This window comes from Euphorbia lathyris, chromosome 6 (assembly GCF_963576675.1).
Source record: "Euphorbia lathyris chromosome 6, ddEupLath1.1, whole genome shotgun sequence".
NCBI lineage: Eukaryota > Viridiplantae > Streptophyta > Magnoliopsida > Malpighiales > Euphorbiaceae > Euphorbia > Euphorbia lathyris.
In genome coordinates, this window is record NC_088915.1 from 27,609,082 (window position 1) to 27,681,170 (window position 72,089).

Here is a 72,089-nt window from a genome sequence, read left to right on the forward strand (position 1 = left end):
CGAGGAGCCCGAGAACCCTGATGATGAAAATTGTATTACTGCTTTGTTTGAATCAGATGATGTAATCACCCATGCTATCAATGAAATGAATTCTGATTTTGCTTACTTGCTTGATGTCGATCATGATCATTCCAGGCATTCTCATTCATATAACATGCCTGCATTTGAAATCAATACAATAGAAATGTCAACTTTCAATCTTGGTACGGATGAAAATCCTAAACTTATACAAATTGCTCAAGCATTAACTATTGAAGAGAGAAAAGAATTTGAGAGAATAATTAAAAAATACGAAATTGTATTCGCTTGGACATACGAAGACATGCCTGGAATTGATCAATCAATCGTAACCCACCGCATTCCAACTTACCCCGAAGCGAAGCCCGTAAAGCAGAAGCTCCGACGTATGAGACCAGAATGGGCAGATAAGATCAGAGAGGAGGTGAAGAAACAGTTAGAAGCAGGATTCATCGAAGTAATCGACTATCCCCCTTGGGTCGCGAATGTGGTGCCCATCGCAAAGAAGGACGGCAAAGTGAGAATGTGCGTTGATTACAGAGATCTTAACAAGGCATGCCCCAAGGATGAGTTCGCATTACCTCATATCAACGTATTGATCGACAGCGCAGCGTCAAGTGTATTACACACGAATGTGGACGGTTTCATGGGCTACATGCAAGTTCAGATGGCCGAAAAGCACAAAGCGAAAACCTCGTTCACAACTGAGTGGGGGACATACTGTTACAGGGTAATGCCGTTTGGTTTGAAAAACGCCGGGGCAACTTACCAGAGAATGGCCACAACACTGTTCCATGATATGATACACAAGGAGGTAGAAGTCTACGTGGATGATATGATGGTCAAATCAGAGACAAGAGAAGGGCATTTTGCCGCGCTCGAGAAGTTTTTGGCCCGAATCGCAGAATTCAAGCTAAGGCTAAACCCGAAGAAGTGCTTTTTTGGCGTTTCGTCGGGGAAAATCTTAGGCTATGTAATCGGAAATAAGGGAATCGAGGTGGATCCTGATAAAGTGAAGGCCATACAGGAGATGCCGGCGCCGAGAAATGAGAAGGAAGTGAGAGGGTTTCTGGGGCAGGTTCAGTATATCAGTCGGTTCATAGCAAGACTCACCGAAATTTGCGAGCCAATCTTTAAGTTGCTAAGGAAAGACCAACCCGCTGTTTGGAATGATAAGTGTCAGCAAGCTTTGGAGAGCGTCCGGAGCTATTTGTCTAATCCGCCAGTGCTGAGACCACCTAAACTAGGAAAGCCGCTTCTCCTCTATGTAGCGATTGAGGAGCGATCTATTGGGGCAATGTTGGCTTAAGAGGGAGACACCGGTGTGGAGCACGCGGTGTATTATTTGAGTAAGAAATTCCTGGAGTACGAGCTCAAGTACAACATGATCGAAAAGACATGTGTGGCAGTGGTGTGGTTGACAAAGAAACTGCGGCACTATTTCCAATCGTATAAAGTGATCATTATTTCTCGGATGAACCCCGTGAAGTATCTATACCGAACTCCATCCTTGACGGGGAAGTTAGCCAGATGGTTGTTGCTTTTGTCCGAGTTTGACATTGAATATGTGACGAAGATGGTTATCAAAGGGAGGGCCGTGGCAGAATTTCTGGCCAACCAGCCCCTGAATGCAGAGGAAGAAGAGATAAGCTATGATTTCCCCGATGAGCACTTGAACGCAATCGAAGTTATACCGTGGAAAATGTTCTTCGACGGAGCAGTTAATTCGAATGGAGCCGGAGTAGGAGTACTACTTACCTCACCGGAAGGAGAAAGGATCCCGATGGCTAAGAAGTTATCCTTCCCTCTCACCAATAATATGGCTGAGTATGAAGCGTGCATTTATGGCTTAGAGTCATTAGCGGCACTGGGAGCGTCATATGTCGAAATCTGGGGGGACTCAAAGTTAATCATTGAACAGGCACAAGGAAACTGGGAGGTAAGAGAAGAAAGACTACGTCCATATCTAGATCAGCTAGAAGGGTTGGCACAAAGATTCAAGGAATGTCGTTTCTATCATATTCCTCGAGCACAGAACCAGGCGGCAGATGCCTTGGCTACTTTGGTGTCAGTTTGGGACAACCCCCGGAACCTTGCTTCGAAGCCGTTGGTATTGAGAAGATCTCACAAACCATGCTACGAAGACGTAATGCTGTTAGGGACAGATGAAAAACCATGGTATTTCGATATCGTGAACTTCATGAAAGATGGGACATATCCGGCAGAGTCAGAACCTAGGGATCAAGCTGTGATTAGAAGGCTAGCTCGTCAGTTCGTCGTCCACAACGACTTGCTTTACAAAAGGCACGTTGATGGATTACAACTCAGATGCTTGGATGCGGGAGAAGCCCGCGAGGCAATGGAATCAGTACATTCGGGAATTTGTGGAGCCCATATGGGAGGAGCAGTACTAGCTAAGAAAATTATCAGACAAGGCTTCTATTGGCTCACCATGGAAAGAGATTGTAACGAGTATGCAAAGAAATGCCATGATTGTCAAATCCACGGCGATTGCAGTCATCTTCCGGCCATGGAACTACATGTGCTAGCACCTATTTGGCCATTCGCTGCTTGGGGCATTGACATCATCGGCGAAGTAAGGCCTAACGCTTCAAATGGACATAAGTTTATTGCTGTCGCCATCGATTATTTCACCAAGTGGGTAGAAGCAGAGTCGTTTAGCAAACTGGGATCCAAGCAGATGAGAAAGTTCATTGAAAAACACTTGATCACCAGGTTCGGAGTGCCTCATCACATGATCACGGATAATGGAGTCCAGTTTCAGGGGGAAGTAAGGAACCTTTTCCGAGAATATGGCATTGAACATCACAGGTCTTCTCCGTACCGTCCACAGGCTAATGGGGCAGTAGAAGCAGCTAATAAGAACCTTAAAAGGATTCTCATAAAGACGGTGGAATCACATCGGAACTGGCATGAGCACCTCCCACTCGCGTTGTGGGCTTATCGCACGACAATCAGAACCTCGACTGGGGCAACGCCATTCTCCTTGGTATACGGAACAGAAGCAGTCCTGCCGATTGAGATCGAAAAGCGATCGTTGAGAATCACAGTGGAAGCAGAAATTCCCGAAATGGAATGCGTGAAGAGGTGATATGAGCAGTTGGCTTTAGTTGATGAGAAAAGGATGGAAGCCCTTTACCATGTACAGTTATATCAAAGAAGGATGGCTCGGGCTTTCAATAAAAAAGTCAAGACCAGCCCTATCAAAGTAGGAGATTTGGTGCTGAAACAGATCCGTGTGATGCACACCGACCCAAGGGGGAAGTTCAGGCCTAACTGGGAAGGACCATTCGTCGTAAAGAAGATACTAAGGAAAGGAGCGGTGAAGTTAACCACAATGGACGGTATGGAATTCTCCGAACCTACCAACCTGGATAGGCTTAAGAAATACTTTTCGTAAAAAAAAAAGAAAAATAAAGAAAAATTCCCGATGGGTTGAAAACCCGCAAAGGGCGACCTATGCAACAATAAGGAAAATCCCAATGGGTGAAAACCCGAAAGGGCACTCATTTAAAAATTCCGGGATAGTAAAAGGGGAGGAGAAAAATCGTCGGGATCCGAAAACCGAAAGGCGGGTCCTGGTAACAATAGTTATAACTTGAGCAATTACAAAAACAATGTATAAGAGACTAAGTATTTCTGTTGTTTGTAAATAAATAGAGGCATGAATATATCTGACGAGAATGATTGGAATCATTATAATCTACCGAATGCATGGTAATATGAATCACGGGTTATACATTTCTTGTCCTACTTTTCACAAAAAGCCTACCTACTATCCACCCCACTCCCTATACATCAGCTATACATCGGAGAAACCCTAATAAAAGCTACAAAGCAACAATGAAAGCTACAAAGCAATAATGAAAGCTACAAAGCAATACATAACGAGCCTAATACGGAGGAAAGTCCTAATAGTTCTCAAAATCTCTCAGGTGTGATGCCCGCTCCGCAGATAGTGCCTCCTCGGCAGCACGCGCTCTCTCATCAGAAACTCGCGCTCTTTCATCAGAAACTCGTGCTCTCTCATCAGCAGCTCGTGCTCTCTCCTCTGCAGCAAGGCGTCTGATCGACGCATCACGTGCCCTCTCCTCGACGGCAAGGTGACCCTCAGTCTCCCGTCGCATCATCCCCGACCAGTGGTCGTTCCTCTCTTGATACACATGACCAACTCGGGCATCAGCTTCCCGCACTAGCTCGCTCTGTCTCCGCTCGTGGGCATGCAGATCACTCTACAGAAAAAGAAAAAAAAAGAACAGATAAAAGGCAGCATAGGCAAAAACATAAATCATACATACATGCATGCATTTCACTACACTAAAGTACAGTAATGATACATACCAGGTGATCGGTGCAGCGCAAGCTGAGGCGGTCTCGGAGATAACCGGACAGCCCCACGTAATCCGTACAAGTCTCTCTCGTGGTCAGAGAAGCGTCCGAGGGATCAAACGGGACCCTCGAGGAGAAGATAGGAGGGGCCGCCTCAAATCCCACGTAAGGTGCCCCGGACTCGTCATAGCAGATTGTAGCATAATCTCTCCCATAGTCTGGTATAGGCACGCCTAGGGAAGACCTCTCCGGTCGGGCAGCGCTGGAGGACTCACCAACATAGTAGGGCTGCTCGCACACTGGTGTCTGAGCCCGAGTGCCGTCGAAGAAATCAGATAAGTGGGCACTCCTCCAGGATCCCTCCTGCAAACAAAACACACCATAAAACCTCTGAACATCTCATGAATAAAAGGGGTAAAATAAAAAGGGAATGGAATCACTTACCGGGACCTCCTCCTGACCAAAGACTGCCGCGACAGCCTCCCTCGAAAATACATCCGCCACCGGATCCACCTCCATCACCGCCGCCGGGGCATCCCTCGCGCTCAGCAAAGTAGACAAGTAAGGCTCACGGCCCCCGGCGTGAATCCACACCGCTCTACCAACATACCGACGGGTCAGGTCCCGACGAATGACCGATAGTGGCAGGGTCCGCACCGCGAATATAGAGACGGGAATCTCACCCGGCGTCCAGTGAGCGTCCCTAACTCCGGTGATGCCTCGATCCCCTAAATACCACGCCCGCACGCAGGGGCCGGTGAGCACACACTGCTACTCCTGGATCATCGATACATATGTATAACCAGGGCCGAAGTCGAGGTCGTCCCATCGGAACTTAATCTAAAAAATGCACAAAGAGAAAGTCAGAAAGACTCAAACAAAAAAACCAAGCATGATTAGGCAAAATCTACCTGTGTGAGGGTCAGCGAGTCGATCCGATCCAGAAGCCGCGACACTGTCCGACTCCTCTCGGCGCTCAAGTCAAAATCCCTCCACTGAGTCATGAAAGGCGGCCTCAGTACTCTCGGTCGAGATCGAGACCGGCTGGGAAGGATGTGTCTCTCATACGCCCACACCTGCGGTAAAAACGAGGACTAGGGGTGTGAAAAATGCGAAGAAGATAAGACGGATAAGTCAAGAAGGCGTCACGTACCAGCAGAGCAAAGGTATAACCACCGAAGTCCTTGCGCTTCCGGCAGGTCAGATCCAAAAACTTGTAAAGAAAGGCTAAGCCTGCCCCCACCCAATCGTAGGAAGCCGCTGCATCCAAATCGCTGAGCGCCTGAATGAGGCCCGCATGTACCTTCACGCCCTTCGTGCGGAAAATCGTCTCACTCAGAGCATATACCAAGAAGCTACGAACCACCAAGTCGGTATCGTCAGTCTCGCAAAAATCTCGTCTACTCAAGAGGCTCGCGGTGGAAACAAACTTCGCCGGAGTAGACTTGGCGCATAGACGAACTCCCGGTCCAATCAAGGCAGCAAGCCTAGCAGGGTCGACCCGCGGTCGCATCATACCAAAATGGAAAGGGATGGGAGTGTTGCTCCCTCGCAATCCGATCAATAGCGAAAAATCTCGAGGCGAGATAGTCATCTCCCCAAAGGAAAGGTGGAAGGTGTGGGTCGAATCAACCCACCGCTCACACAAGGCCCGTAGGCCAAAAGGATCGCATACCCCGTTGGTGCGGGGCAGCGCTGCAATAAAGGGCTCGAAGCCCAACTCACGCACGCGGACTCTCGCCGCGGCGCCTAGCCTATCATACCACGAGTGAACCTCGGCGGTGGTCCCCGAAATCTCAATGAACTAAAAAGGAATACGATAAGAAAATTTAAATACAGCTCCTAAAGCATGCAATTGATAAGAACGCGTTAAGACTAGGTATTCTTTCATTTTCTAACCTAGAGACATCCGGTCAGTTAGGACCAATTTTCTGTAAAAATCTCTCATGTAGGGTCATTCACGTAAGGTTTAGTCAATTCTTTAATCCACCCTCGTCTGCGGTGACGAGGAGCATAGATTAGGCTTTACTATTCACGTGCATTAGTTAAGTTTTTACTATTCACGTGCACTATTCACATTTTTACTATTCACATTTTTACTATTCACGTGCACTATTCACGTTTCTTACTATTCACATGCATTAGCTAAGTCTTTACTACTCACGTTTTTACTATTCATTTGCACTATTCACGTGCATTATTCACGTCTTCACTATTCACGTCAATTTTACTGTTAGCATGCATAAATTCGTAGTGTCACTATTCACATGCATATAGCGCGCATTCTTACAAAGATGAACATGTGTTACTTGTAAATAAAGGAATTCACGTTTTCTAGCTAAAGTCCTCTAAGGCAGTCTAAGGGTTAGCATGAAAATCATGTTCGTATAGGAATGCTAAAGCCTAGAGTTTGAATCGAATAAAAGTGAGAAATTACTTACCTCGTTGCAGCGTGTCCTGCTCAAATGCGTCGTAGGGTCGTGAAAGGTATCCACTCTATCCAGGTTTACGTAAACCTCGTCCATGCCTCTAGTGCCATCCCATTCATCTAAATCCATCCCGAGAATAATCCAAATTGAAGTCTAGTGAGAGAAAGAGGGGAGAGAAGGTGTGGGGTTGAAATGAAACCCCACCACCTTATATAGGAAAAGGGAATGACATTCCCGTAAATAGTGAAAAAAGTACGATTTGACATAAAGATAAAAAGTAAATAATTAATTACTAGGTGCACAGACCTCCGATTTACAGTCCGTTTCCGCCTGCATTTCTCTCAGACAGCAACCAATACTGTCAAGATATGAACTCCAGACAATAGCCAATTTTTACAGAACAGTGACACCAGTCAAAGTACAGACGACAGTCAACAGAAAAACAATCGTTAGTCTATATCATTCCAGACCAAAACACGTTCCCATTAAAACTCCGAGACACTAGCTCCAGACAATGGTGTTTTAAAAGAATTCAGAATCGTTAGAGAGAACCTTTTTTGCCCTTGAGCCATCTTACCTACGGTTCACGACCGAGGTAGCTTTTTAGCCATCTTACCTACGGTTCACGACCGAGGTAGCTTTTTAGCCATCTTACCTACGGTTCACGACCGAGGTAGCTTTTTAGCCATCTTATCTACGGTTCACGACCGAGGTAGCTTTTTAGCCATCTTACCTACGGTTCACGACCGAGGTAGCTCTTTAGCCATCTTACCTACGGTTCACGACCGAGGTAGCTTTTTAGCCATCTTACCTACGGTTCACGACCGAGGTAGCTTTTTAGCCATCTTACCTACGGTTCACGACCGAGGTAGCTTTTTAGCCATCTTACCTACGGTTCACGACCGAGGTAGCTTTTTAGCCATCTTACCTATGGTTCACGACCGAGGTAGCTTTTTAGCCATCTTACCTACGGTTCACGACCGAGGTAGCTTTTTAGCCATCTTACCTACGGTTCACGATCGAGGTAGCTTTTTAGCCATCTTACCTACGGTTCACGACCGAGGTAGCTTTTTAGCCATCTTACCTACGGTTCACGACCGAGGTAGCTTTTTAGCCATCTTACCTACGGTCCACGACCGAGGTTGCTTTCGAGCCATTCTTACCCATAGTCAACGTACGCTAGATTCCGAGAGAAAAACATCCACCAACGGCCGATTCAGAGGCGAGGATGGAAGGAATCAGAGAACGACACCAGAGCGCACAGCACGAAGGTCAGGTATGCTCCCTCCTACTCTTTACGTGTTTTTTACTTTTATATGTTTTACATTGCATGTGTTACGTTAGCAAAAAAACGTTTTCGAAACAAACACATCACTGTCAAAATAGAAAAGTAGGGGCAACTGTAGACACCGAGTCGGAGGACCTGTGACGAAAATCTGAAAACAAGACGGTTGAAGCGATTGATTCCGGAAGTTTTGAAAAATATATAAAGAATAATAAGCGAAGGGAAATTAGCGGCACGGCGCGGGTGCTAAGCGGCATCCGGCACGCGGACGACAATGGTCGAACGCCCGCTCGGCGACGCGGGACGTGCGCTCGGCGTCCGTCAGACACACCGCAAGTGGCACGCTCTCGACGTCCGAGCAATGCCCGGGTCCGGTGGCACGGGGCGCGCTCTCGTGGGCCGATGAGCGCACGTGCCCGGTAGCACGAAGCGCGCGTTCGGCGGCCGCGACGTGTGAGCGTCCGGCGGCGCGGGACGCGCGCTCGGCGGCCGCGGGGTGCGCACGCCCGATGGCTCGAGGCACGCCCCGATGGTCGTCGGGCGGGCGCCCAACCTAGCGTTGGGCGATCGCCCAACGATTGTTGGGCGATCGCCCAACAAATGTTGGACGGCCGCCCAACATTGTTGGGCGGCCGCCCAACTCTTGTTGGGCGGCCGCCCAACAAGGTTGGTCGGTAGCCCAACACTAGGTTGGGCGGCCGCCCAACCCCAATGGGCGACGCCCAATTTCTTTTGGGCGTCGCCCATTGGTCCGGGGACCCGTTTGCCTATAAAAGGCACGGATCCCCATGAAAAAAAAAGAAAAAAGGAGGGGATGAAGGGAGAGCTTCTCACACTAGAATATTTTTTCTAGAGAGAAGAAGTCGATTTTTTTAGGAGAAAACATTTTTTTTCCTAAAAATTGAAAATCTCCAAATTCCCTAAGTTCAATTTTTACTAAATTTTTCATAAAAAAAACGGAGCTCGTGGTTCGTGGAATCAATCGGCTTCAACTGTCAGATACCGAATTCAAGGTATTATCCGAGGACTAGACTCTTTATTTTATTTAATTTATTCTCTTCTTCTATTTTTATGCTATAGTTTTTATTCATTTAGTCATTTATTTATTTTGTCACATTTTATTTAATTAGCGTATTTATTTAATTTTCGTTTCGTGTTAAATAAAATTCGGTTTTGTTTTAAAATAAAAAACCTCGTTTTGATGTCCCAATACGAACCGTGATCCGATAAAAGGTAGTTCGGGTATCGAAAACGTTGTAATTACAAGTTTTTAATTTAAAAGGAATTTCCAAATAATGTTTTGAAATAAAAAACGTCGTTTAGGAATTTCCGTTTTCGACTATGATCCATCTTTGGTAGTTCGGAAACCCAAAACGATTGAATTAGATTTAATTTAAAGCTTTTGAATAAATCTGGAAACATTTAGGAGTGCTGCTGTAATTTACCTATTCTGTCACTAAATGCTGTTTACCGACGGATTTTCCGTCGGTAAATCTGCCAAAATGTAAAAAATGTCATTTCAGTCCCTTTTTCTTAACTTTTAAACTTTTAATCCTTAGTACATATATATAAATATGTAATATATGTTTTTCAAATTATTTTAGAACTTTAGCATATATAATCATTCTAGAATATTTGTATATTATTATTTATTCCATTTTACAATATAAGTATAAGTATATATATGTATTCCTTTTTATTAATTTGGATTATGTTTTAAATGTTAGTTATTAGGTATTTTGAGAAATAATTAATATGTATTAGCATATGGTATTTTTGGTATTTAAAACTATAGTAGTTATGTATATGTATAGTTTTTGGAACATTTGGGTTATTTTAGTGATTATTGAATAAAATTATTTTTGGATAAGAATTATTTTCTTAGTTATAGGATTTACTTATTATTTTCACATTTTCAAAGTATAGATATATTGTACCTATTATTTTTATATATACATATAGCTTCTTTTGTGTTAACTCTTATTTTATATTCTATTTTTGATTTAAATATATATATATATATACAAATTATTTTCTTTACCCTTTGAGCCCATTCATGGGTCCATATCTCAAATGGACTTTATTTAACTGTAAATATTAGTTAAAATAAGTTTATTGTTGTAATTATAACAATTAGAGAGTCCATTAAATAAGTGGGGAAAATAAATCACAAAAAGAGAGTTTTCAATTGAATTATTTAAACTAATGAGTTTTTTTCTAAGGTAAATAAATAGAGTCATTCTTGTTAATATTCCAAATCGTCTTCAAAACACCACGTTTTAAAACCTTAATCCGTTCCAAAGGCGGATTAAATGATCATTGTAATTAAAATCGTTTTCTTTGTGAATAATAGAGTTTTGAATCATTTTCTCAAAGAATTTGTACAAAATAAAATTGACTTGTATGTTTAAACCATGTTTTCTCATTAAAAGGTTTTTATCTCAAACGTTTTCAAATACTCGAGTCGTTCCAACGGCGATTCGGGTAAATTTCATCAAACGGGGTTTTAAAACGCACCTAAATCGTTCCAACGGCGATTAAGGTGCGAACCATGTAAATGAACTCGTTTTGGGGAAAATAAGTTAATGTAGAATGAACACACAACATCACATTTAATACGGGTGTAAATAAATCACTTCTTTCTTCCCCCTCTCTGTGTATGTATAAACATGAATGGGTGATTCTTTACTGATGTGGCTTTTCAATAATATATGCTCAAAACGGTTTCTAAAAAGAGAAAGAAAAGGGTTTCAAATGAATTTTAAACTTAAAGAAGTATACGATTAGTCCGTTATCGCCTAACATGCTGAGTAGGAGGCCGGTGGTTCATAACCGGGCGATGTCGGGGTGCCTAGTAGCCTTTCTCCGGAAAGGAGCTAGCCTTCTCGGCTCGTACCTAAGTTTCCCGAACCCACACCGGTCTCCCGCAAGGGATCGGTGTTCATTTTCCCATTCGTGGGTGGCGACTCTTCCATATCTCCGAGCTCCGGTCCTGCCGAGCAGCTTGATTCCACGATTGGTTGCTTTCGGCGCCAATCACCGCTTACGTCGCCATGAGGTTGTCCACCCCCCGGTCCGCCCGGGAGATTAGGCCGCGGCACCTCGTCTAACAACGCCAAATTCCTCAAAGACATCCTGTCAAACAAAAAGAAGCTGGAAAACATTTCCATGATACAACTCAACAGAGATTGTTCGTCTATACTGCAAAACAAGCAGCAGCTACCTAAGAAGCTAAAAGATCCAGGGAGTTTTTCTATTCCTTGTTCAATTGGAAAGCTAAATATTGAAAATGCACTATGTGATATAGGAGCTAGCATAAATCTGATGCCTTATTCGGTATATGCTAAACTTGGATTAGGAGAACCCCAACCTACTCGTATGTCTATTCAGTTAGCTGATCGTTCAGTATGCTATCCTAGGGGAGTTGTGGAAGATGTGCTAGTTAAAGTAGGGAAATTTATTTTGCCCGTTGATTTCATTATAATGGACATTGATGAAGACTTTCATGTTCCTATCATCCTAGGTAGACCATTCTTAGCCACGGGGAAAGCATTGATAGACGTAGGTGAGGGACAATTTTTTTTAAGAATTAATGGGGAAGAAGTCATCTTTAAGATGAATGAGGCAATGAGACGTGCAAATAATAATGATGACACATGTTGTTTCCTGGATGATTTTCAAAGTTTGTCTACTTTGCAGGAACATGACACTTTAGAAACTTTATTGGGAGAAGAGGTGAACATTTGCGAAGAAACAGGCTGTTCCATTGAATCCAACCTACCGGCACCTCCTTTCGATCCTACTGTTCCTACTCATCAAGAACCACTAGAGATACCAACTGTGCCGGTGACTAAGCCAGAATTGAAACCGTTGCCTGCACACCTCGAGTATGCGTTCCTTGAACCACCCAGCGGAAGTCTGGTCATCATATCCTCAAAGTTAACTCCTGATCAAAAGGCGCAACTTATGGCAGTTTTACGAAGAAACAAGGATGCAATCGCATGGAAAATTGATGACATAAAAGGAATCAGTCCTGCAGTCTGTGTTCACAGAATCTTGATGGAAAAGAAGCACAAACCAACTGTCCAACTGCAACGCAGACTAAATCCCCACATGAAGGAGGTTGTGCGAAAGGAAGTGATCAAGCTTCTCGATGCTGGCATTATTTACCCAATATCTGATAGTGTGTGGACAAGCCCTGTTCACGTTGTGCCAAAGAAGGGAGGAACAACAATAGTCCTCAACGAGAAAGATGAGTTGGTGCCCACAAGAACGATTACCGGGTGGAGAGTTTGTGTTGATTACAGAAAGCTCAATGAGGCCACAAGGAAGGATCATTTTCCTTTGCCCTTCATTGATCAGATGTTGGAGCGGTTAGCAGGATATGCCTTCTATTGTTTTCTCGATGGATATTCAAGATACAACCAGATCACAATTCATAGTGAAGATCAAGAGAAGACAACGTTCACATGTCCGTATGGGACCTATGCTTACAGAAGAATGCCGTTCGGGCTATGCAACGCTCCAGCCACTTTCCAAAGGTGTATGATGTCTATTTTTCATGACATGGTGGAGCGGACTGTAGAAATATTCATGGATGACCTCTCGGTTTATGGAAACTCATTTGATAGCTGTCTAAACAACCTCGAAGCTGTGTTGGTGCGATGCAAGGAGACTCACTTGGTCTTAAATTGGGAGAAGTGCCACTTCATGGTCATGGGAGGAATTTTCCTCAGGCATAAGATTTCAGAGAAATGGATGGAAGTGGACAAAGCGAAGGTGGAAGTAATCGAAAAGCTGGCTATTCCGGCCAATGTAAAAGATGTGCGAAGTTTTCTGGGGCACGCAGGGTTTTATCGCAGGTTTATCAAAGATTTTTCAAAAATTGCGCTTCCCTTGTCAGCACTGCTTCATAAGGAAGCCGAATTCTCTTTCGATGCAAACTGTTTGAAGGCGTTTGAGCTCTTAAAGACCAAGCTGATCAACTCGCCTATACTAGCAGGCCCAGACTGGGAGCAACCTTTTGAGATGATGTGCGACGCAAGCGATACTTGTGTGGGGGACGTCCTTGGACAAAGGATAGAGAAAAAGTTTAGGCCAATTTACTATGCAAGCAAGACGCTAAACGATGCCCAGCAGAATTACACAACTACAGAGAAGGAGCTGGTTGCAGTTGTGTATGCCTTTGACAAATTTCGACCTTACTTGGTGTTATCCAAAGTAGTTGTGCACACAGACCACGCTGTGCTACGCTACCTGTTCGCGAAAAAGGATGCTAAGCCTAGATTAATACGCTGGCTATTGTTACTTCAAGAGTTTGATCTCGAGATTAAAGATAAAAAGGGAACTGAAAATGTCGTGGCTGATCATTTGTCAAGGATCTCTCACCAAAGCAGCTAGGAACAACCAGAGATTCTGGAAAGATTTCCAGACGAGCGTCTATATGCCGCACAATCTGCGCCATGGTTTGCCGATATTGCCAATTACCTTGCAAGTTCGCTCAAGCCACACAACCTGTCCACGAATCAAAGAAGGAAGTTTTTTTCCGAAATTAAATATTATTTTTGAGATGACCCTTATCTTTTCAGGTTGTGCGCTGATCAAATTATTCAACGATGTATATCGTAAGAAGAGGGACAGGATGTTCTAAGCCACTGTCATGACCGTGAAGCTGGAGGGCACCATAGCGCTAGCAGAACTGCGGCCAAGGTTCTTCAATCAAGTTTTTTCTGGCCAACACTTTTCAAAGATGCCCATCTATTTGTTAGCACTTGCAATGAGTGCCAACAAACAGGCAACATCTCGGCTAGGAATGCTATGCCCCTCAACAATATAGTTGTTTGCGAAATTTTTGATATCTGGGGCATAGATTTTATGGGCCCATTCCCTACATCTTTTGGGAATAAGTATATATTAGTGGCTGTAGATTATGTAAGCAAGTGGGTTTGGATGTCGGACTTTGTGACATCAAGGAAAGTAGAGAGCCGGAAGAGAAAGAATGAGCCAACTGTGTCGGTCTCATCAGATTTTGAACAGGTCAAGCCGCCCAAGGATCTGAACTTCTATAAGAAATGTGCAAAGCTCTTGAGCGAGGACATCCTTGACAGATTAAATGCCCTGTGTGCTCAAAATCAAGCCAACCGTGAGATGATGTTTGCACTCGAGCAAAAATATGAGTCCCATGAGGTATCGATCGACATGATAAAAACCATCTGTATTGATGAGCATGGCAAGGAGAGTCCATTCGGTTTTTCTGTCAAAAGTCTGATAAGGAAAATGCCTGAAACACCTGCTACTGCTAATGCTAATGCTGAAACTTCATCGAAAGGGGAAGGCATTCCTGCCACTGCGGATAGAGAGGTTAACTCCTCTCTCTCCCAACCCGCCTGATCTGTCCACATGGTCGCTGTCCTAGCATTTGGTAACCTCTAACACCCTTACTCTATCCAACTGTGATATGCCTGTGTTGTATGCTTTAAATTGTTTACAATCTGCTGCCATCATTATAACATTGAGGACAATGTTCTGTTTTAATTTGGGGGTGGGGGTTGTGTATCACAATAAATGCAGGCATAACATGATAAAGGCTAAATTCAGTTGTTTAACTAGTGATTTGATGTAGATCAAATATCCCTTGAGAATCTTTGTTGCACATGTCCTTTTATGAATTTTGTGATTTTCGCTTCTTCATTCTAATCTCCTTGTTCAAATCCTTATCTATTCAATTGTTCTATGCTAAAGGGGAATCACTAAACAGACTGTGCGTGTTTTGATGGAATTATTGAGTTTTACATGTTTGTTTGAATTTTGTCTCCCCAAAAATCGGGAAGTTCCAAAAAATTTTAAATTTTTAAATCTTCTTTCGCATTTAGTAACCCTTGTCCTACTGCATTTCCCTAAAAATAGTGAGAACTCGAGCCTGGAAGTGCATCTATAGTATGCATTGATTCTTTTCTGAGAGGGCCAGCGCTCACTATCTTTAGGGAGAATTTGCCTTGGTTTGCCTTGTTGAAATGGAGATTCTTTTTGACAAGCATAGGAAGAAAAAGGCATTAGTTCCCCCTTCCACTACATAAAAAAAAAAACCACCGGTGCTTTGCACTCACATTTTAGGATACCCAACTTGAGCCATAACCTGTTCTTTCTAAATACCATGAAAAATACCCCCGTCCTTTCACTGATATTCCCAAATACCCTGAGTTCTGTCTTGTGCTTCAAAACCAACTGTTTAAATTGAAATTATGTGCTTTTAAAATTACACAACAAAGGCAGTTGTGCAGATAATAAAGATAAGATAGAAAGGAACTTGGGAAGTTTGTGTTTGGATGGAAGGGTCTTTAATGATTGATAAGATTAGGAAGGATAGGTTGTCTTAAGAAAACAGGCTGTTTGAATGTGGAAGTGGATAAATCACTTTGATTGTTGAAAGCTGTATCGGTTAAATAAATTGCATGAAGACAGAATTCATACACTGAAAAAGCTTTCCTCTATCAAACCTGAAACCGAGCCTATCATTACAACCTTTGTCAAGTCCTTTGGACTATGCTTGAAAGAATTTTGACCCTTAGATTCAGGACCAATAGGCAAACTCACACCCTAAGGGTGTGGTGTCTGAGCTGAGGAGTGAAATCGAATTCTTTTTCCTATGGTAAATAAATGCCATGCGAGAATGAGTGAAATATTCCATTCCTTAGCGAGGCATGTCTGCCAAGTTGGTAGCTTCTTGTGAAAGAAGTCTAAATTTTAAGCTTTAAGGAAGTTCTCGAATAAAAGGGCACATTGTTTAAGACAATCTCTAAACTCTTTGATAAAATCATAGCACGCATCTGTAATTTCCTCATTAGGCGAAACTTCTCTGTTTCCCTTTTATTTTTTTCTGTCTCCGACAAATTTCATTCCTAACTCTTTGCTGTTACAGTATTCTTTCTTACAATTTGTGCTTGAGGACAGGGAAAGGTTCAATTTGGGGGTATTTGTTAGGCATGAAATTGACTTAGTTTAACATAGTATTTATATATGATTTTGGGTGTTTTTACGTTATATTGCAAGATAAAGGACTGATTAATGTTTTTTTATAGGTGAGCATTGATAAAAGCCAAACTCGCTGGAAACAGCTTGTTTCGCTACCGCCAAGAAGGAGTGGAGCCTTATTTTGATCCAACGGTTAAAAGTCGGATACTCAATGATGGACATCGACAGATCAGAGGTGGCAGAGGCAGAGGCAGAGCAGCAGGTGGAAAAGTGTTAAGGTGGCATTACTCAAAGAAGCAAGATGACATGAAGTATCGACCCTTGAGTGTTCAAGGGTCAAAAAGGATTCCGGATCATTTCACTTTATTTTTGTTTTAGTATTAGTTGACTTAATTTCTGTAAAGGTACTTGACTTGTACCAATTTTGTCCCTGTCTTTCTCCTTTAAGTAGGCGTAACGAAGGAAAGATAGGAAGCTCGGATAGTTTTAGTTTTCATAGAATAGACAAGTTATTTTAGTAAAAGCTTTAGATTAGAGCTCCAATGGAGTTTCTCGTTGTATCAAGAACAACCGATTACTCACTGCTCGATATGAGTGAGTAATCCATTTTGAATGGGCAAGGCCAGTCCGGGCCAGTAATGTAAGTCTTATTTCGTTTCAATGAATGTGTTGCATTTTGCCAATGTTGTGATTGATGAGGATTTAACTTCTGTGCTTCGGCATTTATGCATGTGATAGATGAATGTTAGGACACTGCTTGCATCTTCACTGATATCTCTATTAATCTCGTAACCTCGAAGCAAAACCTGTTAGATGGTTGTGTCGAAGGTTTCCTTAAATAGAAATGCAGCTTCGATCTTAATGCAAGAAAGAACTTATCTTTAGGACGCTAAAGGTTCTAGTAAATCTCAGGAACTTAAGAACACACGAAAGTTGACTTAAGCGGGCATTAAAGCTGATACTTTGGCTTCGTTGGCATCATAACTAATTCATTGGAATGTTGTAAGACTTAGCACAACCTGTTCGGCAGTGCCAAGCCTGTTCTATCTTTTAATCTGTCTTCTATTTGTCTTATCTTTCATAACTTAGCACACTGTTGTTTTAAACTATCACACTCAACCACTCAATCCTACTAAGAAGATACCTTTACGCACACACTCTGTTCAGCAACGATTTTCTCATATCATTTTGATCTCAATCCCTGTGGATACTATACTTGACTTATCACTTTATTACTTGTATCTAGTACACTTGCTAGAGTCACATCAGAGGACAACAATTACATTGATGTATATGAATTTATGTGTTTTAATTGATAATATTTATTCATGAACTTATATTATTGTTACAGGTTTTAATTAAAATTGTATAGTATTTACAGGTTTTAATTGAATAGATTACTATTTTTTTTGCTCTCCCGACACGTGGGCGTGTGACTATCACACCTCACCATGTGGTGAGGCGTGATAGCCACAAGCCTGACTGCAAGGTGGGGCGTGTGGCTATCACACCTCACCACATGGTGAGGCGTGATAGTCACACGCCCGCGTGTTGGGAGAGAAAAAAATAGCCCATTTCCCATCCCCAACACCTGAAAGGGCATTTTCATCCTTTCACGGGGCTAGGGTGGGAAATGGAGGCTGGGAATAATAACACCCTTTATATATCATACCTATATATTTTTTTTAGAAAATTACAAAACTGTATCAAATGGGAGGTTCGTTTACATATTTAGACCAATTACCCAAACCATTACCTATCTAGACTATATATTTGTGACTTTCTCAAAATGCCCTTCATATATATATAACAACTTAGAAATTTCATACTCTTTTTTCTTTCTCTCTTTGTTTCTCTCTTCTTTCTTAGTTTGCAAACATGGCACTCCGTTTTTAATTATCTACTCATATATACATAAAATCTTTCTTCTTGTAAAGCCTGCGAAGGTAAATACTACTTCGTAGATTATTTTTTCTTTGCAGTTTTAATAAAGTGCGAAGCAAAACCATGTACTGAAGTATTATTTACCTTCGCATGCTTCGCAGTTTGCGATAAATGCGAAGTGGTATATAACATTAAAATCATAACGACAAGATTGCAACAATAATTATAACATTAAAATCATAACATTATCAAAATTTACAACAAGATTGCAACAATAATTTTCCTAAACCCTAAACAATAATCATAACATTGGAGTGCTTCCAAGCTTTACAGAAGCAAGAAAAATCGTCAGTGTCATACATAATTAATGGCTTTTGGGAGGAAGTTCAGAAGTAAAAGGAACTAGAACATCTTAATCACCCCTCACTATGAGTGATGCCTTTGTATTCAAGCTAAACAGATACTTGAATTTGATGTCTTGGTCTTCACCATCTTCATCACATCTCAATCACCCATCACTGTGATTGATGACTTTGTATTCAAGATAAATGGATCACTGTGATTGATGACTTTGTATTCAACCTTCACAAATATTAAGTCATTTTAGGGAAATAATGAAAGAAACGCTTTGCAGAGAGCGAATCTGCGAAGAGAAACACACATGAAAAATGATGATTTGTGCTTCGCAGAAAGCAAATCTGCGAAGTCTGCGAAGAGAAAGACATATGAAAAATGATGATTTGTGCTTCATAGAAAGTGAATATGCGAAGAGAAAAACAAGCTAAAAAATGATGATTTTGCTTCGCAGGCGTCACAAAATGTGAAGCAAAATCATTATGCGAAGCCATTTTCTGGAGAAAATACTACTTCAGAGGATGATTTTGCTTACTTCGCAAAATGTGATGCAAACTCATTTTGCGAAGCCATTTTTTGAAAAAAGAAGAAGATGAAACAGGAGAAATACATTAGATACTTACCTTATTTCTGCCTTTTTGTCATTGAAATCGACAATAAAAATATGATAAACGCAGAAGAACGTCGAATAACAATGCCTTCGATTCGCACAAGAAGAAAGAAACCAAGAGACGAAGAAGAAACATAAAGATGAAGAACCATGCCTTCACAAAAACAGAGAGACGTAGAGGAAGAAGAGACAGGATGATGAAATTTTTTTGGTGATTCGCACAATATAAAAGAATAGGAAGATGAAACGATAGACATAAAAGGGGAGATGAAACGATGAAATGATGAAACCGATAGACAGGAATGAGGAAGATGAAATGTTTGTGGTATTTTGGGAAAATCACAAATATATAGTCTAAATAATAAGTAATGGTTTGGGTAATTGGTCTAAATATATAAATGACCCTCCCATTTAATCCAATTTTATAATTTTCCCTATTTTTTCCCAAAAAATAATCACATAGTTTGTTTCTTCTTCTCTTCTCTAATAAAACGTATTATTAAATCTCCAAATGCGATATTCAGGTAACAATTCCTCATGGAGGAGAGTCTACTCCATCAGGTCCATAATAGAAGTCTTTCTAGAGAATTTTTTTTTGTTCCATAATACATGATATTTCGCTTCAATCTATGCACATTAATTTGCTTTTACCAAATATGCTCTTATTTAAGTTGACTTTTTTTACCTTGGGAATAGATAAAGTTACTAGTGGATGCAATTAATACAAAAGTAACAATTTCTTTTACTTAAAATTAATTGCTTTGCTTAATTAGTATGTATTAACCTTAAAAGACATGTATTATAGACCAAAGAGAATTGGTAACAACCCAAATTATTCTTGAATAAGGAATAAGGAAAAATTAATAGAAATAATGGCAAACCATTATTCCTTCTAAAAGAGATATTTATGCATGATTAATGTGGAATTAATGATAATTAATGCAGGGGTGAATATGAAAATAATGAGGAAAAGGAAGGAGTTTCTAGCATTATGCCACACCACGTGGACCATGGCGAGATACGCCATAACGAGATACGTCCGATGAGAGCGAGTAGTGGAGACCCACCATAGCTCTCAAGGAGAGCGTACATACCCTTGACGGATCTAAGAATACCAAAAGGTGCCTTTATTACCATCCATAAATGGGAATAAATACAATTAAATGGCAATTAATAGCCATTAAAAGGGAATAAAGACTTGACTGTTCGAATACTCCAACTCTGAGGGTTTCAAGGATAAATGAGATTAATGGAGAATTGATAACAATTAAAAATAAATAATGACATGACTGTTCATCTACATCTCCATAACATCCAAATATCATACATGGGGAAAAAGGATAATTAGACAAAGAATGAAGGATCCGCCATCAATACTCTTATGGATAAGGATCCACCAACGGATCTATGGATTCCTCAACACGCCTCAATGAGTCAAACGCCTTGGGAGACCCGCCGTCATACATCGATACGCCCAAGGAACGGCCAAGCCGATTCCCAATAAAGGCAACTAATAACTCATTAATGAGCTAACGGTCATACTTGAATAAGATCAGTAACCGCCATTAATGAGGCATTAATGGAGGCTTTCTAGTTACCAAGAGTTACAACTACATGAGTATAAATAGCTTGCATCCCAAGCTATTGAGGTACACTTACTGATTCTCTACTTTTGTGCTTACAGTTTATTCTCAAAAATATTACTGACTTTGGTATCGAAGTGTCCCCGACCGATCCCAACGGCACCTCACAGGGAAGTGCTCTGATCAAGGATTTTTTCACAAGTTATCAAGAATATAAGTCTTTTTAAAACTTCCCTTTTGTTCCATCAAAACAAAAAAAAAAAAAAACTTTCCTTTTGTATATAGAAAATTACTATTTTTTTTTTGGCATAGAAGAAGCCTGAAAAGTAGCTAAGAAGTCTTTTTGTTTGCTATCTTAAACTTTTCGAGTGTTTTTTTTGGCTCTTTCTCTTTGTGTGAATTACCATGTGAAATTTGACTCCTTTTCCACTCATTTTATTAACTTCTGTTTTTTAAAATTGTGCACAATGCACTTGCATTAAACAAAGAAAAATTATATTAAAGATAAAGAAAAACTTTTAATTCACCCCACCTCAATGTGATTCAAGCCCATCAGTAATTTTCACTTGGTCAGTCACCGATCAAGTGAATTTGGTCAATCATCATTAAATTTAAACTTATTACAATCTTATCGTGGAGATTAAAAGTATCGTAAGGCTTAGATTCATACCTTCTAGATCTAATGGTGATTGAACAAATTCACTTGGTCAGTCACTGACCAAGTGAAAACCATCATCAAACTCATAACCTCTAGAGTCATAAGTAAGCTCTCAACCAACAGATTAAGAGTTTCACCACCATTTTATTCACTTCTTTGATTATGAGGTGAATCCCTTATTTGGAGCTAATTTTTTTATAAAAAAAATTAGCCCATTGAGTTAGGAAAATATTTCTCTATAAAAGATTTTTCCAATCATAATTAAAAAATATATCTTTTTTAAATATAATTACTCATTACGGTGCCATAGACACCGTAATAAGCATCATATTGACAGGAATAGATACCCATATGTAAATCTGGCAAAATGAAAATTTTGCAAACCACGAGATTACGTTTGTAATAAAAATATCACAGATACCTATCTGCAAATCTATAAAACCACATAACATCTATTTATAATTAACTCAAAAAATTATGGTTTAATTTACAATCTAATTACCTAATAAATGATTATGGTTGAATTTGAATGTTATCATTTGTTTTGCTGCTTTAGGAATGTTTGATATGTTTGTTCACGCGTGAAATCTCCTTAAATATAAGTGGATGTTTCCAAAATTTTGTATCCAACAGCACACTTTTAAAAACTTTATATTTAATCCTAGGAAGGGCTTGACCCTCTTATAATAATGAACAATCAAGAAAATAAGCACAACACCAAACCTGAAACAAACAACATCCACTAGATTAGTACACCAAACCTGAAATAAAATATACTAAAAAACAGGGTCTGAAAAAAATTAGAAGGCCACCTGAAAGTCTCCCATGGGTTAACATGAGCGCGGATTGGAAGGCAATTGTCAAGTGTCATAATGCGATTGGCGCATGCGCTGCACGTGCAACCCGTGTTAAGAGGCTACTTTCTGACGTGTGGGAGCCATAGACGGCGCATGTATCTCCTCCTGTAACCTCTTCTGGTCTAGGGTTTTTCGGTCTCCGGTTACATAAGTGAAGTGTGTTTGTCCATACGATCAATAAAAACTAAGGTTTTGAGAGTGAGAGACTCTATGATGAGACTAAAATTCATACTATTCCGAATGAGAATCCCTAAATTGCAAAAACACAGTGTTTCACACGATTCCAGTGCCATTTTTCACAAAAAATATATTCAAAAAACACGTATACATGTCCAATAATCACACATTTAATACATATGTTAATTATAACATGTAAAAACAGCGTATTTCTTCATATTCATATACATATATCAAAACTGACAGAACACGAATGAACCACACTGAGGTTAATTGGGAGAAAACACAATATGTCGACGAACTAAGAGTAGCCGTTGAAACTGAGAGAAGGGACGATGCAGGGAGGAGGAATGACGCTACTTGACTCTTCTTACTAATAAGATGGATTAGGGTTAGAATTATGATTATATAGGTGTGGCTATATATTTATAGCCACCACTTGAGTTTTAACTCTAATTATCATATGGCCTACATCCAGCCCATTTCCATTACCAGTGGATTTATATTTTATCCACATCAAATATTACGAACAATTGAAATCTGATTTTCAAAATTTTTTAATCCAATTACATAAATTAATCAGATTATCAATATTTATTCAACTAATAATTATTATTAAGTATTCAAGTAATAATCATCATTCAATTATATAAATATTATTATCATCAATTATTTTGGTAATAAAAAGGTTAATTGAATATAAAATGTTATATGATGCATAATATTCATTCAAATTAAATTGTTTTTTTCCTAATAATCGAGAGAGTTATGGTTAAAATAGAGGGTGATTAGAAAAGTTAAAGTGAAATTACTCAACTTTAGCCAACTATTAGAATTGTTATCATCAGGGGCGGAGCCAGTCTAGAGTCCGAGGGGTCGGAGTCCGCCCGACCACCGGCTCCACTCTTGAGTACCGGTGGTTCCACTTCTTGTAGCTACTTCTAATATTAGTTTATTTATATTCTATGTAGTACTATTTCAATATTTTAAAGTAGATGAGATGGTTGAAGATGCATGCTCTTAAATAGATTCTTCACTTTCATAATACTTAAATTTATTTTTATTATGTATTTTTCATTACAAACATTAATTTCTTTTATCCAGCCCTAATAGTCTGGACGTTGAAAAATAAAATTAGACTCCAAGTACAAATTCTTGACTCGTTGCTACCTATGATTAGGCCGATTTTGATATACATAGATGGATACATAGTTGCTACTGAACAGGAAAAGTAAGTGAGTAGATCTTGTTGGATATATGTTTTGCTTTTTCCTTTTTTAACACATGCTTTGATTTATAATTTTCAACTCATTTAGACTCTGTTTTTTATCACTAAAAAAAACTGAACTGAATTTAACTGAATGTTACTGAACTTAAATGAACTTAACAATAATGATGATATTAGACTTTAAAATAATTTCAATAATAATATTAGACATTAATAAACTTATAATAATAATAATAATAATAATAATAATATAATAATAATAATGATAATAATAATAATGATAATGGTTCTAATAATAATAATAACAATAAATAAATAAATATATTATTAAAGATAAAATTAAATTGAATATCAAATAAAAAAATCGGCTCGATAAAAGCCTATGAAATTAAATAAAAATGAGTCTAATTTTAACTAAAAATACAAATTTACATACAATTTAAAGCCTATGAAATTAAATATGAATACAAATTTCAATTCAAATACAAATACAAATTTCCATTCAATCACGTCTAGCAGAGAATAAAGTGGGAGCGGAGAATGAAGATAACGATGATGATGAAGTTAACGAAGATGATTAAAAACAATTAAAATATAGTTGGGACGGTTAATTTTTTAAAACATTGTAACGTAAACATATTGATATAATATTTATTTACTTCTAGTAAAATTTGCAAACAAGTTGTACCAAATAATTATAATTATAATAAATAATGATAAATTATAGATAAATAATAATAATTATAATTATAATAAATAATAATAAATTATATATATAATAATTATAATTATAATAAACAATGGTAAATTACTGAATGCTGAAACTGAATGCTAAACTAATTACTACTGAATTGATTGTTACTGAAATTAAGTAATAAAGAACAGGGTTCCTTTTTTTTTTCACAGTACTACACTAGTACCAAAACTCCTCAATGTTATTAATAATATACCTTTAGAAATTACAACTATAATAATAGTAACTTATCCGTTCAGATTTTGGGATTTTATTTAAAGTTTTTTATTCTTTCTTCCTACACGAATGGTTGTGATTTATTTCCTATATTATCATGTTTTTCTTTATGGAAAACATAAGTTTTTTTTTATCTAGCACTGATGGAAGTTTTGTGATTTCAAAATAGATTTAGAAATAAAATGCTATTAAAACTAGGTCAATATATATACTTTTTATTGTTCAACATGTCATGGATATGTGATAACAATCTAGCCACATGATAGTAAGAGAGCCACGTAACGAGAAGAGAACTCTCTTAATAATGTTTGAAATTGGCTCAGATTACCAATTTTAAACCCCTCAATTGTACCATTTGTTGTGTTAACAATTAATATTACTCTTGATAATGGTAGTTTTTTTTACGTTATTCCAATTTTATATGTTAATTAACGACTAAACTAGGTTCGAAAAAATAGAGAATTTTATTGCTAAAATACAGAAGGGCAAAACAAAATGTACAGAGGGATGAAAAGCACAAAAATGAAAGGCAGGACAGGGAAATATATTATAGATATGGATAGAGGAGATTGGGTGGATACAAATTTTAACACTATACCTTTTACTAATCACAACAGAAAGCTTCAAAATTGACCAGCTCGAATGTCCCTATCTAGACGATCTGCATTTAGGGTTCCCGGAAGCTCTCTGAAGTCTTCATTGAAGATTGAATACGCGCTGCATTTAGACAAAAATAGAATATTCAAAAAATGCAGGCAAATTATGCTCATTGCTGAGCTTAATCATATTTCAAGCATTGTTAGAAAAACATGACAGACAATCACTAGTTCATAATCATTCAACACTTTATCAAAACATCATTATGGAAAATCATGATCAGCTGCCAAGATTTCAGAGACAAGAAACAAAACAAAATTAGGAATAATAGCAACGAAATAAATTTATTCCATGCGACAGGCAATGGTTTTTTAATCAGATTAGATCTTCGTTTCAACAATAATGACAATGGACAGAATTCATGTACTAGACTCAATTCCCTGCTTCAACCCTTGAAAGGAGGAAAAAGAATATAAGTAATAAAGAAAATCTCATTTTGATAATGCACTTATGTCTTATCTTATAAAATATAATTTTTCTTCAATGATAAGGTGTGTCAATTTAAATAAGTATTAGCACAGTCAGTTAAAAATAGTATAATACCTGGCATCACCAGCTTGACGCCGTCCAAGATTAAAGAAGATTAGTGAGAATCCTGTAGCCAGTATCTGTGTATGACATGGTAAGAGGAAATTAAGAAACATGGATGTAAGTAATTTTTGACACACAAGTTGTAAGTGATGCAGTAGATAATGCAGCGAAACAATATAACAGATTTGGTCTGCTGAGCATGATAACTAGATAATGTTATGTCTCGTAATTTAAAATACAAATCAACCACAATTATTGCTCGATACATAAATGATAGTTCTTTTATAGGTTGGAGAAATTGAACAAATAAATTTTTAAAGGAAAACAAAAAGAAAAGAAACAAATAACAAAGCAACTTACATATAAAGGTCCAAGGTCCCATCTATGTGCAACAGGTGCCAAAATGAACCACATAATAATAACAATCCATGCCTTTAGACTGAGAGAGAAAAGTGCCACCAAAAGGAAATCTACATTGAATTAAAAGGATTAATTGATAAGCAGATCGTAGTTTTAGAATGTCACAACATATCCACTAAACGCTTACCAGGAAGTTTCAATTTATCATGCAGGAAAGAGTAAAATCTCCTCTTCCACCTACTTGTTGACTGTGGCAGCTGAAACTTATGAGACTCCAAAAACAAAATTGCTTGAGAAGAAATATTCAATATCTATAACACATTTAAAACAAACAGAGATTATTTATTAACTATACCAGTTCATCATCATCAAATTCAAATCCATCCCGCAGATGTTTAGCTGGTGGCTTTGGTTTGACAGCAACAAGGAACACATCTAGAAAATGAAAAAGAAAATTCATAGATTTCAGAACATAAACATTAAACATGTTATATATATATACTGACTGAACAGTAGCCATTTTTTCTTAGTACTGTAACATTTAGCATCATGTGAACTCCCTGAACTCCTTCAGAAGGCTTGTTGGATGCCCATAGGGAGAGCCCTCTCACCCTCCCTATTTGTAACTTTTGAATTAGTTGCACTATAGAATATAAAAGACTTCCAACAAACTATGTTATGCTTGATCTGAATCTGTTCACTTAGAATTGCACAACAGCTTTCTTTGTTTCTCAGAAGAAATACGTTTGAACTTTCAACAAAAAAAATTATGAAATACTGAAAAAGAAACAAAAAGGCAAACTAAAAAACTCTGCAGTTTAAGAGTTACTTCAAGGCTTCCTTTGTTAGAAAGTATTTCCAAAGAATATTAGATGCCAAGGGATTGCATTGTGTAACATGCAATCAAAATGTGTATTGTTTAGCCATCGGAGAGTTAAGAGTAATGTTCCAATATATACATGCTCCTTACAAATAAGGGAAACATAAAAAGAACATTGCTGTATTCCAGTTTTATTTAGAAACTATAGAAAAGGAAATAAACTAATACTCTTTTCAAACGGATAACATAGTTCAAGTAAAAAAAATCCAGTTGGCATATTTATTTAGAACTGTGTTTTGTTCCCATTCCAAGCAAATATATTTCATCCAACAAAGCAATAGACACTACCCTTGTACCACATTCGTGATGAAGTTTGACATTTCCATTCTCCTTCCACATACAGGGCGACTAACATTTGTATTGAACTATCACATGATAGCAGCAGAATTTAACATTGGAAGACTAGATATGGATCCAAATGAACTGCCAAATCCTGCGGAACTACCTTGAAATATGAGGACCTATAACATATGGAAAATCTTGACAAGTGAAATTAATTATCAAACTGATTGATAGTTAACAATTACCAATTCCAATCTTCTAGCTAACTTATTATCTTACTGACTGATTCTTTACAACTAAGTCACACCTGTCTGATTGCTGAAAATAACATTCCCTACCCAATCAGAGAGACATTTTATTCAGTTCTAATCTCATATCTGCCATTCGGATCATAATATGGCAATGACTAAACAAACTTTTGTACCTCAACTCACACAACAAAAGCAAAGGCTTCATATGGATATATTTAGTGTCATTCATGGTTGGACACACAATCATTAGCAAGAAATGCTTGGCAAACTAAAAAGAACACTAGTGGTACTGCTACTTTTTAGACTTGAAACTAAACCTGACTGTTTATGAAAAGCTGAAAATTTTAATTTTCGACAACCAGATTAGTAACCTTGCTTATTTATAGTATATACTAACTTATAATATTAAAGAAAAAGATCTTACTAATTAGAGCATCTCCAATAGAGGTTGCTATAAAAGTTGTCAAAACTTAACACATCATACTAAAATATAATATTTTATTTCCTAGCACATTCATATCACTTTTGGCAACTTTAAAAGTTATGACCCCACAAATCATTACTTTATACATAATTTATTTTAATTATAAATGTTGTCATAAAAATGGACAAATAGTAGACAAAAAAATCATTTTTTTATATTAAAAAAAAAAAAGTTAAGCAACCTTGCCAAAAGGTTGCCAAAAAGTGGCAATGTTGCTTGAAAATTTGAAGCACTTACCATCACTCCAATAGATGCCACTCTTTTAGAGTTGCCAAAGCCATTGCCACATCACCAATCACTCTTTCAAGCACCCTCTATTGGAGATGCTCTTAGCAGTTAATAATATTAAAGTTAGTTCTAATCTAAGTGAAACACATATATGATATAAGTAGTGTTTCAAAAAAGATTCAGTTTAACATTGAAATGATGAAAGTAACTAAACACAATTAAATTTTGTTAGAGTCCAATCTTCTATAAGATTTCAGGAATATGATAAACAGAGAAAATATAGGACAAGCAGGATTCCCTTGGGATTGCAATGGTCATAATATCTATTAAATGATAATATCTTTTCCTTTTAGCTATGTTTTTTCCTAGATCCTCACCTTTATATGCTATTTCTTAATTTAAAGTAGCTCACTACTGCCTCAAGGCAATGAATCCTAATGTGCCTATAATGAACTTAAATTATCCAACTTCACCTAAATAATAGTTTGAGACCGATATGTATATGCTAAATAAAAACGATCCTAATTCACAGAGATGCATATCAGTTTAAACTACATTACAAAATATGGATCCTGATTCACATTAAATTGAAAATGGCAACTATTTCTCTATTGCTTGTACAAGGTCACTTGTAAATTTGTAATTCAAAATATATAAAACATCATCAATTTACTAATGCATGGACTGTGAACTCAATATTTCAGTAAATAAGCTAAAGTTATTATCTTTCCTCTGAATCTCTAAGCCCAAAGATAAAATAATGGGAAAAAAACCAGGCTAATATTGTCACAAAGCAAAAAAATTAGGATATTGAATTGCATATGCAGTAAATTATTTTTGAGAACATAGGATAAATTGACAACATAGATTGATACTAAAAGATGTATACCGCCATTATTAACTTGTAGTTGTATATCATCTTCATCTCTACTATCATGCAATACATTCCCGCGCAAGATAAGCCTCAAATGCTCAATTGGTAGATGTTTATATTCAGCAATCAACTTTCTCAAATCGCGCACCTATTAGGATCCAAAAAATGCAGGATGAAAGTTCATGAAACAAGCATTTTCAATATCTGCAATGAAATTCATAGGAAACTCGATGTCATGATTATTTTTAAACTAAATTTTGTAAAAATTATTTTGAAGAAAATTTCAAGTCTAACAATAAAACCGAACATATATTTTAATTAATTACAATCATTTTTGCATCGGCCTGAATCGACTATGTTTAAATCAAAAGAATTTTTGTAAGCCAAAACCTAACAGCAGCATTCTAAAAGCAACCATATAGAAACACAAATAACAACCACTAATACTCATTAAAAAAATTAAGAAACACAAAGAAAAAACCGTTGTGATTGGTTCATTGCATCAATATTCTCATCATAATAAAAAAAATTAAGAAGCAACTAACCAAATTTCTTAACTTATTAAAAGAGAGAGAGAGTGTGTGTCTCCAAACTCATACCTTGGACCTTATACATGTTCAAAAATAACCTCAAGTATCCAGGTGGAATTTCTTCACTACTTGGAGTCTAAATTTTGCTCAAAGACCGTATAATATATTTATATATCAACATCTATATAGGAACCTTAGGAATTTTCTCAGTGACCAACTTTCTCAATCATAGTCAATGCATATTTATTGCTTGTATTTCCTCAAGCACACATCAAATTGCTTGTGAATCTTTTATATACAAGTTAGAGTTTTAAAAGGAAAAAAAATAAATAAAAGAACTGTACTTTTGTCAGGGAATGGACAGTAAATTGATGGCAAAGCATTAGAATAGTGAAATGGAGTAAATCACTGGAAACTGAAGTTGAAGAAGCAACCATTCAAAACATAGTTATCAAAGGCGTGGATCAGGCGCTAGGGTCCAGGCATATCACCTGAGAAGCAAAAGGCGGACTTTGTTCAAGGGGGGCGCCTAAGCACATCTTTGTGAGCCTAGAACCTTGATGGAGGCGCGCCTAGTTGTAATTTCATAAGCTATATAGTTTTTTCAGGGTTCCAAGTTAAAAAGTGGTTGTTTCAATCTTAAGTATCAACCCTTCCCTATCTACATCATCTATGGTTGAAGAAAGTTTTTCTCATAGAGTAGGAAAAAAAATATCATGACTACCTCTTCAAGTGCTAGGCCTATGCCAAAGGAGAAGGCTAAAGCACCATTTTCTAGTGTTTGAGAAAGAAGTCCTACTTCTTAGAGATGAGGAGGAAGAATAATCTGGCTTTGTAGATGAGTACCTTGAAGATGAAGAGAATGGAGTTGAGAACCTTTAAGAGAATTTGATGTTGGAGATTACGATAGTGGTGGTGGTGACTTTGACAAGTGGTGAATATGGATTATAGAGACTTTGGTCTTGATGAAAAGTAGTTATTAGAATATCAGCAATTAACTTAGGAGTAAGGATTTAGTTGAATATTAGTCTTTAGAGTTAGAATCTATTATTATGAATTATGATTATGGAAAGGTTAATAGTTCATTTGGAATTTATTTCATGCTAGAATTTATAATTAAAATTATGGATAATTGGATATGATTTGGTATTTAACTATATGTTGCCTTTTAGAACCGTTAATCTATAGTTAATTATGATTTTATATATTACTTTTCTTTAGTGAACCTTGCCTCACCGAGGTGCACCTAGGTTGCAGGACCCCCTACCACCTTAATGTGTGTTGCACCTTTAATAACTATGCTTCACTGTTAGACAAACAAAGTGAACAACTATTTCTTCACTTTGACATGGATTTGTTAAATTCTTAATAAAAAAATTGAGGAAACAAATACTAAGAATTGACATCTAGCTATTTTATTGCTCACCCTTATGAACTAAACAAGACCCTAGACTATTAGGTTTACTTAAGAAGCTCATTAGTCCATATCTTTCCAATTTCAAAAGTTCTTTCTTCTCCCTTCTGAGATTCAGTGACTTGATATTCCAAAATCTCTATTAAGTATGTTTATTTTTTGTTTTTTTCTTAGCATTAAGCTTTTTTCCCTTTCAAGCAAAACCACCTTCTTTTACTTGAGCATAGAGGTCACTTGCAAGACTTCTGATTTTGTTAAAAGCAAAAAATTCAAATCATTTCCAACAACTCATCAGTGCTGCAAGACAACTTGCAGAAAACAAAATTAAACAAACAAGATGATAAAATTGTAAGCCACCAAGGGTATAATTGATAGATAATAGTCAGACAAAACTAACAAATGCAACCTTGCTTAACAGATTTGAATTTGATTAGGACACAGAGAGAGAGAGAAAAAACGCCGGATAAAAATACAAATAGCCATAAATAAATCAAAGAAGAAAGGCATACTTTGATCGGAGATGGCACGAGAAGGCGTGATTGAGGAGACGGGCCTATGGTTTTGAGAGTAATCTCAACCAAATTGCTGTCATCGTCTTCTCTTCTTTTCCTTCTTTCAGAGGATACATCATGGTTGTTCTTGTTGAAGCTGCTCAGATTGGTCTCCGCGTCTAAGATCTCTGTCATTACTTGTTCTTTGATTGAATTTCGATTCTCTTCTCCTCAACTTCCTTGTGTCCGCTTTCTGTAACAAGTCTTCCTCAATTTGTAAAACTTCGTCGTTTGGTTTGGTTCGGTTCGGGTGTTGCAAAATCAGAGTCAAATTTGGTATCAACAATGTCAAAATAAGTTTTTCTGTGATATCACTTTACTTGTTTTATTGTATGAAATGAAAGTTGATCCAATATTATTGTTTATTTATATTTTATAAGTATCAAATTTAAGGAAACTGTAAATTTAACTTTCCATGATGTAAATTTAACTCTAATTTCAGATGTAAATTTAACTTTAACTCTAATGTTATAAGTAAAATTAATTTTAATTGTTATAAATTAGAAAAAAATATTTGATTAATATTTAAATATTATACCTCCCAATATGAATGATGTTTAAAATATTTAGTAAATTATTAATAAAAATACAAAAATTATATAATATAATAAAAAATTCAAAATCCATTTATCTCATACTTATTCCTCAAAGCTTATACCTAAAGATTTAATAAGCTCTCTTATAATTTTAATGAAATACTCTCAAATTAATATTATGATTTTATTTCTATCTTATCCTATTTTTATCTTATTCTAATCTTTTGTTATCCATGATTTTGTTTACGTAGACAAAAGTAGACTAGTCTAAGAGTCCTCCATTTTGATGTGGCATTCGCGTCGGCCACATCGTGCAGGTGTGTCCTTAACATGATGGTGTTTCGACGGTACCATGCATGTCACACCCGACTCTAAACTACCTCCATCGGCATCGGGCGTGAAATAGAAAGATCACAACAATGCATGTGAGAGAGTCTTTCCTCTTGTAATTAGTTAAAGAATATAAATGTCATTTATTTATAAACTAGTTAAAATTCACATTTCCTTCTTATGTAGTATGAGAAAATTTAATTTCCTTTTATCTTTTTCAAAACAATTTCAAGTGGTTCACTTTGAGTATCAATTTTTCATTCATCACTTGTTTGTTTTGTTAAAAACACGTAAAAAACATCACCATGCAACTTCTTCATCAAAGCTTTCTTCTAGCTTTTCACACGTTCATCATTATCTTTAACATTTTTTCTCTTTCAATTCTTATCAGAAATCAACTCAACCAAAGATAATACAACACAATAATATAAAAAAGAAACAATACAACACAATAGATAAAAAAAAAAATGATACACTAAATATAAGGGAAAAATTCAAACGAAAAAAAAAAAAGAGGATAGAGATGTGAGTTTCAACTTTTATTTTTATTATGGGTTTGTTTGGGATAATTAAATCATAAAAGTGTTGATTTATAAAATAAATAAATATAAAGACAAAATTAACTCATTTTCTTTTTGACTTTTGACCTTTTTTAATACTTTTAGCCAATTTAGACTGTGTTCGCTAATGGAATCAACCTCAAGATACTTGTTTGCCAACTTTTAAACCATGTAATTTATGTTTTAAAATGGACCAAACCACAATGTTTATTTTTATATTTTTCCTATAATCTTTTTTAGAAAAAATATATATAATTTTTAATAATAAAAAATAAAAATAAATTTATTGACTAATATTAATAGACGAATCGGACTGGTCATGTTATTTTTATAAATCTCAAACTTGTCCCAAAAAATAGGCATGTTTTAATGGACCTGAACTAGACCCGGCAAAGCGACACACGACCCGATGACACGACACGAACACGACATGTTTTTTTAGTGTTAGTGTTTAGGGTTTTATGACACGACACGAAAGTTGACACGACACGAAATGACACGTTAATTTTCGTGTCAACCCGAAAACACGAAACTGACACGAATATTGAAAATTATTGTTATATTCTCTCGTGTTTTTTATATCACTTTATTAATACATATAATAAAATTATAATTATTAATTGCAAATATTGATTTGAATTTCCTAAATTGTTATAAACACATTACATAACCCTCTAACATTATATTATCGAACTTTTCGATAATTATTGTTAACATACTAATCTAAAAATGATATAAAATGTTTAAAAACAGTATCATATCTTCTTATATTTTTAAGAGTTATTATTAATATATATGCATAACAAAATTACATGTAACCCGAAAACACGACACGAAATCGACACTAATCCGAACAGGTTAACACGACTTTGACATGAAAGTTTTTGGATTGGGTTTGGGTTTACTCTTTTTTGACACGAACCCGAAATGACACGACACAAACACGACTCGAATACGATAATTGCGAGGTCTAACCTGAACCACGTTATAGGAAGGAATTAAAAAAAATTGTGAAAAAAATTATGAGAATGGATGAAGTTAATTAACTGAACATCGATTGGGTTTAAATTATTTTCCCATAAAAAAAAATGAGTTTTAAGATGAAATTAGACGTATATTCCATAATTTGATTTATTGGGATAAAAAGGAGAGAGAGAGAAAATAGTAAAAGAGGTCCGGTCTTGTTATAGTGATGAAATTAGGATGAGGCATTTGCTGCCCACCATTCGTCCTAGATTATATCTTACCAGCTCTCATCTCCCCCAACCCAACAATTAACAATCAATGGCACTCAGAATCTGGGCTTCTTCCACAGCCAATGCACTCAGAATCTCTGTTGCCTCCAAACCTCACCTCTCTCCTTCCAGATGCTTCTCTTCTGGTACTCATTTAATCATCTCTTTCTTTAATACATCTCTTCTCTTTATTCTACTTGGTAATAGAAAAGTAGTATTCTTTTGCAGTTCTTGATGGTCTCAAATATGCATCTTCACATGAATGGGTGAAGCATGAAGGCTCTGTGGCTACAGTTGGTATCACTGACCATGCTCAGGTAGGTCTATTTTTCTCTGGCTTTCATTCATTGCTATGCTATTTGCTACTACTGTAGTATAGATAAGATAAAAGTTAGTATATTGCAGGGGCATCTGGGAGAGGTAGTGTTTGTGGATTTGCCAGAAGTAGGAGTTGGAGTGAGTCAAGGGAAGAGCTTTGGTGCTGTGGAAAGTGTCAAAGCAACAAGTGATATTAATTCTCCCATTTCTGGTGAGGTTGTCGAGATTAACTCCAGCCTTACTGAAACTCCAGGAGCCGTCAGTGTTTTTCTTCCTCCTTCCTATCAAATTTCTGTTATATATTTATTTTATTTTTTTGTCTAACTTTGAGTCTGAAATTTCAGATCAATTCCAGTCCGTATGAAGAAGGGTGGATGATCAAGGTGAAGCCAAGCAATCCATCTGAATTAGAATCCTTACTAGGTCCTAAGGAATACACCAAACTCTGCGAGGAAGAAGATGCTCATTAGAATGTTGTTATATTTTACCTAACTTGTTTTGTCAAATTATTAATTACAAATCTCCATTTTCATTTCCTTGCTTATTCAGATCAGTTCTTTGAATGCTACTTCTGTCAATTTCAATTCCCTAAAGAAATGCTTTTGGTCTTGACTCTTTACACTCAAAGGCAGAGCCAGCCCAGAGTCCGAGAGGCTGGAGCCTCCGGCCACCGGCTCCACCCTTGAATTGTAGTCCTATAATATTGATTTATATTTAATGTATGTAGTATTATTTCAATATTTTAGATTGGTTGAATTGGTTTAAAATACGTGCTTCCAAACGAGAGGTTTTGGGTTCAAATTCAACTAATCTCGTTTTACTTTATAAAGTTTTTATTTATTTGAAAATGTTGGGCACTTTTATTTTTTTAACTGACACACTAAAACAACAAAGTTTTAGTGTGCTAAAACAAAGCGTGCGGCTAAAAGAAAAAATCTTAACCCTAACTAACAAAATTATTCCCAACCACAAGTCTGAAATTAACCCCCAAGTATTGATTCCTGGCCCGATACTGTTTACACTAGAAAAAAAGTTGTTCAGTTTCACATATCAAATTTATGCATTGATTTGATATTCTGTCTCAGCCACATTTATGTACCACTTTCTTCCTACTAATATTCACTGTCTCCAAATCTAAGGAAACATGTATAAATAAATAAAAAAGTCTCTTTTAGCATTGGAATCACCCAACAAATATGTGAGAAACAATCATGTAATGTAATCAAGGTTCTCTGGTTCATCAGTAATAATTCTAATGGTTCGCATCTTTTAATCATAAACAGTAGATGAATAGATTTGAAGCGGAGGAACAAATTATACTAGAACAAATTGGAGAATTTCCACAGGGCACTGCCACAGCTATGCAACTATATTTCAACAGGAACTGAACACTAAAACCAAAATTCTTCATCCTGTTCTTCACTGAAATAGAAGAAAATAAAAAGAATTGAAAGCCAGGACAATACTGAAGCAATGGAACAAAAAATAAAAATGACAGCAACAAAGGTTCCCAAGCAGCTAACTTGAACATGAAAATGAAAATTTCCTTTATCAAATCCTACAATTTAAACATTTATGGAAAGCACATCACGTGATAACATTTTAGGATATATTGAGCTTAAACAAGATGCTTTCTTTAAGCAAAACTAAAAGAAATAATGATTATTTAATTATAACCCCCAAAATCTGAGATGCAAGTGCTTGACCATGTTTTACCACAAAGTAATGAACTAAAGAGAGAACATGTAAGTTAAAACGTGTGCAGCAGAACCACAAAATTGTATACAATAAGGACGGACTGAAGCGCCTAAAGAGAGTATAAGTAATGATATGTAAATAAAGATATTACAGCTAGTAGCCTCATGTTGATGCTCTATAAATGATGTCTAAGGTTATGATATTGTCTTTGTAAGGGAAGCAATATTCAAGACATACCAGCTAGTGCTTCAAGTATCCCCGATCAAAAGGTTGTTCTGGCTCTGATTTCATGGAATATAAAATTAAATACTGATAGCTTTAGCGACTCAGTCGCCAGAAGAGTGTCTCGATGACCAAATGACATAACATTTACCAGCAGACTTTTTTCACAATCAAACCGGTGGCTGCAAACCCCTAAGTTTCATCATACGATAATACTTTGGTGGAACAATAGCACCAGCCTTTGCACACAGACTGACTACTGCAGGTGCATGACCATAAAATGCCCTTCCTTTATCCAAGAGAACCGGCGGATCATGAGGTCGTTGATGCCAAACAATCTTTTGGGGCACCAAATCATTTACTACTGCACTCTGCCAAAAGTGTGATCCGCACAAACTCTCTTGTTTAAATATACAATGAAGGTGAAGCCTGTTTCTAAACGGCCAAACATTAATTTCTGAGCAGTACTTGCAAACTTTTCCTGGACAAACCAACAATAACTTTTTCACACCTAACCTCAGTGCCTCCCATGCCGTCAAAGTTCCACTGGCTACAAAGTTGAGATCCTCAGGTGACAACTTCGTTTCATTATTAACACATAGGACACCATCTAAACTTTTAATATCTGGGTACAAAATCTCCATGCTAAAATCAACAGCCATCTTGCATAACTCAACAACTGCAGGAAAATGGTCAAAATCACACCTTTGGTCATGTTCGATAACCTTGTTGGACTTATTATTCAGGTGAATTGTCTCGACTGGAACAAGTATATCATTTAAACTAGCAGGAACCCACTGGTGATATTGATCCTTAGGAGCACGGGGATCCATAAAACGCCCACATGTCCGAATTAAATGACCTTCCTCACCAATATATACTTCTGAACAGAACCTGAAAATTCATATTTGTTTAAAGAAAATAAGGAATAGGTATTCTTTTTATGTGAAGAAAAATGGCACCTAGGTCCATAGACAAAGAGCACACAATCTTGTTTTTGATATTCAGACAAACTTTCACAATTCATGTCAGTTTTGAGTTACTTTTAATAAAAGATTTTATAAGCATCAAACATTCAGCACCTTACTTGCATGAAACTGTGGGAATAGCTTGGAGAAGAGTAGATACGCCTTGAATCAGAAACATTCTGACCTTAAGGACCTCTTTTGCTATGGGAACCATATCCTCAACAAAACGTTTCTTGTGTCCATTGTCTATCCTATCCATTATCATGAGCTTTAGCTTTTTCCAGTCCGTCCCAGAACTATAGAATCTAAAGTGCATACAGTAGCCTCTGTAATCTCTTGCAAAATTTAGCCACATATTCTTGCTCATAACCACTAGAAACCTGTCTTGACAACATCAACAGTTGGTCAACATAAGACTAACAAACATGTAAAAATATCTATCAAAGGTGACTTCTAAGATTAAGTCTCCTTTGACCAAAAGCAAGTTAAATCAACTAGAATGAAAACCCACAAAAGAATCAACCCACGCGTGCAAGAACACGGAAATTTTTATCATTGCGAACTTACAGCTAACAAGAGATGATATATTAAGTAATATGCAGCACGAATGGATGGACAATAACCTCATTCTTTCCATTACACAAGACTTTGAATTGGACAAAAAAAAAATTAAAAAAAAGGATTGGGCTTGTGCAATCCAGATGAGCAAGTTTCTGGGGTTCTTTTTCACTTTTGTTCCAGGACTAGAAGTTCTTGATACTGGTGAGGTATAGAGGACTTTCAATTTGTTAGAGGAAATAATATAGGTATTCACATTGTAAACATAAACTAAATTTTCACAACTCTATGATTAACAGTATGAATATCTGCATACAAGACCATCAGTTTTCACTAGACTAAAATCTGCAACCTAAAAATCAATTGTTTGATTGTAATCAAACTATTCAATTGCAAGGAAGTAAAATGTAAAGCGAAAAGAAAATTAACTACACGAATTTTTAGGAAGCAAAATTGGAAATGGTAACTAAAATGCACAACCAACAACAACAATAGGAGAAAAAAAAGCGAATGGGTGTTGTGTAGTTCAGAGGGTAATTTAAAAAACCACATAGAAATTCATAACTACAGCTATTAATAAGCAAAGAAATATGGTTAATTACTTGAGTAATGAAAAATCCTTGAAAACGAGGAGATTATAGGAGATAAGAACTTGCTCATCGAAGGTTCATGATGTCGAAGTAGAGACTTCAACCGTTGTTCCGTTGGTACCCCCGCCGGCGTGATTCGTATGGTCATAAGCCGGAAAGAATAGACTGTAGCTGAGCCTAAGAATATAAGTCTGGCGGACTCTGAAGAATCTGGCCAAACCATCCTCGAGTCCTTCTGCAACTGCATATGAGCAGAAAACGATTAGGAATCACGATTGAATCTTTCGTAAAACGACGTAGTTAAGCCTTCCCAATTAATTCGTTTCACATGTATTTCCAAAAAAAAAATTACTATCTTTTACGGAAAAATATGCAAAGACAATATATCACATTTATAAAGTTAATACTAGTAAATAGCAATGTTATCAGAACCGGACCGGATATCAAACCGGATTTATAACTAGATAGATTACGGGTCATTTGATCAGATCAGATGGTTTGGAATGGTCGAACCAGATGATGTATATAATTAATTTAAAATCTATTTTTATTTTTTTTAAACAAAGAACAACTTTTATTAACTTAAATCAGAAGATAACACATCAATAATAAACGGTGGTGGACAGGCCCACTCACCACGAACAGAACTAGAAGTAAGAGCTTTAGCTAGGCTATGGGCTGCTAAATTCGCTGATCGTTTAATAAAACAGATCGAACAGGAGTTCAAATCTCGCAACAAATCACAACACTCACGTATCACATCAGCTAAATAAGATAATTGACTTTTTTGGAGCTGAATAGCCCGTACCACCATCAGGCAGTCGGACTGAACTTCAACATGGCTTAAGTTATAATTCTTGATCCATGATAGCGCTTCGCAGATTGCCATTGCCTCAGTCAAAGGTGGATCCATTATCTTAGCAAGGTAACCCATGCTTGCCGTAAAGAATCGCCCCAAATAGTCGCGTAAAAGGAAACCAAAAGAGCAGAAATTATTTAACCCATTTACCCCTGCATCGACGTTACAGATGTAGCAGTCTGCAACCAGTTTCTTCCATTTACACAAAGCACCTGTGTATTGATTTTGTTGATCTGGGTGATGTCTTTGCGCTGCCTCCCAAGCCGTCAGTTCAGCAGTGGCGGTCTGAAATATTTCCTCAGGCGTTCGAATTTTATCATTCCAAACTTTTTCGTTTCGTGCCCTCCATAGTTTCCAGCAGATCATCGCAATAAGGTTACAATCCATCGTCACATCACCAAGGATATTTGTAAACCAATGGATAAAATTCGTGATTAGATCCAACTGATTGTCTTTGAACAATAATTTCCATACCTGAGCAGCTCGAGGACACCCTATGAACACGTGAAACTCGTTTTCCCTGAAAGCTCCACACACCGGATAGCAGTTAGGTAGTGAGCTATGACGAATTGCAAGATTATTCAAAGTTGGCAGACAGTTGGTAAAAATTCGCCATAAATAGTTCTTGACTTTCGGGGTAACCTTCAAATTCCATATCAGCTTCCAATTTATTCCGTTCGGATTTATTTGATTCGACAGTGTCAGTCCCCTTTCCCGAAAATATCTACTCCTAACTGTATAAGCACCAGATTTATCAGATGGCCATAACCAACCATCTTCAACACGCGTACGCCTGGTCAGTATGGAATAAATGAGTTTGGCATCACGTGGGCAAAACGAGCTGTTAATAACCTCATACTTCTAATTTCCTAGATCATCCATAAGGTCTTTGACAAGTCATGAGGGCAAAGTCGTTACAGCCGTGCTTATTGCGAAAGGGTTCTGATCGTCCGGTAGCCAAGGGCTGTTCCAAATGGAAATGGATTCTCCATTGCCAATTTTCCTCCTCAATCCGTCGATCAAGATCCCTCGACCCGCAATGATGCTGCGCCACACGAAGGAAGGGTTGTGCCCCAGGGTAGCCTGTAAAAAATCAACATTAGGAAAATACCTTGCTTTTAGAGTTCTTGCTATCAGAGAATCCGGATTCGTTACAAGGCACCAACTTTGTTTTGCTAGAAGAGTGAGATTAAATTTATGGATGTCCCGGAAGCCCAATCATCCGTTAGTTTTCGGCCAACAAAGTTTATCCCATGCTTTCTAGTGGATTCCATTTGATGTTGAGGAGGATGAATTCCACCAGAACCTATTTAGCATATTGTTAATATCATTATAGAACTCCATAGGCATGAGGAATATGCTCATGACATAAGTTGGAATAGATTGCAACACAGCTTTGATGAGGATTTCCTTCCCCGCACGGGATAAATATTTCTCCTTCCAATTATTGATCCGCTTCCAAATTCTATCTTTTAAGAAACTGAATGCTTGCATCTTACTTCTTCCAACAACAATCGGTGCCCCCAAATAGAATCCCATATCATCAACTTCAGCAACCCTAAGTTCGTTGCATGCATATGACCGATCTTCTATTGACGAATTGCTGCTAAAAAATACCGAAGAATTTTGGAAATTCACGCACTGACCTGAAGCTTGTTCATAGCACGGTAGCACCTTAAACAGTCTTGAACCACCCTTGCCTCTCTCTTATTGGCTCAAAAAAACAGATAACTGTCATCTGCAAAGAATAAGTGAGAGATTTTTGGGTCATTTCTAGCTACCTGAGCACCATGAATTAAACCAGCCTGTTCCTTAGCTGATAATAATGCAGATAATCCTTCAGCACAAATTAAGAATAAGAAAGGAGATAAAGGGTCTCCTTGCCTCAGTCCCCGTTTAGGGATAATAGGTCCAATCTCTCTGCCTTCCTACACGATTATATATGAGACAGTAGTTACCATCATTATAATCCATTATATCCATCTTCCGCTAAACCCCATCTTGATAAGCATATTCTCCAGAAAGCCCCATTCAATACGATCGTATGCTTTACTCATGTCTAACTTCATAGCAGCGGTCTCGTGTTTCCCTTGTCTTAGCCCTCTCAACTTATGGATTGTTTCATATGCCACTATAATGTTGTCAGATATAGATTTTCCTGCAATAAATGCACTTTGAGTTAATCATCTCAAGGTAATCCTCCCATCTATTTTTATTTAGTGGAATGTGACTTAATAAATATGAGTTGCAATTTGGGTTTTTAAAATTATTTGGACCAATAAACTAGCTTAGCCCATCAGTCTCTTTTGCTATAAAAAAAAGCCCATCAGTTTTGAAGGTAACTCCAAAAACCTAATTTTAATCTTTATAGATTCACTCACTTCATCTACTTCATCTCCCGCCTCTCTCTTTCTCTCTATCCTATATTCCACCGCCTCTCACTTTCTCTTTGTACTATTTCAAAGAGTGAATTTTTGTTATTATTGGTTGAGGTCAAACAAATCAGTTTCTTGATCAGATTTTCTTCTATATATTGTGATGATTTCAATTATTTTCGAAAGCCAACATCTCTCCCCCAAAAGCTGATTCTTTTCTGTTTCTTTAGACCCTTTTATTACTGAACCGTAGTTGCACCGGTTTTCGGTTCGACCTCCAGTCGCTGGTTCAATTCCAGTTTACACCGGGTTTTTCAACATCTATCGAACCAGTCAAGCTCGGACCAGACTCCTTATCGGTTTCTGGTCCGACCGGCCGGTCCGGTCCGATCTTGATAACATTGGTAAATAGTAATTTAAAGACACTATGCTATGGTTTGTTCTGTTAATAAAATCAAAGACAATAAACTTAACACTATCAGTTTTGCTAATGTGGCGAGAGCAATTTTACCAAAAAAAAAACAATTAGCTGTTTTTTACTTTGAAAAAATCAGAATTTCAAAATTGTAATTCTCTCCTTTCTCTTTCTCTTTCTTTTTCTTTCGTATTTCTCTCTTCTTTTCATTATTTCCTTTTTCCATTTTTAGGAAATTCCATTCCGAATTTCATCTCTTAAAGGCTGACTGCAATTCAAGAAGGTACGAGCCAGGAACCAAAAAACGAGAGGGTACCACATTGGGCTGAACCAACCTTTGAGGGTGGATTTTTTTCCCACTCTTATGTGTATGGAAAAAGACTTTTGCTAGAAGTTCGTCTTAGAACAAAGCTAATCCTTAATCTATTGCTGCAAAAGTTATCTACGTATTATTGTAACATAATTTTCTTTTTTCGTAAGCAATTGAGAATACTAAAGTTCTGCATAAGTGAACTCCTGTAATTGCATTGTTGATATTGTCTATAACTTATTAGGCTTATTGTTTACATATTATAACCTGAATATTGTCGGTCTTACCATTTTACATCGTGTTAGTAAAGCCCTTTTGAAGCCTTGTATACCCCATTTGTTTCATTTAGCTGAAAATCGTTTTAAATATCCTTTGACACTTGTGGATGTATACAATTTTGCATGCAACTTTCTTAGGAAATTATGATTTGATCCTTAAAATTATAAATTCCAACAAATTTGTCCAATAATTTCTGAATTCTGATGTTATGCAGATGCTCATCAAGCAATCTTTGTTAAAACAAAATTTCCATATAGTTTTTTATTATGACAAAAATAACAATCAAGGAATTAGATCCCCAAGATATTTAATTTCGGAATTGAATTAAGTTGTTTTCATGATAATATGTTTGTTAAGTGTTTATTCTAATTTAAGAATGAAATCAAAGACAACTTAAAAGGCCTTAAGAGAATTAAAGGCCCAAGTTTTAATTCTAGCCCAGAACCCAAAAGCCAGAACCGAAACCAAAAGCCCGTTGACAACCAGTCAACTCAAGATGTTCCAAAAAAAGTAAAAACATAGAAGACCTTATCATACAAATGTCTCTCTCTATCAACCAAATCAGGAAAGAAGGCAGACTGCAAGTCTGCAAAGCCAGAAATGAGAACGCAATCATTTGGCGCACAACTCAACGATCGACAGAAGACTGATTTCGTAAACGGCAACTTCCCCTTATAGATAAATTGGCACAGTGGTCAGAAGCACATCAGAAGAGGTTTTCCCTCCAACGTCTCTTTTGAATTTCAAACAATCTTCTTCAAATTCTTCATTATAAAAGCCGACTCAAGAGTTCATTTTCATAACTGATCTTCACGCGAAAAAGAGATAAAATCTTCAAGTGAAAAACTAGAGCAAATTGTTATACACATTCATTTTAATATTTGTGTAATTCAATAGAGAGAGAGAGGGAGAGTAGATCAGAAGTTTTGTTGTTGCTTCGGTTATAAGCAAGTAACAACAGAGATAGATAGTTGAGTGTTGTTGTAAAAGAAGGTACTTCACTTAAGCTATGTCTATCGTAAAGGTTTGTGTTTTACTTGTGAAAGAGTTCAATAGTGGATTAGAGCTCAAAAGACAGAATTTTGAGGACTCGGAGTAGGTAGGAGGTCGAACCAGTATAAATCTGTTGAATAACTTATTTCCTAACTTTGCCTTATTATTTCTGAATATTGCGTGCTCTGATTATATATCTCACACATAAGCTCTAAATATTATGTGCAGGCTTAACCATCATCTATCTTAAAAATCTTCAGAAGCTCTACTAAACGAGTTGTCCTCTAAGCGCATAAATCAGAAGCAGAATCAAGCTCAGTAGACTGATTAACTCAGTAAACTGAACTTGCCTCTGATTTCGAAGTTTGCCTCTGTGCTTGCTATTAAACTAAAAGAGGAAAAAAATTTAAAGGTTAAAATTAACCAATAGTTCCATTTACTCCCCTTTTGGAACTAACCTAACCTCACAAAGGACCAACAAGTGGTATCAGAGCCTAAGCTTTATCTCTAAGATAAAACTATATTGAGCTAAAAATCTTTTAATGGCTGCAAATAGCACATGTTTCCTCCTTGGTAATGAGACCACACAAATTCTCCCGGAGAGTCTGCCTATTACCAGACCCCCTCTGTTCTTTGAATCTAATTATACATTCTGGAAGAACAAAATGAATTTTTTTTATCCAAGCTCAAAGCATGAGTGCTTGGTTAGCAATAATCAAAGGCCCTCATGTACTTACTGAAATAGTAGCTGGAGTAAAAGTCTTAAAGATTGAGGATAAATGGACAGAAGATGATCTCAAGAAGCTACAGATAAATGCTTCGGCTATAAACATGTTTCACTTGCTCTGGATTCTGCAGAATATAATAAGATCTCAGGTTGCGAGACTCCTAGGAAATATGGAACAAGTTGGAAGTGACATATAAAGGTACCAACTAGGTAAAAGAATCAAAAGTTAACCAGAACATGAGATTATATGAATTGTTCGAAATGAAGGACGGTGAAGGATTCTCTAACATGAATGCAAGATTAACCAACATCATCAATGATCTTAAGAGGTTGGGAAAAGCATTATCAGAAGAAGAGCAAGCCAAAAAGATCCTCAGAAGCCTTCCAAAGAGTTGGCACGATAAGAAAACGATTATTAAGGAGGCTCAAGACTTGACGACCTACAAGTATGATGAGCTCATCGGTTCTCTGCTTACTCATGGAAATCTCCATGAAAAACTTTGAAGTAAAGGATAAGTCAGAAGATAAGAAGCAAAAGTCAATAGTTATTGATATGTGTATATTATACTTATTCTTACCCTTTAATTCTCATGATTTAATTGGATAATTAAGCTATTAATGGGAATTTTAAGTGATTTTTCTATAGATTGAAGAAAGAGGACATTGGTAGATCACTTGTGCTTAATTGGAGTGAAATTGATAATTTGCAGAAACAAAAAGACCAAAATGGAGAACCAATGATCAAAGAGGTATTTGGAGAAAAACATATTCTGCTTGTTCAATGGTCACTGCCTGTTCAATGGAAGAGCTCATGTTGTGCACAAGGAGAAGAACAACCAGGAATGAGTGAGAACAACTGTTCGGATGAAAGATGAACCCAAAAATGTGGATTATCGCTCTTCCATGATTTATTAGAGATCCTTCCTGAATGAGAAATTGAATTTGCTGCAGAACAGCCATGATTGTGGAAGAAAATAATAAAGCATGGGCTGTCTGACTGTTCAGCAAACTGCTCTCTGTCTGTCAGAACAGTTTGGCAGACCATATCTTTAATATTTTAATGTATCTAGAACAATGATTTCTACTGGATTTTTAGGCTATTTAAAGAGCCTTCTTTTATGTTTTGCATCATTCAGATTTTAGATCTGAATCCTTAGTGTGTAATTGTGTTTCTAGTTATTTTAATGGATTGTTTGTTCTTTCATTATTATTTTATCTTGCCTCATTCAATTATGAGTGAGTAAATCTATCAACAGGTATGTAGCTGTCCAGGAACAGGTAAAGGAACAGGTTTACTTCCCTCTAAATTCATTAAGTATAATTAGTTTGGCTATTTAATGAGTAATTAACGTTAAATAGGAGTAGCTAACCTGTTTTTGAGCAGAGTAATCATGAGGAGACTCTCTTTGCAAAGCTGAACTTTCATTGAACACATTTAATCATGAAACGGAGACGTAATTGATTATATGTTAAGGGTTTTAATTGTTCAAATTAAATGCTTTCCTGTTCTTAAGGCTTAAAGATATATTAATCTCAAGGAGACTTATTTTAATTGTTTTTAAAGAACGTTGGGAACAAGGGACGCCTGACTAAACCGATTTTCGTGAAAGATACCTTAAGCCAAAGTTGTTTCTACTTAATGAACAAGGAGCGAAGTGTCTGTTCACTACTATTTCTGTGCATGCTATATACCTGTTCTTCCCAAATCTGATATTAAACTTCCTTTAACTTGTTTTACCATTTTAGTTTATCAAATCAACACCCACTCAATTTAAGTGATTAGTTACCTTTAAACTTGACTGTTCTCACCCTTTTAAATAATCATATTCAACTGTTCTATCCCTGTGGATACGATAATTTACTTACACTTTATTACTTGTACCTAGTGCATTTGCTAGTGTTCACATTTTAGGACAACAGTTATAAAGGCAGACTCTACTAGCAAAAGCTCCACCGATGACGAAAAGATGGCCATTTTCACAAGGATGGATCCAGGATTTTCACTTAGTGGGGGCAATGGGAACATAAAATCAACTTCACCAATTTTACAAATATTTCATTAGGGCATACCCATTTTAAATTTTTAAATCTCCTATAATGAGAACAATTCACATCTTAATTTCCAAAATGAAAAATCCAACAAAATATTTGACCATGTACAAATAATTTAACCCATTGCCTATAAAGGAGAAACAAAAAATAATAATAATCTCCATGAGTAACCAAAAGCAAGAGGAAAGCTGATTTAGGAATATAACTCTTCCTTCAAACCTTTCGGAAGAATGATCAACAGAGTATATAGTAATAATCGCCCTATATATATAACCTATAGACAATTAATCAAAAGCATACAAATCATATATATACTATATATAATTACGGAAGCAGAGAGAAATGAGAAGAAGTGTTTTAGAGGTCTTTTTGATGAGTTGTCAACGTAGTAAAAAATCAGATTAAAAATATTTAATTAATTAAAAATAAATACTTAATTAATTAAAAGTAACAAATTTATATTTATAATATATTAAATAATTACTAGCCTATTAATTAAAATAATAAAAGAAAGCAAGAGTTACGGGAAGATGAAAAAACGCAAAGCAAAGGAAATCTAAAAGTCACAAATAAACTTCTATATAAAGCATGATAGATAGTATTCCACCATTATATTCATTGGTCACGATGGATAGTATTATATTTCTGAAGGTAAATATTCGATTTTTTTTCATATGTTGTAGTTATTTTGCTCTCAATTATGTTGTTGTTTTATTTTTATTAAACAATAGTTATTATAGTTTCATCTTTCAGATTCATTTCTATTGTTACCCAGGTTCTATATCTCTCGCTATCTTATCCATGTTTTCTTTTTTATTTGTCTTTTTTTTTTCCAAACTAATAGCTTCAATTGAAGAAATCCGACAGAAATAGAAGATGCATGAACAACTAAAACCGGAAAACATAAAAGTGTCAAAAATTACAAGAAATTCTTATGTTTCTCAAGGTAATTATTCGATTTTTTTTTCATAAGTTGTTGTTATTTTTGTTCTCAATTATGTTGTTGTTTTCTTTTTATTAAACAATAGTTGTTATAGTTTCATTTTTCAGAGATGATATTCCATTTCTGTCATTACCCAGGTTCCATACCTCTCGCTACCTTATCCATGTTTTCTTTTTTATTTGTCTTTTTTTTTTCAAAATGACTAAAATAAAGATTTTGTAAATTTTATTCTTTTTTAGTATATGTTGCTAGGCGTTATCGTTTCGATTGCTAACTCTTAACTAAAATTTAGATTTTCGGCATTATATGAACTCAATTTTTGGCTTTCTCAATTGTGCTGTTGTTTTATTTTTATTAAACAATTGTTGTTATAGTTTCATCTTTCAGAGATGAAATTCCATTACTATCGTTATCCAAATTCCATACCTCTCTCTACCTTATCCATGTTTTCTTTTTTATTTATTTATTTTTCAAAATGACTAAAATAAAGATTTTGTATATTTACATTCTTTTTTAGTATATGTTCCTAGGTGTTATCATTTTGATTGTTAACCCTAACTAAAATTTAGATTTTCGGCTTTTTATGAACTCAATTTTTAGTTTTAATTGAAGTTAGATTAATTTTTCTAATTCGGAACATGTTGAAACCCACTCATTTTTTTTAGTTTGAGTTTAGCTAATTGATATGGATTGTATTTTTTATTTTTATGCATTTTGGTACAAATAGATATAAAGTTTCACACGATAGTTGTTCATTGAAGTTTGAGACATAATAAATAAAATATTAAAGAGATATTGGAATATTATACTTACAATAAAGTTTATTTCAATATAAATTATGTTATATTATTATTATTATTATTATCAAGAAGTTATTTTTTTCCAATTTTCTAGACATGGAGATTGTAAGCGTCTAATACGCTTGATAAGATGTTTATTCTTGAAGAATGTGGATTATGCTAGATACGAATTCAAAATCAAGGTAAATAAAAATAAATTTTGATGCTCAAAATCCTAAAAATGTACATTAATTATGGATATTGAGATAATTACTTTTGCAACATTGGCTTATATAATTTTTAACTATTATATTATAGTTCGTACAAAATTGTTAGTATTTCAAGAGTTTTTAACAGATGAAAATGAAATATTATCATAGGACAAATTATTGAAAAATATTAATTAAGAAAATATTATTATTTGAATCTCTTCAAATTCTCAAATGTTGAGCATAATGATTCTAATTAATATAATTAATTTCACATATTAATTATAAAACGTTTTTTCTTTGTACTTAGTGGTTACAATTGCGATTTAATTCTATTTAACTAAAATTAATTTATGGACTTAATACTTCATTAAGAAAAAATAAAATGTTTAATTAATGGGCAAAAAATATTTTCACACTCCTCTTTATACGCTTATATCTCGACATTCTATCTTATTTTCAAAAAAAAAAAAACTCGAGAGGAAGATGGTTCTCTCCTAATTATCTTTTTCGTCCCTTCATTTTTTTTCAATTCTTTTGTTTGTTTTTCTTACTTACAAAATTTAAGAATATATAATTATTAGAAAATATTAATGAAGTCAAATAAGTGATATCTACGAGTATGGCTGATATTCTATATAGTGAAAGAATGAAGAACAAATTGATCGAATGTCTTGATGAGATATTACGAGATGAAAATAGGAGAAATCATCATCTTAAACTGATTCAATTAGATATATTGGGTTATTGTAGCAGAATGAATAATTGAATTCGAATACTTGGTGACCATGAAATTCCATCAACCAAAATAATTATCATCAAGATGAATTTGTGACTAATTCTTACGAATTTTATTTTTTTTATATGCAACATATGGAATTGATAAAGTTTCTTCATACAACATTAGAAAAGTATTGATTGTAATAGTTTATAGAATAATATATTGATGTTGCTTCCATTTTAACATAGATTGTAATTCTTTTGTATTGTAGATATAATATTTAATTTTAATTGTAGTTTAATTCAATTTTTGTTTAACCTATATTGTAATTCTTTTGTATCGTAAATATAATATTTAATTTTAATTATAGTTTAATTCAATTTTTGGTTTTTTATTATATTCTAATATATTTCTTAATTAATTTGCTATTTTATTATTATTGTTTCACAGAATATTTGGAATATGAAAATGTATTAAAATTCCTAAAAAGTACAAATCATTGAATTTTGTAAAAATAAATAAATCATTCATCTTTAGTTAAAATTCTATAAAAAAAAGTAGTCAATTATTTTTAAAATTAATTTAATTTGAATTATCATTAAAATATATATATTAATTTCAAATATACATAATATAAATTTTTTTCATATCATGATATAAAATTATTTAAAAGTAAATATGTCAATTTATTTATTTATCTAAATTCTATAAAAGTTTCATACCCCGTGCATCGCACGGGTTTTCGACTAGTAGGCTATAAGGAGCATTTATCTCCTTGAAAGCAAATAAACATTAAACAAAACCTACAACAAAATACAATTTTTAAACGAGAAATTTTTCTATATTGATTTTTTCCAACCTTACCTAAATGATGCGTGAACTAAATCTTAAGCCAACTATAAAGATAGACACAAACTTTATAAAACCAACAAGCAATATATTTAAACTTGGATCAACAAACTCTATCACAATATAATAAATATATATCAATTAAAATATGCAAGCATTTAGGAAAATGCATCCAGAAAAACAAAAACTGAAAGATGAATTAAAAAAAAGTTGATTAATAATAGTGAGTGAAGACCTGAGTTTAATAAGTTTATACTTACTCTTGTTAACGGATAATGCTCTGAAGAAATTAAGATTCAGAAAAAGTGGTGACCGATTGAAACTGACTCTGGTGATTAGCATTCGAAACAGATTGAAGAGTGGTTACTGGTTTATGGATTTCAAATTGAAGATTTCAATTTCAAAATTGAGGGTTTTCATTTTTGGGAAATCGGGATGGACATACATGTTCTTAGAATTAGTTTTTTTAGTGGGATTCGAAATTGGGGTTGCTATCGTGTTGGAGTGTATTAGAATTAGGTTTTTCTTTCTGATTCTTACTATACATAAAACGACGTCGTTCCACTTAAGTGGAACGCCATCGTTTTATGTATAGTAAGAATCAGAAGAAAATAACCTAATTCCAATCTTCTTCTTCCTAGCAGACAATGAGCTTTAGGGTCCTGCAAATGGAGTTTTCTGTTTTGTTACGGGAAACTCAAAATTTAATACATGGGGTATTTTATATTTTTAGATTTCAATAGGGGCAAGTTCCCCCATTGCCCCCACTATAGATCCGTCCATGCATGTTCACCCGCAAAATGAAGTGGGTGTTTAGGAAAAAAATAAATATAGTAATAAGTCATTCAGAAGGTCTGACAAGCCTAACATGAGTATGGTGATAGTAAGTTCAAAAAGGAACTTTCAAATCCCATCACATGCTTCAAATGTCATCAGCCAAGGCATATCAAGTCTAATTGCCCAACTCTCAAAAGGGAGAAACGACATGGTAAGAAGGCCATAATAGCCACTTGAAGTGATAACTGTTGGTCTTGTGTAATGTAATAGGATTAGTTCCAAGGAGGAGGTTAGGAACTAATATAACTTTTTCGCTTAATAATGCTGACTTAATTAAATATTTGATAATTTAACTCAGTTTCAGGTCAGCAAGACTGAATGAAGAGTGAGACAGCTTTAATCAGATACTGACTAGAGCTGTTTCAATTGTGAGTTAGGAAGTAACACTTTAGGTCAGCTTCCAACTCAGCACTCTGATTACTCAGCGTCGGCTTGTACAAATTATTTACTGAGTAATTTAAGCAAGCAACACATACATATACATATATATCAAGAGAAAGGGTTAGAGATTACTCAGCAGACTTATCCTGGTTCGGCCTCACCGCCTACTTCCAGTCCCCAGAATCCCTCCGGGCTTTTTCAATCCACTACTGAGATCTTTAAAGGTAGAGCACAAACCGTTTACAATAGCAACTGAGTATGCAAGAGTACCGTCCTCTATTAGTCTACTCAATCCTATCTACCACTGAATACTGTAACCGAGTATCCAGAATTTCTCTACCACTGAGTACTATAACCGAGTACTCAGCTTCACTCTTCTAACCTTTACAATTGATACAAGATTGTTCTCACAAAACGAAGAACACTTTAGATGAATACAATTCACTCTAGACTTTTACACAATGATTGGAATTAGGTGTAAGAACTTGCTTTTTCTATTCAGACAGCTTCTCTTTTGGATTTTTGACTTAGTGAAGATTCTGCTTGTCTGTTTTTCTTGTATGTGTTCAGTGATGATCCAAGTGATGAGCTTGTCTATTTATACTAAATTCTGAAGCTTCAAATGATTTGAATTCCGACATATCCGTTGGGAGTAAACGGTTGTAGACACCGAGTCGGAGGACCTGTGATGAAAACCTGTAACAAGACGGTCGAAGCGGTTGATTCCGGAAGTTTTAAAACAAAAATTTATAATAAAAAAGGAAGAAGTTAGTGGGAGTCGCGATTGTCGAGTGGACGGCTCGCAAGTGCTCAGCGACGTGGTGTGAACGCCTAGCGGCAGCCGACGCGCGTCCGACGACAGTTGGACGCGTGCTCGGTAGCGGGGGCGCACGCTTGACGTCCGCTGGGCGCGCGTGCCCGATGGCCGTTGGGCGAGTGCCCAACAATGTGGGGCAAACGCTCAACGTAGGTGGGGCACGCTCGACGTCCGCTGGACGTGCACACCCGGCAGCGCGGGGAGCACGCTCGACGTCCGATGGGCGCGCACGCGCGACGTCCGCTGGGCGCGCACGCTCGTTGAGGAGATCATGATGTTAGATCTTAATGCCGAGGAGCAGGTCATCACTATTGAAGCAACTGTGGGAGCGGTGGACGAGCCCAGTACCTCCAAGGCTTATAAGAAACCCGAGAACCCCGATGATGAAAATTGTATTACTGCTTTATTTGAATCTGACGATGTACTCGCCAATACTATCAATAAAATGAATTCTGATTTTGCTTACTTGCTTGATGTTGATCGTGATCATTCCATGAATTCTCATTCATATAACATGCCTACATTTGAAATCAATACAATAGAAATGTCAACTTTCAATCTTGGCACGGATGAAAATCCTAAACTTATACAAAATGCTCAAGAATTAACTATTGAAGAGAGGAAAGAATTTGAGAGAATAATTAAAAAATACGAAATAGTGTTTTCTTGGACATACGAAGACATGCCAGGAATTGATCAATCAATCGTAACTCACCGTATTCCAACATACCCCGATGCTAAGCCCGTAAAATAGAAACTCTGACGCATGAGACCGGAATGGGAAGATAAGATCAGAGAAGAAGTGAAGAAGCAGTTAGAAGCAGGGTTCATCGAAGTAAACGACTATCCCCCTTGGGTCGCAAATGTAGTGCCCATCGCAAAGAAGGACGGCAAAGTAAGAATGTGCGTCGATTATAGAGATCTTAACAAGGCGTGCCCCAAAGATGAATTCGTGTTGCCTCATATCGACGTGTTAATCGACAGTGCAGCATCGAGCGTCTTACACACGAATGTGGACAGTTTCATGGGCTACATGCAAGTTCAGATGGCCGAGAAACACAAAGCAAAAACCTCGTTCACAACTGAGTGGGGAACATATTGCTATAGGGTGATGCCGTTTGGTTTGAAAAATTTCGGGGCAACTTACCAGCGAATGGCTACGGCACTGTTCCATGATATGATACACAAAGAGGTAGAGGTTTATGTGGATGACATAATGGTCAAGTCAGAGACGAGAGAGGGGCATTTCGCTGCACTCGAGAAGTTTTTGGCCCGAATTGCAGAATTCAAACTAAGGTTGAACCCGAAGAAGTGCTTCTTCGGTATTTCATCGGGGAAAATCTTAGGCTATGTAATCGGAAATAAGGGAATTGAAGTAGATCCCGACAAAGTGAAGGACATACGGGAAATGCCAGCACCAAAGAATGAGAAAGAGGTGAGAGGGTTTCTGGGACAGGTTCAGTATATCAGTCGGTTCATAGCAAGACTCACTGCAATCTGCGAGCCGATCTTTAAGTTGCTACGGAAATATCAACCCACGATTTGGAATGATAAGTGTCAGCAAGCCTTAGAGAACGTCCGGAACTACTTTTCTAATCCGCCGGTCCTGAGACTGCCTAAACTTGGAAAACCGCTTCTCCTCTATGTAGCAATCGAAGAGCGATCTATTGGGGCAATGCTGGCCCAAGAAGGAGACACCGGTGTGGAGCACGCGGTGTATTATCTGAGTAAGAATTTCATGGAATACGAGCTTAAGTATAACATGATCGAAAAGACGTGCGTGGCGGTAGTATGGTTAACAAAGAAACTATGGCACTATTTTCAATCTTACAAAATTATTTCCCGGATGGATCCTGTAAAGTATCTGTACCAAACTCCGTCTCTAATAGGGAAGCTAGCCCGATGGTTGTTGCTCTTGTCCGAATTTGATATCGAATATGTAACAAAGAAGGTTATCAAGGGGAGAGCCGTAGCAGAATTTCTGGCCAATCAGCCTCTGAACGCAGAAGAAGAGGAGATAAACTATGATTTCCCTGATGAGCACTTGAACGCAATAGAGGTTATACCGTGGAAAATGTTCTTCGATGGAGCAGTTAATTCGAATGGAGCCGGAGTAGGGGTGCTACTTATCTCACCAGAAGGGGAAAGGATCCCAATGGCGAAGAAGCTATCCTTCCCTCTCACTAATAATATGGTCGAACATGAAGCGTGCATCTACGGGTTAGAGTCGTTAGCAGCACTGGGAGCATCATATGTTGAAATCTGGGGTGACTCAAAACTGATTATCGAACAAGTGCAAGGAAACTGGGAAGTAAGGGAGGAAAGGTTGCGTCCATACCTAGACTAGTTGGAGGGATTGGCGCAGAGATTCAGCGAGTGTCGTTTTTATCACATTCCTCGAGCGCAGAACCAGGCAGCGGATGCTTTGGCCACTTTGGTATCAGTATGGGATAACCCTCGGAACCTTGCCTCGAAGCCTTTGGTATTGAAGAGGTCTCACAAACCATGCTACGAAGATGTAATACTGTTGGGGGCAGATGAAAAGCCTTGGTATTTCGATATCGTAAACTTCATGAAGAGTGGAACATACCCGGCAGAATCAGAACTTAGGGATCAGGCTGTGATTAGAAGGTTAGCTCAGCAGTTCGTCATCCACAACGACTTGCTTTACAAAAGGCACACCGATGGTTTACAACTGAGGTGCTTGGATGCGGGAGAAGCCCGTGAGGCAATGGAGTCAGTACATTCGGGAATTTGTGGGACCCATATGGGAGGAGCAGTATTGGCAAAGAAAATCATAAGGCAAGGCTTCTATTGGCTCACCATGGAAAGAGATTGTAACGAGTATGCAAAGAAATGCCATGATTGTCAAATCCACGGAGATTATAATCCCTTACCAGCTATGGAATTGCACGTGTTAGCACCCATTTGGCCGTTTGCGGCTTGGGGCATTGATATCATCGGGGAGGTGAGGCCTAATGCGTCAAACGGACACAAATTCATTGCAGTCGCCATTGATTACTTCACCAAGTGGGTAGAGGCAGAATCATTTAGCAAGTTGGGGTCTAAACAGATAAGGAAGTTCATTGAAAAGCACTTAATCACCAGATTCGGAGTGCCTCATCACATGATCACAGATAATGGGGTCCAGTTTCAAGGTGTTGTGAGAGGTCTCTTCCAAGAGTACGGTATTGAACATCACAGGTCTTCTCCGTATCGTCCACAGGCTAATGGCGCAGTAGAAGCGGCTAATAAGAACCTTAAAAGGATTCTCATAAAGACAGTAGAATCCCACCGGAACTGGCACGAACAGCTTCCACGACGATTAGGACGTCAACTGGGGCAACACCGTTCTCCTTAGTGTATGGGGCAGAAGCCGTCCTGCCAATTGAGATTGAAAAACGATCGTTGAGGATCGCGGTAGAAGCGGAAATTCCCGAGACGGAATGGGTGAAGAAGCGGTATGAACAGTTAGCATTGGTGGACGAGAAAAGGATGGAGGCTCTTTACCACGTGCAGTTATATCAGAGAAGGATGGCCCGAGCCTTCAACAAAAAGGTCAAGGTCAGCCCTATCAAAGAAGGGGATATGGTGCTAAAACAGATCCGAGTGACGCACACCGACCCGAGGGGCAAGTTTAGGCCAAACTGGGAAGGGTCGTTCCTCGTGAAGAAGATACTAAGCAAGGGAGCGGTGAAGTTAACTACTATGGACGGCATGGAGTTCTCCGAACCTACCAATCTGGATAGGCTTAAGAAATACTTTTCGTAAAAAAAAAGAGAAAGAAAAATTCCCGATAGGTTGAAAACCCGCAAAGGGCGGCCTATGCAACAATAAGGGACATCCCAATGGGTGAAAACCCGAAAGGCCTGGAGGAGACCCGCGTGTATCGTCCCGCTCTTGGTGCGGAAGACCGTCTTGCCCAAAGCATACAGAAGAAAGCTGCGAACAGCCTGATCGGTGTCGTCCATCCCGCAGGAGTCCCTGCGACTCAATAGTCCTGATGTGGTGATAAACTTCGCCGGGGTGGACCCGACCCCTGTATAGACTCCTGGTCCAATCAAAGCAGCTAGCTCATCACGGTCGACCCGGGGACGCACCATATCAAAGAAGAGGGGAACCGGGGTACCGCTCCCCCGCAACCCGGTCAATAAGGAGAAGTCACGAGGCGAGATCGTGATCTCCCCAAACGAAAAGTGGAAGGTGTGGGTCGAGTCTACCCATCTCTCATACAAGGCGCGCAGGCCGAAACGATCACATACTCCGTTGGCGCGTGGCAGCGCCAGGATAAAGGGCTCGAAGCCCAACTCTTAGACCCGGGCTTTGGCTGCCGGGCTAAGCATGGCATGCCAGAGGTGGACACCCTCGGTGGTCCCAGAAATCTCAAGGATCTGGAAGAAACAGGACGGGTAAGGAAAAGGGCCCAGCTAAAATCATTACTCCTCGAGAACCTCGCTTCGACACATAAAAGTCTTCTAAAGCAACTTAGAGGTTAGCATGCAAATCATGTTCAACGTAGGGTTACTAAAGCCTAGGAGTCTAGTCAAAGGACGAAAGGGTAGGAGAGTACTTACCTGGTTAGAGTGAGTCCGACTCAGATGTGAAGCAGGATCCTGGAAAGGGGCCACTGTAGTCAGGTTCTCAAAACCCGCATCCATGCCCTTCGTGCCGTCGTATTTATCCAAATCCGTCACGAGAATAATCCAAATCAGAAGTTAGAGAGAGAGAGAAGAGAGAGAAGATGTGGGGTTGAAATGAAACCCCACCACCTTATATAAGAAAAAGGAATGGCATTCCCGTAAATAGTGAAAAAGTTACGATGTGACATAAAGGTAAAAAGTAAATAATTAATTACCAGGTGCACAAACCTCCGATTTGCAGTCCGTTTCAGCCTGCATTTCTGCCAGGCGGTGACCGATAACATCAAGATATGACTCCAGACGACAGCCAAATTTTACAGAACAGTGGCGCCACTCAAAAATACAGACCACAGTCAACAGAAAAATAATTGTTAGTCTGAAGCATTCCAGACGAAAAGATAAGGACGCTCCTATCAAACAACTCAAATACCCGAGATGATAGCTCCAGTAAAAATACGAACGACAGCGCTTTAGAATTCAGAATTGTTAGAGAGAACCTTTTGCTATTGAGCCATTTTACCCGCGGTCGTGGACCAGGGTTGCTTTTGAGCCATTTTACCCGCGGTCGTGGACCGGGGTTGCTTTTGAGCCATTTTACCCGCGGTCGTGGACCAAGGTTGCTTTTGAGCCAATTTACCCATGGTCGTGGACTAGGATTGCTTTTGAGCCATCTTACCCGCGGTCGTGGACCAGGGTTGCTTTTGAGCCATTTTACCCGCGGTCGTGGACCAGGGTTGCTTTTGAGCCATTTTACCCACGGTCGTGGACTAGGGTTGCTTCTAAGCCATTTTACTCGCGGTCATGGACCAGGGTTGCTTTTGAGCCATTTTACCCGCGGTCGTAGACCGGGGTCGCTTTTGAGCCATTTTACCCGCGGTCGTGGACCAGGGTTGCTTTTGAGCCATTTTTTACCCGCAGTCAATTTAGGCTAGGGTCCTTAAGAAGAACATCCGCCAACAGCCGATTCAAAGGCAAGGACGGAGAGGATTGAAGACGATGCTGGAGCGCGCCGCGCAGAGGTCAGGTATTCTTCCTCCTACTCTTTATGTGTCTTTTACTTTAATATATTTACATTGCATGTGTTGCGTTAGCAAAAAAACGTTTTCAAAACACACACATCACTGTCAAAATAGGAAAGTTGGGGCAACTATAGACACCGAGTCGGAGGACCTGTGATGAAAACCTCTAACAAGACGGTCGAAGCGGTTGATTCCGGAAGTTTTAAAATAAAAATTTATAATAAAAAAAGGAAGAAGTTAGTGGGAGTCGGGATTGTCGAGTGGACGGCTCGCGAGTGCTCAGCGACGTGGTGTGAATGCCTAGTGGCAGCCGACGCGCGTCTAACGACAGTTGGACGTGTGCCCGGCAGCGCGGGGCGCACGCTTGACGTCCGCTGGGCGCGCGCGCCCGATGGCCGTTGGGCGAGCGCCCAACGACGTGGGGCAAATGCTCAACGTAGGTGGGGCACGCTGGACGTGCACGCCCGGCAGCGCGGGGCGCACGCTCGACGTCCGATGGGCGCGCACGCCCGACAGCGCGGAGCGCACGCGCGACGTCCGCTGGGCGTGCACGCCTGGCAGCGCGGAGCGCACGCTCGATGACCGTTGGGCGCGCGCGTCCGACAGCGCGGGGCGCACGCCCGACGGCCGTTGGGCGAGCGCCCAGCGACATTGGGCGAACGCCCAACATCAGTTGGGCGCGCGCGCCCAACTAAGGTTGGGCGTTCGCCCAACCGGCTTTGGGCGACGCCCAATTTTATTTGGGCGTCACCCAAAGCTTCCGGGATCCGTTGTCTATTTAAGGCACGGATCCCCATGCATTGAGGGAGGAGAACTTTTGGAGCTTTCTTACTCTAAACATTTTTAGAGAGAGAAAGTCAATTTTTTGGAGAAAAATATTTTTTTTCCCAAAAAAATCCAAATTTTCTAAAGTTGAATATTTCATCAAAAACACACAAAAACACCGAAAAATCACGATTCGCGGAATCAACGGACTTCGACTGTCAGATATTGATCTTGAGGTATTATCCGAGGACTAGACTCGTTTTATTTTATTTCCTTTATTTATTTTATATAGTAATTTTATTCATTTAGTTATTTATTTATTTATCACGTTTTTCGTATTTATTTAATTTTTCGCCTCGTATTAAATAAATGCTCGGTTTTGTTTTGAAATAAAAAACCTCGTTTTAATATCCCAATACGAACCGGGACCGATTCAAAAGGTAGTTCGGGAATTAAAAACGTTGTAATTATAAGATTTGAAAATATTTTCCAAGTAACGTTTTAAAATAAAACATCGTTTTAGGGTTCTCCGTTATAAACTATGATCCAATTTTGGTAGTTCGGGGACCCGGAATGATAGAATAGATCTAATTTAAAGTTTTGAATAAATCTGGAAAAGTTGTGGACTGTTTCTGTAATTCTCCGTTTTCTGTCACTAAAGGCTGTTTACCGACGGATTTTCCATCGGTAAAGCTGCTGAAATGTAAAAAATGCTGTTTTGGTCCTTCTTTCTCAACTTTTAGACTTTTGGTCCTTTATACATATATGTTTATAGTTATGTAATATATACATTCAAATCATTTTCAATTATATAGTATCTATTTAATCAACATATTTATATATTGTTTTTCATTAATTTGACTTAATAATGTTATATGTAGATTTATAGATTTTCTCTTTAATTCATTTTAAATTATACACATTTGTTATTTTGGGAGCATTTGGGATTATTTTCTATACATACTTATCATAAACCATTTTGGGAGGGATTAAATACTAATTTCTTATTCATGAATCTTATTCATTTTTTGTGCTTTTGATTAGAATAAAAATTTATTATACTTATTAGTATTTTCATCACCTTTTTTACTTATTAATGTATATTATTTTCTCTATTTTATTTTAATGGGTATTATTACTCATTTTTGTACACATGTATATCTATATATATTCACTCTATTTTTCTACTTATATGTATATTCTTTCAAATGCATTTGGTTGGGTGAATTAAGATTAGATTGTTAATTGTTGTAATTAGAGGATAAATGAGTAAAAAGGGGGGAAAATAAATCACAAAAAAGAGAGTTTAATTTGTTTGTTTAAATTAAAGCTTTTCTAGATAGTCCTAGAGTGTAAATAATGTTTTCTTGTCGTTTTTAAACCATTTCCAAAATATCACGTGTTGAAACCTTGATTCGTCCCAACGACGAATTAAGCGAACATTGTAATTAAAATTATTTTCATTGTAAATAATAGAGTTTTGAATTGTTTCTTTGCACAAAATAAATTGACTTGTATGCTTAATCACGTTTTTAGATCAAAATTGTTTGCTTAACGTTTTCAAACGCTCGAGTCATTCCAACGGCGACTCGAGCGAACACCATTAAATGGGGTTTTGAAACGTACCTAAATCGTTCCAACGAAGATTAAGGTACGAACCATGTAAATAAACTCGTTTTTGGGGAATGAGATTAGCTTAGAGTTAGTGTATAGTCTAAAGCATAAAATCACACTGTGAATAAATCAATTCTTTCTTCTCCCCCTCTCTCTCCTATATACTTTAAATTTATGCAAAGTGGGTGATTCTTTACTAAAATGGCTTTCAAATAACATGCTCAAAACGGTTTTCAAAGCGAGAAAGAAAGGTTTCAAATGAATTTTAAACTTAAAGAAATATGCGATTAGTCTGTTATCGCCTAACACGCTGAGTAAGAGGTCGGTGGTTCATAACCGGGCGATGTCGAGGTGCCTAGTAGCCTTTCTCCGGAAAGGAGCTAGCCTTCTCGGCTCGTACCTAAGTTTCCCGAACCCTCACCGGTCTCCCGCAAGGGATCGGTGTTCATTTTCCCATTCGTGGGTGGCGACTCTTCCATACTCCGAGCTCCGGTCCTGCCGAGCAGCTTGATTCCACGATTGGTTGCTTTCGGCGCTAATCACCGCTTATGTCGCCATGAGGTGTCCACCCCCCGGTCTGCCCGGGTGAGGCCGTTCGGCACCTTGTCTAACAAGTGGCGACTCTGCTGGGGAAGCGAGAAATTTGATTTCGGAAGGCGTGTATTAAGCCCTTAACGGGGACGGATCGTATTATTTCTTTTCGTATGCATTCATAAGCATTATTGCAAACCTTTTGGGTAATTTCCACGAAACCTCTAGCGAGAGTCCATTCGTCGCTCGAAAGAGGCTAGTGTAAGTTCCCCCTTACAGTAAGGCGCCAAAGGGTCCCCATCCATTCGTTAGGGGCAAATTTGTGCGGTCCTATGAGGTCCCGCGATCAGCCGTGTCAGCATATAGTAGCCTTAGAAGTTGCCATAGGATTACCCGTTACTATTTTTGATGTGATAAATGAATCAGTTCGTGTTTTCAAATTGCTATGATACATGTCTAATCCTAAAATATGTAAAGAAGATGAAACGATACGTTAATATATACTCTTAAACCGATGTACAAACTACCCCAAAACATCGAAACGATTCGAACTAAAGACGACTTAGTCATCTCGTATGAATGGACTTGTGCGACCCGCCTGGTCCCTTTCCGTGTCCCGAAGAAAGCACATGTTCAGGAAATGTGTTATGACGTAAGCACGTATTGGTATGAATCGGTTTGGTATTAAGGATAGTTATATCTCGATTCAAAAGACTATATTAACAGTAGCCGTTATTCACATTCTTTAAATAGGTTGGGATAAAACGAGATTATGACGAAACGAAAACAAAGAACATTTCTGTTTCGAATGACCCCGTTGTAACGCAAAGAGTTTCGCAAACGTGGCCTGTCCCTTCCGAATAAAAGACGAGCTCTTACGTTATGCCTTGTGTCGTTCTTAAGAGAAATGGACGTGTCCGTAAAAGTGACTAAGAAAATAAAAGAAAAACAAAATAAACGACCAAAGTCATTCTGTATCTACGATGTATATCCATCCCAAGGGTAGTTAAAGAAAATAAACCAATGCCGTTAAATACGTGCCTCGAGCCGGTATGTACGTCGTTTAAAATCATAAAGCCGAATGAAGCTAAACTACATAATTGCGCCATATGGACGAGACTGTGGGTTTGATTAATGGCTCGATCATTTCGACCGTTACCAAAACTACAAGAAATATGGCCCGATCTGCATGTTTGCTTAACTCGCGCCTAAATGAAAAAGAACGGTAATATCCCTGCTTCGAATAAGCATGCGATTAAACGAAACATTGATTTTCTATAACCACGCTAGGATGATATATCCCGTAAATTGGAAGAAATAAAGAGTTGTTATTAGCCGAAAGATTATCGTGCGCTCAAATAAGACTCGCCGTCTTTTTACGTAGCCGAAACGAGCAAACGAATTCTTAACGCTAAAAACAAACATGTTACGCGATGAGTCTGTTCCCTAAAATAAAAAGTGATTTCATCACTAAACAAACACGTGGTTACGTCTCTCGATGGATCCAAAAAGATCCCGTTGTAATCCAAAAATCGAGACACGAACCCACACGAATAAAAAGGAACGGGTCATTGTCAATAACGAACGATTGAACCAGAAGAATAACTCGTACCGTATCTAAATCCGAGATACGCTCAAAAGGGAATCAAAACCCGAACTAATGCGTCTCGCGAAATAACAAAAGATGAGTTATTCAAAAGGACAATCCATGTGGTCGATGTCTTAGTCACTGAACGCTGATACGTTAAAACGAATTGTATTGCTTGATGAATGATTTACTTTTCTGCAATAATCGACGGCATCACGCGTCCCTCGGATCGCAATGTGAGCCCCAAACCAAAATCCTAAGAAAGAGACTGAGACCATCGAGTGTGTGGAGGAATAAGGGTGGAAGAGAGATGCTGTGATACGTGTAATTAGACTAACGTTTGTTCTTCTTATCTTATATATCCATAAATAAATAAACGCACACACCACGAATCATGCATATAAAATCATGCATACATGCTAATGGATGACCGTTCGCGCAGACTTCATCATTAAGCGGTTGTGGTTTCGTGAGAGTAACCGGCTAGTCAGGCAGTTTGATCAGCTACAGATTGACTTTTCCGAATCGGCAATTGTGGCTTCTGAATCATCTTCGTCCGAGTATACTCAGTCTTCTGTCAGTATGTCTGCGACCGATGAAAAGGTGGCCGAATTAAAAAACTCTATGAATAACATTAACGATCAGTTGGCCGCAATTTTGGCCCAGCTAGCTGAGCTGGCATTGAAGGATAACAAGAGTGGTAGTAAGCGTGCTGAGAATGAAGTGAACACTAGTCCCCGCTTTGGGAACGAGGATGACTATCAGGACTATATCCGGAAACAGCTCGAGAAAGAGAAGGCTAAGGAAGAGGAGTGGAAGCAGCACATCACTCAGGAGGTGCAGGATCTGCACGGGGGAAGTTCCGGAAGTCAAGACTTTTATAATTTGAAGAATTGTTTGTCAGCAACTGCTTTGCCTTTAAAGTTTCGACTTCCTGACATGAAAAAGTTTGACGGAACTGGAGATCCTACCGCCCACATGAATCAGTATGTCGCAGTAATGAAGCACACGATCCTGACTGAGGATCAAGTCCTGGGGCTGTTTAATACTTATCTGGAGGGGGCTGCCCTCATATGGTTCCATGCGTTGCCGATGGTTATGAAAAGAGATTGGAAGGAGTTGGCAAAGTCATTTATCGCTCAGTATGGTTTCAACACTATGCTTGAGGTTACTCTAAAGGAACTAGAAAGCACTAAGCAACAAGCTAATGAGTCTTTTTCCGATTTTGTGAGGAGGTGGAGAGCCAAGGCGGCAGTTATGAAGCAGAAGCCGCTTGAGCAGGATCAGATCCGAATGGTAGTGGGTAACACATTGCCGTATATTAAGAATGAGCTGCGGTATATGCCTTTTACCGATTTCAATCAGATGTATAGCTGCGCCTTGACAGTTGAGGGGGACGGAGAGCCGAAGAAAGCTTATACCAAGTGGACGAAGTCTGGATATAGTGCCGGAGGGCCAAGTGCGAGTGCAGAATCTGCCGCAGTGAAAGTGCTTGATCTTAATGCTATCGAGAAGAGGCAGTTTGCCAAATTTGATCAGACCTACGTGAAAGTTTTCGAACGATTGCAGAAAAAAGGGTTGTTGAAAGCTCTTACTCCTTATAACAAAGCTCCACCTTCTCCGCAGATACAAGCTAGGGGATACTGCGAATTTCACAGCAGTTATGGGCATACTATTGAAAACTGTGAGAGGTTGAAGCACGAGATCCAAGATTTGATTGAGGAGAAGAAGATAGCTGATCCTTCGTCAGCGAACCCTTCCACTAGGCGTAATCCACTGCCTAATCATAGGGTGAGCATGATCGGAGTCGGGCTGAAAGAAAGCATGGTTGTGGAATCCTTCGGGGAAAATGAAGAGGAGTTGTTGGACTCCGATGAGAAGAGCAATATAGGAAATGGTCTGTATGTGTCCTTCCTTGGCAAAGAATAGGAGGGTGAACCGATGGATGAAGGGTTGGACGGTGGAGCACCGTATGACGAAGATAGTGCTGAAGAGACCGGGGAAGGGTCGTCTCGGACTATTGTGCCAGAATTGAGTCTATTTAGCGGAGGAGAGGATCCCGATGTGCACTTGCATGAGTATATGCACGATATGTTTGTTGAATCTTTCGGGGTGGACAAGATTGCTCAGTGGTTCCACCATTCGTTAATAGGCGAGCTTTTGGAGTGGTTCCACTCGTTGCCCGACTCCCGCAAGCATGATTGGGAACGGTTGTCAGATTTATTCCTAGAAAAGTACCAGAGAGCTAAAGACAGGACCGCAGAGCGCTTTGCGATGCAGATTGGACCTATCAAGCGTCCGCTACCGAGGGTCAGTAAGTATAATGGCAACAAGGATCCGATGGAACACCTTCACTTCTACTTGTCGGCCATGGGGCCTTTGGGTTTTAAGGAAGAAGAGATCACCAGCCTGTTCTGTAATTCGCTGATGGGTGAGCCATTGATGTGGTATATGTCACTTCCGATGCATATTAAGCGCGATTGGGCCGCGATGACGAAGAGGTTTATCAAAGAGTATACAGTATGGATGCTTGCGGAATAAACACCGGACTCGCCCTCCTATGAGACACATGAAGCGGTGTTAGCAATGCCTAGGTATGGTGGATACCGAGATCCTATTGAGCATGCAAGGTTATTCCGCAACTATATGTATGACGCCGGGTTCCCTCAATGTGAACTACATGAACATTTCCCAGAAACCCTCATAGGAGAAGCCTTGTTGTGGCACCAAGGCCTATCAGAGGAGGAAATGGGTCATTGGATACCGCTTAGGGATGCTTTTGTGGCGAGATATGAGATGTATGTTCCATGGACGGGATCCCTGGAAGATCTAGATAGGATCAGGCAATTTCCCGAGGAACCATTCGTGGATTACGTTAGGAGGTGGAGGCACCGCTACGAGCAGTGTTGTGAAACGATGAGTGATAAGGTGCAGCTCATGTGCATACAGAGAGGCGCAATTCCATTGGCGGCAAGAAGGATGAGCAGAGTATCCCTCAGGGATTATGATGATTTGATAGGCTGGGCTTTGTATGGATCAGCGGATCCCTTTTATTTGAATTCAAACATTCCTCACATAATGGATCTGATGATTGTGGACATTTGGGAAAGTTCCTCGGACGAGGAGGATACTGATCGGAGAATTCCTATCAATATTTGGGATGAATCTGATGAAGAATCGGAAATTGCTGTCATGACAAGATCAGGTCGAGTGGCCGAGGGAAAGGCACCTGTGGGTGAGACTGAGATAGGGGAAGGATCGGCTCCCAAGCCAGATGACCAGGTCCTCGAGCAGCTGAAGAAAACACAAGCTAAGTCTACGGTGTGGGAAGTCCTATGTCATTCCAAGTACCACCGTGAAAATCTGATGAAAGAGCTGCAGAATTTGGTTATTTCTACCGATACTGAGCCGACAGCATTAGTAGGGGCAATTATGGCCCGGAAGAAGACCGAAATCACGTTCACTGACGAAGATCTCCCAGAAGAGGGGAAGGCTCACAACAAGCCTTTGTACATCCGAGCTGAAATTAACCGGAAAAAGACTAGCTGTGTGATGGTCGATGATGGATCGGCCATTAATGTTTGCCCACTGAAACTTCTGTCCAAGTTGGGAGTAGAAATAGGAGATTTGACTGCCTCAGAAACCGTGATCAGGGCCTATGATGATAGCCGTAGGCACATTGAAGGATTTTTCAAGGCTAAGCTGAAAGTAGGGCCGCATGAAGAGGAGACTGAATTCACTGTGCTGGATATACCAGTGACGTTTCCCATGTTGTTGGGACGTCCATGGTTCCACAAGTTGGGTGGTGTGCCCTCCACGCTCCACCAAATGATCAAATTTCCCTTCGAGGAGGAGATAGTGACGATCAGAGCTGAGAAATTGAGTTCAGTGGCGGCATTGGGAATTGAGCCTCAGCTTTTCTCTGGATTCCAAGTTTCTGGGATCTACGAGTCTAGCATGACCACCGATGTGGTGAAGATGAGGAAAGGGGGTTTCATCCCCGGCATGGGCTTGGGAGCACACCATCAGGGGTTGCCAGAATTTTTGAATTTCAAGAGTCAGAAAACCCGGAGGGGCTTGGGGTATGAGCAGGGAGGTCCGTCCAACACAGGCGGTGAAGGAAAAGTGGGCCTAAAGAAGTATTTTGTGAATGAAGGTCACAGGAAGGTTTATTCGGGGGCTCCTGAGTCATGGACTAGCACCGAGGGAAAGATTCTGCCAGGTTTCGAGATCTTCAATGATGTTACCGACTGAGGCAAAGGAAAGGCAAGCTGTTTCGTCCAGGAGATCATGATGTTAGATCTTAATGCCGAGGAGCAGGTCATCACTCTTGAAGCAACTGTGGGAGCGGTGGACGAGCCTAGTACCTCCAAGGCTTATGAGAAACCCGAGAACCCGGATGATGAAAATTGTATTACTGCTTTATTTGAATCTGACGATGTACTCGCCAATACTATCAATGAAATGAATTCTGATTTTGCTTACTTGCTTGATGTTGATCGTGATCATTCCATGCATTCTCATTCATATAACATGCCTACATTTGAAATCAATACAATAGAAATGTCAACTTTCAATCTTGGCACGGATGAAAATCCTAAACTTATACAAAATGCTCAAGAATTAACTATTGAAGAGAGGAAAGAATTTGAGAGAATAATTAAAAAATACGAAATAGTGTTTGCTTGGACATACGAAGACATGCCAGGAATTGATCAATCAATCGTAACTCACCATATTCCAACATACCCCGATGCTAAGCTCGTAAAACAGAAACTCCGACGCATGAGACCGGAATGGGCAGATAAGATCAGAGAAGAAGTGAAGAAGCAGTTAGAAGCAGGGTTCATCGAAGTAATCGACTATCCCCCTTGGGTCGCAAATGTAGTGCCCATCTCAAAGAAGGACGGCAAAGTAAGAATGTGCGTCGATTATAGAGATCTTAACAAGGCGTGCCCCAAAGATGAATTCACGTTGCCTCATATCGACGTGTTAATCAACAGTGCAGCATCGAGCGTCTTACACACGAATGTGGACGGTTTCATGGGCTACATGCAAGTTCAGATGGCCGAGAAACACAAAGCAAAAACCTCGTTCACAACTGAGTGGGGAACATATTGCTATAGGGTGATGCCGTTTGGTTTGAAAAATGCCGGGGCAACTTACCAGCGAATGGCTACGGCACTGTTCCATGATATGATACACAAAGAGGTAGAGGTTTATGTGGATGACATAATGGTCAAGTCAGAGACGAGAGAGGGGCATTTCGCTGCACTCGAGAAGTTTTTGGCCCGAATTGCAGAATTCAAACTAAGGTTGAACCCGAAGAAGTGCTTCTTCGGCGTTTCATCGGGGAAAATCTTAGGCTATGTAATCGGAAATAAGGGAATTGAAGTAGATCCCGACAAAGTGAAGGCCATACGGGAAATGCCAGCACCAAAGAATGAGAAAGAGGTGAGAGGGTTTCTGGGACAGGTTCAGTATATCAGTCGGTTCATAGCAAGACTCACTGCAATCTGCGAGCCGATCTTTAAGTTGCTACGGAAAGATCAACCCACGATTTGGAATGATAAGTGTCAGCAAGCCTTAGAGAACGTCCGGAACTACTTGTCTAATCCGCCGGTCCTGAGACCGCCTAAACTTGGAAAACCGCTTCTCCTCTATGTAGCAATCGAAGAGCGATCTATTGGGGCAATACTGGCCCAAGAAGGAGACACCGGTGTGGAGCACGCGGTGTATTATCTGTGTAACGACCCGGTCCGGAGTGGGTGGCGCCGGGGTAGAAGGCTTGAGCAAGGAGCGGCCCTAAGGGATGGCGATGGGGACAGGAATGAACTGAATCCCACATCGGAAATGGAGAGGGAGTGATTGGGGCTTATTAGTAAGATGTGAATCCAATACATGCAGACGCGTTTTAAAGCCGTGAGGCCCAATGTGTTGGAATTGGGCCAAAGCGGACAATATCTACATGGTATTGGAACAGGGTGTTACAATTTTTAAAATATTAAAACATTAGACCAGGCATTAACAAGCAAGACATATAATTATGCCTGGTCTAATGTTTTAATATTTTAAAAGTTGTTTTTTTTTTTAATGTCATGATTACAAGTTACAATTGTAAATGAAGATTGTTCATATCATGATTTTGTGTTAAATAATAAAACAATTTTTGTTTATTAAATTTTTACATTTTGCTGCTTTTAAGGTATTTGTAATATTTGCTTTTCCATGTATTTTTTTTTTCATCAGTTGTTAGTTTCTCAATTTATATTAGACTCTCTCACCATATTGCATTCATTTCACAAGCTTGTTAATCAATTTTTTTTTTTAATTGCCGTACATTTTGTGGTCAGACGCATAACCATTGTAATGAAATGTTGTAGATGCCGATTTCATGCGTTATCGGTTTGTATACTCTGCATATTGATTTTAATCAATCTCTACTCTGCATATTGATTTTATGTCTCTCATACTCACAATCGCCATACCTAGTCGGTCTCTAGTTGATGTTTTATCATAGTTAATTTTTATTTTAATATAATCTTTGTTACTGCTCATACCCTATACATATTCTATTTGTAGTATCATCTCAATATATCGTATTGGTCCTCAAATTTCTTAAATGATATGCTCTTGATATTGATGTCTTCTTATTTCAATGTAATATTTGCCAACTGACACCAACATGAATCTTTTAATTTGGCAGTTCAAAATTTCCAACATTTTATCACTTTCCTGATTTCAATTGGTTCTTGTTTCCATAGCTTCTCAAACTCAATTAATATGCTATAAAAATGTTTTTTTTTTTATATATATATATTTTTTTATCATTTTATAAGACATCCAATATCTTGTAGGTCGCATTTTTCAGTCTTTCCAAGTCGCAAGTTGCTAAAGGAATTTTTTCTTTCTTTCATGTAATGCTTGCATATATCCTTCTATCTGTAAAGGTATCTTCTGAACTTATCAAAACTGGATAATCGAAGCAAATGGGGCTGTTTAAATAGCCTTATAAAAGATAGGATGAAAACATAAATATCTCACACCAAACAAATCTGGAGATTTTAAAAAAAAAAAACTAAACAGAAGATTCCTAAAATAATAGGACTTATTAAATAACAACTGAACTAGACTCCTAAACAATATCAAATACTTAACAAATAAATACCTCTTCACTATCATCATTTAGTTAGATTTCAAAAACCATTCCACATGCTTATTCCGTCTATGGTATTAGTTTTGTTCAATATCTGTTGATACATCTAAATATTTTTGTTGATGCACTTTATGTCTGGATAACTTGTTATTATCAGTAAATAACTTGATAAGTTTTAACTATATCTGACACATTTCAATTTATTGATATCTAGACCTTTTTTTTTTATATGGTTGCTTGAACCTACAATTTCTATTGATTTGGGTTACACAGTGGTTGAGCTTACTTACTACATATAGCCTTTCTATTCTGATCAATTCATTTGAAAGTTGGTGTGTGTTCCATGTCTATTGTGCATCTACACTAATCCTCTCAATTATGTTTTCCTTGTTTTGTACTATTCATTTATAATCTGAGCCTCACTGTTGAAAACTCTAACATATGAGTGAAATCTGAAATCCTTCTCTATGTCCTTTTCAATTTCTCACTTCCCGGTTGAATTCAAATTTTTAGCACTTTATAAATCAATCTTATTGGATAAGTTATTTTGTCAAATTTCTTAGTCTGTATCTTTCTCATTGTTTAATGGTTAATCGAGTTTTATAGCTTGATTTGCTGGTAGGAATCTTTGTTTTATTTCATTGGGCATACTGCTAAGTAGCTTTCGTATTATGTTTGTTGTTATGTAACAATACTTAGCCTGGGGATCCTCTAGAGTTGAAATCCTCCAATACTTATTATAGTATAGATTGAGGTTTGTTTTACCTAATTGAGCTTTATAGCAATTCTGGTCTTGAGACATGATTTTCATTTTTTTTCTAATAAAGTTTTCGTTACGTATTAAATTATTATCAAAGTGTATATTGAATTACATAGGAAAAATGAAATTATATTTATCAAGCTAGTGAAATGGTTGACATTTGTGAAATTTCTTTCTTAAATTCTAACATTAGGAAAAAAATCATCTCTTTATTGTGTAATTGTTGACAATTTATTTTCTATATATTTTTGTTCATCGGTAGTAGATATAAACATCATTTGTGAATTTCGGGGACGAAATTCTTTTTAGAGGGAAAGAACTGTAACGCCCGCAAAATAATTTGAATGAGTATTCATTATTTATGTCCATAAATCTTTAAATTTGAAAGTCTAAAATAATTAATTAAGAATATATTAATTTTATTAAAGGAAAATGTTTATATGAAATATTTATATTTGAATTAAAATTATATATCAAAGATTTGTGATAAATGTTAAAAAAATAATAAAAAAAACAATAAAAAAAACGTTGTTCCCTTTTTTGTGGGAATAATAATATTATATTTATACAATAATTGCTTTTAATATTAAGGGAGATTTGGTCAAACTTCAGTTTTCTATTTTGAAATTAAAACTACCCAAATTTCAGGGAGATGGGATTGAGGGGAACAAGATGAAAAAAAAAATGCAGCCGCACACCACAAGAAAAAAAAAGGGTTTAGTCTACGATTTGAAGATGCATCTATTAATTTAAAGACAGATTATCATCGCTTGATATTTTAGTGTTCGGTTGCGGAATAGAGGTAAGTGGTTAATTAAATATATAGTATGTGTGTTTATATGTTTGGGTGTTAGATTTGATTTGATGTGATAATTGCGTTGATTTGATTTATATGTTTGACATGTATATTTGATATATTTATGATGACCATATTGATGTGAATGAATTGAATTTGACTTCGATTGTTGCGAGGACATGAATAGATTTTAGACCGAGATATTGGGGATAGAATGAAAATCGATTATGATACAGTTGATAATCTTTGGATAACTGAAAGACTGAAACATTATAAGAATAAGGCTTATCTAGGATAGTATATTCAATGGTTGCGACTGAATTGATGAAAAATGAATATTGTGATCGCGTGAAATATGGACACCGGGTATTTATTACGATAGGGTGTCCGGTACCGGGTATTTGTTACGATAGGGTACCTAGAGGTATATTATTGGGGTACCGGGTATTTATTACGATAGGGTACCCCATGATATAGACATTATGGCCATGCAACCATTGAGTATCACTAGCCTAGGATAAGCAGGGCCCTTAAATTAAATGACTATTGAATTGTAAATTGATAAACATGTTGCTTGACAACCTATAATTATTAAATGTATGTAAATTGAATTGTATGCGCGTGTGGTTGTGCTATGTATTTAATTGACTATCTTACTGGGCCTCCCAAGCTCACCCCACTCTCCACCAGTTTTCTTTTCAGGCTAAAGGTATTGATTGATTAGCGGTACAACTGTCAGGATGAGCAGTATGTTAAATTGTGTTGCAGTACATGGTTAGAGTATAGGCTCGTTCTTAGGCTTTTGACATGTAAAGGTTGGATAATTAATAAATCGATATGTTTATGATAAATTTTTCGTTTTAGCGACGTTTTAATTATTTAAGATTGTTATATATATTAATAAAATAAAACGAAATTGGGTCATGGCGTTACAATCTGAGTAAGAAGTTCCTGGAATACGAGCTTAAGTATAACATGATCGAAAAGACGTGCGTGGCGGTAGTATGGTTAACAAAGAAACTACGGCACTATTTTCAATCTTACAAAGTGATCATTATTTCCCGGATGGATCCTGTAAAGTATCTGTACCAAACTCCGTCTCTAACAGGGAAGCTAGCCCGATGGTTGTTGCTCTTGTCCGAATTTGATATCGAATATGTAACAAAGAAGGTTATCAAGGGGAGAGCCGTAGCAGAATTTCTGGCCAATCAGCCTTCGAACGCAGAAGACGAGGAGATAAACT

General features: G+C 37.8%; 3 protein-coding genes across 7 annotated transcripts; 1 reads left to right on the forward strand and 2 right to left on the reverse strand.

The window, feature by feature from the left end:
• Positions 1–24,819: 24,819 nt before the first annotated feature.
• LOC136233307 (uncharacterized) lies at positions 24,820–31,685 on the reverse strand. Of its 4 annotated transcripts, none has more exons than XM_066022933.1 (7): positions 31,375–31,685; positions 28,937–29,069; positions 26,278–26,357; positions 26,110–26,170; positions 25,923–26,032; positions 25,575–25,639; positions 24,820–25,091 (listed from the first exon to the last, which is right to left on the reverse strand). In XM_066022933.1, the coding sequence occupies exons 1-7, from the start codon at positions 31,549–31,551 to the stop codon at positions 24,998–25,000; spliced, it is 720 nt and encodes a 239-aa protein (XP_065879005.1). In that variant the 5' UTR covers positions 31,552–31,685; the 3' UTR covers positions 24,820–24,997. The 4 variants fall into 4 exon arrangements, with proteins under 4 accessions (XP_065879005.1, XP_065879004.1, XP_065879002.1 ...); XM_066022932.1 differs by having other exon boundaries at positions 26,110–26,179; XM_066022930.1 differs by having other exon boundaries at positions 26,110–26,194; positions 31,375–31,684.
• Positions 31,686–34,041: 2,356 nt separating this feature from the next.
• Positions 34,042–34,937, forward strand: LOC136232034 (glycine cleavage system H protein, mitochondrial-like). Its single transcript, XM_066021071.1, has 4 exons — positions 34,042–34,223; positions 34,306–34,394; positions 34,483–34,653; positions 34,740–34,937. The coding sequence occupies exons 1-4, from the start codon at positions 34,127–34,129 to the stop codon at positions 34,863–34,865; spliced, it is 483 nt and encodes a 160-aa protein (XP_065877143.1). The 5' UTR covers positions 34,042–34,126; the 3' UTR covers positions 34,866–34,937.
• Positions 34,938–35,548: 611 nt separating this feature from the next.
• Positions 35,549–38,676, reverse strand: LOC136232030 (APO protein 4, mitochondrial-like). 2 transcript variants are annotated; one of them, XR_010690248.1, is made up of 4 exons: positions 38,444–38,676; positions 37,403–37,663; positions 36,331–37,209; positions 35,549–35,817 (listed from the first exon to the last, which is right to left on the reverse strand). XR_010690248.1 is itself a non-coding variant. In XM_066021068.1 (3 exons), the coding sequence occupies exons 2-3, from the start codon at positions 37,648–37,650 to the stop codon at positions 36,486–36,488; spliced, it is 972 nt and encodes a 323-aa protein (XP_065877140.1). In that variant the 5' UTR covers positions 37,651–37,663; positions 38,444–38,676; the 3' UTR covers positions 36,142–36,485. The 2 variants fall into 2 exon arrangements, 1 of the variants encoding a protein (XP_065877140.1); XM_066021068.1 differs by lacking the exon at positions 35,549–35,817 and having other exon boundaries at positions 36,142–37,209.
• Between the last annotated feature and the right edge of the window lie 33,413 nt (positions 38,677–72,089).

What these genes read in the sequence shown, in the direction of transcription:
- LOC136233307 (XM_066022930.1), bottom strand. Translation starts at nt 31,551, where the DNA reads ATGACAGAGATCTTAGACGCGGAGACCAATCTGAGCAGCTTCAACAAG. An exon ending in TGATAAATTGAAACTTCCTG is followed by an intron (nt 26,033 to 26,109) that starts GTAAGCGTTTAG and finishes AATTCAATGTAG; the next exon opens with ATTTCCTTTTGGTGGCACTT. An exon ending in GGGACCTTGGACCTTTATAT is followed by an intron (nt 25,640 to 25,922) that starts GTAAGTTGCTTT and finishes TGTCATACACAG; the next exon opens with ATACTGGCTACAGGATTCTC.
- LOC136232034 (XM_066021071.1), top strand. Translation starts at nt 34,127, where the DNA reads ATGGCACTCAGAATCTGGGCTTCTTCCACAGCCAATGCACTCAGAATC. An exon ending in TTCCAGATGCTTCTCTTCTG is followed by an intron (nt 34,224 to 34,305) that starts GTACTCATTTAA and finishes ATTCTTTTGCAG; the next exon opens with TTCTTGATGGTCTCAAATAT. An exon ending in TTACTGAAACTCCAGGAGCC is followed by an intron (nt 34,654 to 34,739) that starts GTCAGTGTTTTT and finishes CTGAAATTTCAG; the next exon opens with ATCAATTCCAGTCCGTATGA.
- LOC136232030 (XM_066021068.1), bottom strand. Translation starts at nt 37,650, where the DNA reads ATGAGCAAGAATATGTGGCTAAATTTTGCAAGAGATTACAGAGGCTAC. An exon ending in ATTCCCACAGTTTCATGCAA is followed by an intron (nt 37,210 to 37,402) that starts GTAAGGTGCTGA and finishes ATGAATTTTCAG; the next exon opens with GTTCTGTTCAGAAGTATATA.